The sequence below is a fragment of the Anabrus simplex genome, chromosome 14 (assembly GCF_040414725.1).
Source record: "Anabrus simplex isolate iqAnaSimp1 chromosome 14, ASM4041472v1, whole genome shotgun sequence".
Lineage (NCBI taxonomy): Eukaryota > Metazoa > Arthropoda > Insecta > Orthoptera > Tettigoniidae > Anabrus > Anabrus simplex.
The window spans coordinates 46,322,004-46,394,092 of record NC_090278.1 but is presented as its reverse complement, the minus strand read 5'-3'; the positions used below and the strand labels follow the sequence as shown (position 1 = coordinate 46,394,092).

The 72,089-nt window shown below is 40.6% G+C and overlaps 1 protein-coding gene across 1 annotated transcript; it reads right to left on the bottom strand.

Annotated features, from left to right (window-relative positions):
• Window positions 1-27,034: 27,034 nt before the first annotated feature.
• On the bottom strand, window positions 27,035-71,018 carry LOC137502981 (gastrula zinc finger protein XlCGF57.1-like). The gene is made up of 5 exons (XM_068230274.1): window positions 70,953-71,018; window positions 64,344-64,439; window positions 36,769-36,851; window positions 27,562-28,296; window positions 27,035-27,206 (listed from the first exon to the last, which is right to left on the bottom strand). The coding sequence occupies exons 1-5, from the start codon at window positions 71,016-71,018 to the stop codon at window positions 27,035-27,037; spliced, it is 1,152 nt and encodes a 383-aa protein (XP_068086375.1).
• Window positions 71,019-72,089: the final 1,071 nt, after the last annotated feature.

The window sequence follows — 72,089 nt, the reverse complement described above, 5'->3', positions numbered from 1 at the left end:
AAGTCTTAGGACCAAAGTTGTAGATCACTCCAAGTTGAACCGAGATTGTGCCATCCGTTTTGTGATACGACTTACCGTTTAGCCACCAAATACCTCGAAAGGACGGTCTACACCGTCATAAAAATTGCCTCCATATTTCGATATTTTCCGGGAGTAAAAAATAAAATGTTTAAGCATCTCATAAAATTTCCATCTGTTACAGGCAAAAAGGTATAATTTTGCCAATTTTCTATTTTCAAACTCGTCTTGGAGATTGTGCTGCTGTCTTTATATGGGGGAGGTTAAAAATTAGGACTTTCAGGAAACTTTTAAGCCCATGAAACCTATAGGTTATCGTTCAGTATAAATATAACCGACTGTGTTCTTATGCAGATTTGAAATTCCCAACCTGTCCCTCTCAGAGAATTTTGAGAGATTTTTCTAGGGATCCTGAAGTCATCAGGTTGTCTGGTACCAAGTTTTAAGTTTTCAGGATGCCTAGAATGGTCTCATTAATTAACGTCTGCTTTCATTTTTATGCCTTAATTTATATATGCATAGTACAATATATATAGATCGCGCCAAACTGACTTCTAATTATTCATATGGATTATATATTTCACCCGCTTCCGAAGTGGTTCTAGGGGCGTCTTACTCCCACAGTATGTTTTCCAGGTAGTAAGTCATACTTGAAAGTCATACTGGAACATACACACGTCTATTACCTTGGGCATTCTTGACCATTTAATGTTTCACCCTTTCTCACCCTCTATGCCAAAGGGGGGCATTTTTGAAGTTGGACTTTAAAAATCCGGAATGTTACTATTCATCTCAGCGACCCCGAAATCTATGGCTTCGACACTATTTTCGATTATTTTAAAATCTGAATCCCCTTGCCCCCACAGCCCCTAAGGTTTCATGGGCTGTCTTACCCCCACCTGGTTTGTCTCCTGATACTAAAATTTCGAAGTGTACAATTCACCTCGGCGAAATCGAAAACTATATATTCGACACTATTTTCGATTAATTTTATATATCACTCCCCCCTCGCCCCCGATCCCAAAGGAGGATGAACTTCGGCTCATAAAATAACCGGAGTCTCACTATTCATCTCAGTGACCCCGACAACTGTGGATTCGACACTATTTTCGATTATTTTTATATATCATTCTCCCATCTCCCCCACTACGATGGGGACTGAAACTGGACTTTAAAAAATTCCGCAGTGCCACTATTCACCTCAGCGACCCCAAAAATATAGATTCGACACTACATTCGATGATTTGTGTATCTCAGCACCTCGTCCCCCGCCCCTAATATTTACTGGGGTGTATTACCCCCACGTGGTTTGTCTCTTGATACTAAAATTTCGGAGTGTCACTATTCATCTCAGCGACCCCGAAGACTACGTATTCGACAGTATTTTCTATTATTTCTATAAGTAGTATAATAGACGGGTTCTGCGGCCACCTCCACCTCAGGCTCCCAGTGGCCACCTCCACCTCCACCTCAGCCAGTGGCCTCCCAGTGGCCTCCTCCACCTCAGCCAGTGGCCTCTTCCAGTGCTGCCAAATTAACCTAACTAGCGCGAAATTTGATTTGTAAACAAAGCCACGAGCTTTTTGACAGACAACAACGCACCGCTAACCTCAGTACTGCCATCTTGACGGACCTAAACCTCAGTAGTGCCAACTTAACCTCACTAGCGCGAGGTAAACAAAGCCACGTGCTTTTTGACAGCCACGTGCTTTTTGACAGATTTGTAAACAAAGCCACGTGCTTTTTGACAGACAACAACGCATCGCTAATCTCAGTACTGCCATCTTGACGGGTCTAAACCTTAGTGGTACCAACTTAACCTCACTAGCGCGAGGTAAACAAAGCCACGTGCTTTTTGACAGCCACGTGCTTTTGACAGATTTGTAAACAAAGCCACGTGCTTTTTGACAGCTGTCATCGACAACAACGCATCGCAAACCTCAGTACTACCATCTTGACGGGCCTAAGCCCCAGTAGTGCCAACTTAACCTAACTAGCATGAGGTAAACAAAGCCACGTGTTTTTTGACAGCCACGTGCTTTTTGACAGATTTGTAAACAAAGCCACGTGCTTTTTGAGAGACAACAACGCATCGCTAACCTCAGTACTGCCATCTTGACGGGAATAAACCTCGGTGGTACCAACTTAACCTAACTAGCTCGAGATAAACAAAGCCACGTGCTTTTTGACAGCTGTCATCCGCCATCTTTAAACTACGGAGCGCTGTGCTGCCCTCTTTCGTCACCTGTCATCGGCAGTGCTGCCATCTTGGCGGGCCTAAACCTTAGTGCTACCAACTTAACCTCACTAGCTCGAGATAAACAAATCCACGTGCTTTTTGACAGCCACGTGCTTTTTTGACAGCTGTCATCCGCCATCTTTAATCCATAGAGCACAGTGCTGCCCTCTTTAGCTACTTACCTTTGAAATGTGGTGGCGGATAATTTGAAAAAATGCTTTTTTGACAGCAGCCATCTTTGAGCGCCGTGCTACACTCTTTAGCTAGTTACCTGTGGTGGCAGGCAATTCCACATGACAGCAGTCATCTTTAATCAAGAGAGCACCGTGCTGCCCTCTATGTGGTGGCGGCAAATTGAAAAATTCTACATGCTCTTGTTTGGAAACAAACTCACGCGCTTTTTTGACAGCCGTCATCCGCCATCTTTAATCAACAGAGCACAGTGCTGTACTCTTTAGCTAGATACCTTTGAAATGTGGTGGCGGCAATTTGAAAAATTCTGTGCTCTTGCTGGGAAACAAAGCCACGTGCAGCTGTCATCCGCCATCTTTAATCAATAGAGCACTGTGCTGCGGGCAATTTCGTTAGCTGTCATCCGCCATCTTTAATCCAGAGAGAACACTGCTGCACTCTATGTGGTGGCGGTAAATTCCATGTGCTTTACAAACCTATGTGCTTTTCTGTCATCCGCCATCTTTAATCCAGAGAGAACAGTGCTGCACTCTATGTGGTGGCGGCAAATTCCACGTGCTTTACAAACCTATGCGCTTTTCTGTCATCCACCATCTTTAATCTAGAGAGAACAGTGCTGCACTCTATGCGGTGGCGGCAAATTCTACGTGCTTTACAAACCTATGCGCTTTTCTGTCATCCGCCATCTTTAATCTAGAGAGAACAGTGCTGCACTCTATGTGGTGGCGGCAAATTCTACGTGCTCTTATTTGGAAACAAATTCTACTCGCTCTTCAGCTGTCATCCACCATCTTTAATCAAAAGAGCACCGTGCTGCCCTCTTTGTGGTGGCGGATAATTTGAAAAAAATTCAGCAGCCATCTTTAATCCAGAGAGAACAGTGCTGCCCTCTTTAGCTACTTACCTTTGAGGCGGTTAATTTGAAAAATTCTTTTCGACAAGCTGCCATCTTTAATCCAGAGAGAACAGTGCTGCACTCTTTAGCTACTTACCTTTGAGGCGGTTAATTTGAAAAATTCTAGCTGCCATCTTTAATGAAAAGGGCATCGTGGTGCTATCTTGCGGGTAATATTTTACGTCACAGCTGTCATCCACCATCTTGCATTGCTAACCTTAGTGCTGCCCTCTTTAGCTACTTACCTTTGACGAGCTGTCACCTGCCATCTTGCATCGCAAACCTCAGTGCTGCACTCTATGTGGTGGCGGATAATTTGAAAAAATCTTTTTGAGAAGCAGCCATCTTTAATCAACAGAGCACCGTGCTGACATCTTTAGCTACCGCCATCTTACATCGCTTACCTCGCTGCTGCACTCTATGTGGTGGCGGCTAATTCGAACAAGTTTAATCACGCATCAGGCAAGCTAGAGTAAGCAGGTGCTGCAGTGATGACGTTATCATGCATGTTTAAACCCGTCCGTTGACTAAAAGCTTTAGTCTTCGGGAAACAGTGATAGAGTGTGGAGTGCAAACATGACGAAAACATTAATAGTTGATGTGCAAGGCTTTAAAGTAAACGGAAACAAGTTTGTGTTTAAAGAGGTGGCTGTGTTAGATTGCTGTGTGTTGTGGGCACCAAAACTTGTTAGTTTAGTATTTAGTCCACCGTTCCCTTACTGTTTGCAAACAGATGAAGATAAAAAGCAGACTCAGTGGATTGAAAACAATTTAGGTTTGAAGTGGGAAGAAAAAGGAATACCTTATCGTTTTCTACCTTTAATGATGAATGCACATTTGTCAAGAGCAGATCTTGTTCTTTTAAAGGGTTGTGAAAAGAAAGAATGGTTGCGTGATTTTCTACCATCATCATGTGAAGTTATCGACATGCATGAATTGGGGTGCCCATCATTTAAAACTCTTCCGAAAGAGCATAGTAGAGAAACAACTAAACAGTCTTTACAACATGTATGCATGCTCTTTGATTGGTTGTGTCGCAGTGCATGCCGGGAAGTGAACAACATATGTAAACTGCAGTGTCGAAATAACCTTAGTGTAAAAGAAACATTTGTAGAGTAAAGACATCATGTCATTTCTAACAGATACTAAGTGTAACGCAGTTGAAAAGGCGATCGTAAAGTTTTATGCATGCAAAAAGAAACTAAACACTTTTACTGAAGAAGAGTTAAATGCATTACCAAAGGCATTTTTGGTCAATGTAGCTGCGAATGCTGTAAAGAAGATTTGGGATAAGGTGCCTCGTGAGTGGACTCAAGATCCTGTTTTGTCAGAGATTCAAACGTGTAGTTTACATAATGAACACGTGAGTTTAGCTAGAACACCTTCTGTGAGACAGTGCCGTACATGTCAACTAATTAAACTGTATCACGGACCTAAAACTAACGAGTTGTCTTCGCTTATAAACACTTATCATGGCTGTGGAGAGAGTAAACAAGGAAAAGGTGAAGAAACGTGCTGGGAGAAAGATGAGGAAGCATGTTGGGCGTGGACTCATCAATAGAGTGATTGATCTTCTTTTCTTCGTGCTTCATCTCCCCTGCAGCCCTAGAACACATTCGCCTGATACGTAGTTACATGCTACCTGCATAGAGTGTAGCTGTTAAAATCTGCTTCGTAAAGTTATGCTGTGTATGTGTATGTGTTATTACCTAGTGCTTTAGCTGCTCAGAAGAATATAGCAGCACTTGTCGTTGTTGGTGCAATAAAACGAAAACTGAGTGTCAAAGACCGTAACATAAACAAAGGATAAAAATGTATGTATATAGTCTAAAATAAATATGAATTGTCAAAACATATTACAGGTGTTGTTTAATCCTACAGCATGTCCTAGTGACTTAGAAGAAAGGAAACGTAGAGGATTAAAAGAAAACACACACATAAGATTTAAAGTACATCCTCTTTATTAATCCATGAATTAAAGCTGTTATTAAAACCAAGCCATTTAACATACAGTTTATTACCACGACGTCGAATAACACGTTCAACTAAATAGTGATCAGGATATTTTGTTTTCTGCAGTTCTTCGATGTAGAATCCTCCTTCAATAGGCTGTCCTCTGAGATCGCGGAGTAAATACGTAACTGGATTAGTAAGCTTAACACTTCTGATTTGAAAAATTTCAGTGCTCCAGTTAGGTGTGTATCCTTTTGCAAAGATAGACTTGTGTTTGCTGATGCGAACGAAATCACCTTCTTTAAAGCGATAGCGACGTGGATCAGCTGTTTTGATTACAAGATGAATAGCATCTAGACGAGGTGTATTCTTTGTAACAAGACGTGGCTTTGTTCCGATAGTGCGATGAGGTGTATCGTTGTAGGTAGATAAAAGTCTAGGTAGCAGATCAATCCAACGATATGAACCTTGCGCTGTAAATTCTCGCCACATCATTGTTTTGAGTGTACGATTAAAGCGTTCTACAACACTCGCCTTGAGATTGCTGAACGTAGAGTAGTGTTGAATGCCAAGTAACTTGAGGTAAGAAGAAAAATCCTTGTTGTAAAACTCTTTACCTTGATCAGTTTGAAGAAGCCTTGGGCAGCGTTTCGATTCTTCAACAATATGTTTAAATGCTTCTTTAACTTGAGCTGCTGTTTTAGAACGCACGGGTTGTGCAAAAGCAAACTATGAGTACACATCGATAACAGTAAGTAGATACTTATAGCCCTTATTACTAGAAGCATATGGAATCATTTCTACTAAGTCTGCTTGCCAGAGATCATCTTTTCCTCGTGTAATAACGCGTCTGCGACAGTAGGTGCGACGTGCTGGTTTATGTAACTCATGCGCGATGTTTACCTTTACAGGTGAGATCTTCTCTTGACGAGCCATTACAAAATAATACCGGCATAACGTAGTTCTCTTTCTATTTCTAGAATTTCTGATCCGTGACCAGTGTGACCAGCCTCTTGCGATGCTCTTAAAAGTTGTAATCGTTCAACGAGTAAGTTTGGGTCATTCCAGTATCTTACATCCACATACGGCAACAAAGGCTTGTAGATAACGTCTAGACTACGTGCAGTCGGAAACAGCTTAGAAATAAACTCACGATGCTTGTAACTCTTATTCGCATTTACAGCTTCTGTTCTCTTGTAATTACGTCGTGTTGCATCGGTAGCAAAAAGTATTGCTTTATACTTTTTAAGATCATCTTGTAAAATTATATCCTTGTCAGGTATTCGTGAGAAAAGAAGTTCTAAGAGTCCTTTCGTAGGTTTATAGGTAACACCTTTTACAATGAGTTTGTTGCTATTAATCTTAACATTTGAATTTCCTATCCGGAAACAGTCATCTTCGTAGCGAATACCATAGGTAGTGTCAGTTTGTCCTGTAAAAAGTTTTTCTATATAAGGTGCAATGAGAGATCCATAGGTATCTTAAATAAAAGTTCTAAACTGATTGCGATACTCTGGTGTAATCATAACCTCAGACAAAGATGGTAGATTTTGCGTCGATGTAGTAGGTGTTTCTGCAATAACATCTGTAGTTAAAAACTCAACACGCTTAGATGGTGATGCATCATTAAGTTCTTCTTCTTCCTTATCTTCCTCTTCTTGATCTACATCCTGCTTCTTCTCTTCCGTATCTTCTTCATGCTTTTCTTCTTCATGCTTCTCTTTATGATATGATGTTTGCATAGAAGCAAAACTTGAAGTAGACTGCGGTTTAGAAGAAACCAAGTTTCAGCCCGTTGAAGGCAGACATAGCTATGTGTACGTGTTTGAAATTATACCACGTCTATAGTATGCAAGAACAACTATTTATGATTGGCTTAAAGTTACGATGTTCGGAAGAAACCAAGTTTCAGCCTGTTGAGGGCAGACATAGCTATGTGTGCGTGTTTGAAATTATACTACGTCTATAGTATGTAGATTAAAGAGAACAACTATTTATCAATAGACTAAAGTTACGATGTTCAGAAGAAACCAAGTTTAAGCCTGTTGAGGACGGACATAGCTATGTGTGCGTGTTTGAAATTATACCACGTCTATAGTATGTAGATTAAAGAGAACAACTATTTATGATTAGCTTAAAGTTACAGAAGAAACCAAGTTTCAGCCCGTTGAGGGCAGACATAGCTATGTACGCACCTCGTCTATAGCGTGATGATTAAAGAGAACAACTATTTATGATTAGCTTAAAGTTACGATGTTCGGATGAAACCAAGTTTCAGCCTGTTGAGGACGGACATAGCTATGTGTACGTGTTTGAAATTATACCACGTCTATAGTATGTTGATTAAAGAGAACAACTATTTATGATTAGCTTAAAGTTACGATGTTCGGAAGAAACCAAGTTTAAGCCTGTTGAGGACGGACATAGCTATGTGTGCGTGTTTGAAATTATACCACGTCTATAGTATGTAGGTTGAAGAGAACAATTATTTATGAATAGCTTAAAGTTACAGAAGAAACCAAGTTTCAGCCTGTTGAGGGCAGACATAGCTATGTACGCACCTCGCGTGAGGATTAAAGAGAACAACTATTTATCAATAGACTAAAGTTAAGATGTTTTAGAAGAAACCAAGTTTCAATGAATAGAGGCCAGACATACCTTAAAATCTTCGCGCTGCAAACTGTTACTCGGATGAATAAAATGCGTGCGTTCAAGCCTGAAACTTGAATGATAATATTCTGGTCGAATCTAAAAAGAAAAGAATAAACATATATGAATGCAGTGTAGGGTGTATCAGCTAGCCTAGTTATCTTTACAACTCAAAGTTCGAAAACATACCTTAAAAAAAATGAATGTGCTGCAGACTGTTACTCGGATGAATAAAATGCGTACTTTCAAGCCTGTAACTCGAACGGTACCTAAAAAAGAAAAGAACAAACATATATGAATGTAGTGTAGGGTGTATCAGCTAGCCTAGTTATCTTTACAACTCAAAGTTCGAAAACATACCTTAAAAATGCATGTGCTGCAGACTGTTACTCGGATGAATAAAATGCGTACTTTCAAGCCTGTAACTCGAACGGTACCTAAAAAAGAAAAGAACAAACATATATGAATGTAGTGTAGGGTGTATCAGCTAGCCTAGTTATCTTTACAACTCAAAGTTCGAAAACATACCTTAAAAATGCATGTGCTGCAGACTGTTACTCGGATGAATAAAATGCGTACTTTCAAGCCTGTAACTCGAACGGTACCTAAAAGAAAAGAACAAACATATATGAATGTAGATGTCTAGTGTAGAAGTTGCTTTGCAAAAAAGTAACTAACAGTTCTACCTTACCTTAAGATAAAGGCTGAAGAATAATATTCACAGCAGACGGGAGATGTGTACGTGATAAACGCATACAGAGAACTGTAAGCACTTCACGCAGACTGCGGTGAGTAAATATGCTGCTTGTTACCAAGCGGATGTGAAAAAATCGCTGAGCTGACAACTGCAGTACAGTCGGAACGAATGCAACAAGAGCACTCCTGTAGTCCCGCAGGCTGACGTATTTAAGCCGGAATCGAACCTCCTGTTGACGCCGAGGTGTCAGAATTTAAGAGTTCGAGCCTTGGAAAGTTAGCGCGCGATCCTCGACTTCTGGACTTAAACGGGAGGGTACTAAGCTACATCCGCGGTATTCCTTACCTGTAGGCACTTAAAGGTATTGGGCTAAAACTACATTTAGCTAGATCATGTAATGACGATCGCGCAGGTCCCTCGCCTAACATTTACGGCTTCCAGTTCGAACCCGCTATCTTCCGAAGTAGCGAGAATGATTGGAGAGTGTTGAGGGTGATTCATTCGTCGGATGGAGGCGTTAAGCTATGCGCAGGCTTCTTCTAGTCGGGGTACGCGATTCAAATCCTGGCAACTTATACCGTCGGGAAGGGCATCTAGCTAGATCATGTTATGACGATCGCGCTGGTCCCTCGCCTAACATTTACGGCTTCCAGTTCGAACTCGCTATCTTCCGAAGTAGCGAGAATGATTGAAGAGTGTTTGAGGGTGATTCATTTGTCGGATGGAGGTGTTAAGCTGCCTTCTTCGGTAGGAGTAGGCTATGTCGGGATATCGATTTAAAATCCTAGTCAGGAAGGGCAACCGGCTGTATAAAACTATGGTGTGAGGCGGGGTGTGCAAAAAAGCTAGCAATAAGTAAGGGCTGTTGATGGGGACGTTAAACCTTGTGCAGACTCCTTCGAAAATGATTTTTTGAGTACAAGACTTGACGGTGATTCATTTGTCGGATGGAGGTAATAAGCCTTGTGCAGGCTTCTTCAGCGGGAGTAGGCTATGTGTCGGTACCGGGATATCTAGTTATAAAACCCGCTACAACAAATTTATCACGTATACTGCGATTTAAAATCCTAGTCAGGAAGGGCAGCCGGTCGTAAAACTATGGTGTGAGGCGGGGTGTGCAAGAAAGCCAGCATTAAGTAAGGGCTGTTGATGGGGACGTTAAACCTTGTGCAGACTCCTTCGAAAATGATTTTTTGAGTACAAGACTTGACGGTGATTCATTTGTCGGATGGAGGCAATAAGCCTTGTGCAGGCTTCTTCAGCGGGAGTAGGCTATGTGTCGGTACCGGGATATCTAGTTATAAAACCCGCTACAACAAATTTATCGTGTATACTGCGATTTAAAATCCTAGTCAGGAAGGGCAGCCGGTCGTAAAACTATGGTGTGAGGCGGGGTGTGCAAGAAAGCCAGCATTAAGTAAGGGCTGTTGATAGGAGGCGTTAAACCATGTGCAAGCTCCTTCACCAGGAGAAGCCTACATGCCGGTACCGTGCAGGTTCTTTCGATAGGAGTAGGCACTGTGTGTGTTTTAACCTCTCCGTACAATCATGATAGTTTACGTTAGGAACTTACATAGGCTAAATGCTACACATTCCGTAGCAGAGCCAGGAATCGAACTCGGACCTCCGAGGGTAGCAGCTAACTACTGCACTACAGAGGAGGACTATTTCAGAATATTTTACAACCTTAATTAGTACTGTGTTTTAAGAGCTTGAATGGTACTCAGCTAAGAAGATGTTCGCGAGTTACAAGCCGCTGATCAGCATGTAGTGTCTTCGTTCAAGGTCGAGCCGGAAGATACGTGTACAATTTCAGCTAACACACGCATTCCACACAACTCGCTCAGAATGACTGTGCCGATACTTCGAGGACTGTAGAACAAATCTATAGCCTACAGTATGCATGCCTCTCACCCGGTAGTCTCGGGTTCGATTCTCTTGGGAATAAAAATGTGTTTAAATCGCATGAATTTGTTGAGTTGTCCTTCCTGATGCAAAACTAGCAGTATCTAACCTCATACACTATAGTTTTACGACCGGTTGCCCTTCCTGACAACTCGGATTAAAAATCTGTTTTACAACGTCTAACACGGGGAATCGGGGATTTACAGCTAGATGCACTTCTTAGATTTTAAATCACGAACTATTGTTTTACGGCCGGATGCCCTTCCTGACGCAAAACTAAGATTTTTAAATCACAAGAATTTGTTTTAAGACTAGTCGCCCTTCCTGATGCAAAACTGGCAGTATCTAGCCTCATACACTCTTGTTTCGACCGGTTGCCCTTCCTGACGTCAAAGAACTCGGATTAAGAATCTGTTTTACAACTTCTAACACGAGAATCGGGGATTTACAGCTTAAAGATGGCGGATGACAGCTGTCAGAAAAGCATATAGGTTTGTAAAGCACATAGAATTTACCACCACCACATAGAGTGTAGCACGGTGATTAAAGATGGCGGATGACAGCTGTCAAAAAAGCACATGGCTTTGTTTCTACGTAGAATTTGCCGCCACCGGGCAGCACGGTGATTAAAGATGGCGGATGATAGCTGTCAAAGGTAAGTAGCTAAAGAGGGGACAGCACGGTGATTAAAGATGGCGGATGACAGCTGCACATGGCTTTGTATCCAAACAAGAGCACGTGGAATTTGCCGCCACCGGGCAGCACGGTGATTAAAGATAGCGGATGACAGCTGTCAAAAAAGCACATGGCTTTGTTTCTACGTGGAATTTGCCGTCACCACATAGAGGGCAGCACTGTTCTCTCTGGATTAAAGATGGCGGATGACAGCTGTCAGAAAATAGCACGTGAATTTGTTTCCAAACAAGAGCACATAGAATTTACCGCCACCACATAGAGTGCAGCACTGTTCTCTCTGGATTAAGGATGGCGGATGACAGCTAACGAAATTGCCCGCACGATAGCAGCACAGTGCTCTATTGATTAAAGATGGCGGATGACAGCTGTCAAAAAAGCACGTGGCTTTGTTTCCCAACAAGAGCACATAGAATTTTTCAAATTGCCGCCACCACATTTCAAAGGTATCTAGCTAAAGAGTACAGCACTGTGCTCTGTTGATTAAAGATGGTGGATGGTAGCTGTCAAAAAAAAGCACGTGAGTTTGTTTCCAAACAAGAGCACGTGGAATTTTTCAATTTGCCGCCACCACATAGAGGGCAGCACGGTGCTCTCTTGATTAAAGATGGCTGCTGTCACGTGGAATTGTCTGCCACCACAGGTATCTAGCTAAAGAGGGCAGCACGGTGCACAAAGATGGCTGCTGTCAAAAAAGCATTTTTTCAAATTATCCGCCATCACATTTCAAAGGTAAGTAGCTAAAGAGGGCAGCACTGTGCTCTATGGATTAAAGATGGCGGATGACAGCTGTCAAAAAAGCACGTGGCTGTCAAAAAGCACGTGGATTTGTTTATCTCGAGCTAGTGAGGTTAAGTTGGTAGCACTAAGGTTTAGGCCCGCCAAGATGGCAGCACTACCGATGACAGGTGACGAAAGAGGGCAGCACAGCGCTCAAAAATGGCGGATGACAGCTGTCAAAAAGCACGTGGCTGTCAAAAAGCACGTGGCTTTGTTTACCTCGCGCTAGTTAGGTTAAGTTGGTACCACTAAGGTTTAGGTCCGTCAAGATGGCAGTACTGAGGTTAGCGATGTGTTGTTGTCTGTCAAAAAGCACGTGGCTTTGTTTACAAATCTGTCAAAAAGCACGTGGCTGTCAAAAAACACGTGGCTTTGTTTACCTCGCGCTTGTGAGGTTAAGTTGGCACTACTGAGGTTTAGGCCCGTCAAGATGGCAGTACTGAGGTTAGCGGTGCGTTGTTGTCTGTCAAAAAGCACGTGGCTTTGTTTACAAATTCAAATTTCGCGCTAGTTAGGTTAAGTTGCAGCACTGGAAGGGGCCTCTGGCTGAGGTGGAGGAGGCCACTGGGAGGCCACTGGCTGAGGTGGAGGTGGAGGTGGCCACTGGGAGGCCACTGGCTGAGGTGGAGGTGGAGGTGGCCACTGGGAGCCTGAGGTGGAGGTGGCCGCCGAACCATCCAATTATACTACTTCTATATATCACTCCCCCACCACCCCCAACGAAGAGGGCTGTACTTGGACATTAAAAATTTCCGGAGTGTTGCTATTCATTTCAGCAAGCCCGAAAAGTATATATTCGACACTACTTTCGATGATATATATGTCTCACCAACTCGCCCTCCCCCCGACCTTAAGCGTTCCTGCGGTGTCCTACCCCCACGTGACTTGTATCCTGATACTAAAAATCCGAAGCATACAATTAACCTCGGCGACCCCGAAAACTATATATTCCAGACTATTTTCGATTAATTTTATCTATCACTCCCCCTCGCCCCCCACCCAAAAGGGGGATGAACTTCGGCTCATAAAATAACCGGAGTCTCACTATTCATCTCAGCGAACCCGACAACTATGGATTCAACACTCTTTACGATTATTTTCATATATCACTCTCCCATCGCCCGCTACAACAAAGGGGTCTGAACACGGATTTTAAAAAATTCCGGAGTGTGACTATTCATCTCAGCGACCACGAAAAGTATGGATTCAACAGTACTTTTGATGATTTTTGTATCTGAGCCCCTTGCCTCCCTGCCCTTAAGGTTTCTTCGGGTGTATTACCCCCACGTGGTTTGTCTCCTGATACTAAAAATCCGGAGTGTCACTATTCATCCCAGCGACCCCAAAAAGCATGGATTCGACACTATTTTCGTTAATTTGTATATCTGACCCCCCTTAGCAGCCCCTAAGGGTTCCCGTGCTGTCTTACCCCCACGTGGTTTACCTCCTGATACTAAAAATCCGAAGTGTACAATTCACCTCGGCGACCCCGAAAACTATGTATTCGACACTATTTTCGAATATTTTTATATATCACTTCCCCCTCACTCCCCAAAGGAGGCTGAACTTGGACTTTAAAAACCCGAAGTGTCACTATTCATCTCAGCGACTCCGAAAAGTATGGATTCGACATTATTTTCATTAATTTGTATATCTGACCCCTTGCCTCCACCGCCCCTAAGGTTTCCTGGGCTGTCTTACCCCCACGTGGTTTGTCTCCTGATACTAAAAATCCGGAGCGTACAATTTACCTCGACGACCCGAAAACTATGTATTCGACACTACTTTCCTTTAATTTTATGTATCAGTCCCTCCTCGCCCCCCACCCAAATGGGAGCAGATATATGACTCTTAAAAATCGGGAGTGCCACTATTCACCTCAACGACCCCCAAAACTACGGATTCGACACTATTTTCGATTATTTTTTTACCTGACCCCCTGAAACCCCCACTCCTAAGGGGGCTAGAGTGGCTTACCCCCACAGTCCTCGTCTCTGGATAGCAAATGATAAGTGTTCAAACTTTGACTGAAATTACCCCAGTGGTTTAGGAGGAGATGTGTCGTTTATATACATACATCAATTTTAATATATAGTAAGATACCTGAAAAATGAAACAAATAACAACAGATCAAACCTAAAATTAATTTAATTTAATCAAGTAGTTTCTTTCTCAGGTTTTATTAATATCCATTTTTTGTAATAAATACCATAGCCTTCTTCCATAGATCTCTAATATTATCAGGATCTATTGTCTCAGGTAGAGAGACCAAAGGTTAGAGAGCGACGTGTTGGGTACAAACTTAAACATCAAAGAAGCTGGAGTAAATTTATGAGATTCGTGAACCGCCGAATTCAAAGCGAAGGCTAACCAATGCAGGGATGTGTCCCACCTGGAGTGATCGTCATGATGATAGGCAATAAGAGCCGATCTCAGATTACGATTGACCCGTTCAGCCAGAGATGGTTGAGGATAGTACGCTGAGGTTGTTACATGTGAGATGGACAGACCAAAACAGAATTTACGGAAGAGATTGGAGGTAAAGGCTTTAGCATTATCAGAAACAATATATTGACGCGGACCAAAAGAAGCAAAGATGGAATTTAAACAAGAAATAGTGGACTGAGCGGTAGCCCGCTTAGTCGGAAATAACCAGGAAAATCTTGTGAAACCATCTACACACACAAGAATGAATTTGTTGGCATTTCCCTTTGATTGGAGGAAGGGTCCTACGTAGTCGGTATAGAGGCGTTCCATGGAGCGCGACGCTTGGTGAGAAGACAATAGACCTAGCTTAGTGGACATGGTGGGTTTACTAAGCAAGCAAGATTTACGAGCCTTTACAAGCCTTTACAAATTACCAATTCCCGAATTTCACCGTCCATACCTTTCCAAAATGAACACTTCTCCGATATTTGAAAAATACCTAAATGCCCCCCTAATGGGGTCTCATGGTAGTACTTGAAGATCATAGGTACAAGAACAGCTGGAACCACAACTTTCATCTTCTGATCATGCCTCGACGGGCAACATAAAACCCCATTCCTCAATACATAAGGGATGACATGTTCCCCAGAAGAAAAGGTTTCCATGATAGGAGCCAGCACTGGACCTTCACGTTCATATTTTTCGATATCCCTAAACAACATGGGAGCATCAGTTAGAATGGCATTTACACCAAGGTGTATGGACTCGGGAAGTGAAGAACTGTCTTCTTGTTCCGAGGTTTCTACGTCATTAGAAAAACATACGGCTTAGTTCGTCTGCCACAACATTTTCAGATCCTCTTATATGCCTAACATCAAATTGGAAGGCAGAAATTCTGATGCCCAGCGGGCTATACGACCATTACGACGCGGCTTAGCTAAGACCCAGCTTAAGGCTTGGTTATCCATTTCCAAGTCGAACTTGACATGTTCCAGATAGAGGCGGAACTTTTCTGGCGCAAATAAGACTGTCAAACCTTCAAGTTCGTAGATGGAATACTTGGCTTCTGGACCCGATAGAGTCCTAGATGCATAGGCGATGGGTCGCCTCCCTAGTTCAGTCTCTTGAAGAAGAACTGCCGCCACCGCCGACGATGACGCGTCGGTTTGGACAATGAATTTCTTCGAGAAATCAGGTATGGCAAGAACAGGGGCGTTACAAAGAGCTAATTTGAGGTCTTCGAAAGCGGCTTGTTGAGAAGGTCCCCACTGAAATTTGACACCTTTCCTACGAAGTAAGTTCAAGGGCGCCGCTCTGTTAGCGAAGTTAGGAATAAATTTCCTGAAGAAATTCACCATGCCTATGAACCTGGCGATACCTTTGGTGTCCTTAGGAGGTTTGAAATCACGGATGGCCTGTGTTCTAGAATGATCCACTGCAACACCATCGGGCGACACAATATGCCCTAGAAATGACATAGAAAGCTTAGCGAACGCAACCTTAGATAACTTCACGGTTAACCCTGCCTTACGAAGGCGATTAAGGTCTTCCTTCAGATGATCTAGATGTTCTTCAAAGGTCTCCGAAAATACGACATCATCAAGAGAATGGTAAAAGTACTCGAATTTGATATCGGAGAAGACTCTGTCTAGCAGTCTCGTAAGCACAGCTGCTCCCGTGGGGAGCAGGAAAGGCACGCGGTTGTACTCATAGAAGTTCCAATCCGTGGCAAAAGTTGTAAGCTGTTTGGATTCTTCAGCTAGAGGGATCTGGTTATACGCCTGATTAAGGTCTAAGATGGTGAAGAACTTAGCTTTCCGAACCCATGAGAAACAAGAGTGAAGGTCGGGAAGGGGCACAGATTGTAACACCACCTTCCGATTTAAAACCCTATAGTCAATCACAGGCCTGAAGCCACCTTGAGCTTTCGGGACTAAGAAAATAGGCGATGAGTATGCGGACTTAGAGGGCCGAATTATACCGTCCTTCAGCATCTGATCTATGATCTCCTTCAGAGCCTTCATTTTAGGAAGAGATAACCTATAAGGTGGAAATCGAACTGGAATCGAGTCCGTAACCTCGATCTTCTATTCGATAAGGTCAGTAACACCAAGAGTATCAGAGAAAACTTCTGGAAACGACTGACACAACCTTCGAATACTCTCAGCCTGTTCCTCAGGTAGATGTCTAAGGTCTAACAACATCTCATCCTGGGTAGACAAAATAGATGAACATGACACAGAACTACAACTAAGGTGATTTTGAAATTACTAGCAAATTTGAAAGTGCACGACTTGCTCTGAATGTCGAGCACTAGACCGGTGTGAGACATGAAATCTGCTCCCAATATAATGGGGCAAGACATAGGCTTAGCCACCAACAATACAATTTTCCAAGTAAATTTAGAAACACGAATTTTGGCATACAGAGAACCTAAAATTTCTAATGGAGATGAGTTAGCCGAAACATATTGAACCGAAGACGTACAAAAATCAGAAAGTTTATAAGCAGATTTTAATTTAGAATACCATTCAGCCGAAATAATGGAACAAACACTCCCAGAATCTAATAGAGCAGTAACAGGTTCATTATTTAATTCAGTTTTGAGAAAAGGTACAGGTGCGGGGGAATCCGCGGCAATCGTAAGACATTCTTCGGGACCTTCAAATAATAAATTAGAAGACTGAATTTTCCCTGAGATTTGGTTGGATTTAACAGGGGCTGAGTCTGAAGAAGGTGGGCACGCCGATTCAGCTGATGCCACTAGTCACTTTTGATTATTTGCGTTGTTGGAAGGTGCACCAAAAGTTTAGCAGGACGGGGTGCAATTAGTATTGGGGCAATTCTTGGCTATATGGGAAAACGAGCCGCGGGATGATCCTGCTCCATTCCTTGTCCCGCTAGATTTAACCAATGCACACTTGTTCCGGAGATGATCTGTCGACCCACGAGCATAACATTTGCGGGCAGTGAAAGTTCGGCGAGGTGGAGGGCGAAAATTACTTGAAGATGGACGGGGTTCCTTCGCGACACGTAACCCCTTCGGCTGAGACAGCCATAGCCTCTAGCTCAACAAAAGTTTGCGGGCGTGACGCATAACACAAGTATGATCTATAGGGAAGTGAAATTCCTTCCACAATGGCCTGCACAATTTGGTCTTCTGGGAAATGAAGGGCAAATACCCTAGTATAGAATTTAATATCTTGGATGAAGTCGGCAAGGTTTTCATCCAGGCGCTGTACACGGTAATAATACTTTTGAATTAGCGATGGCCTCGCTCGAGCTGGAATAAAATTTGCCAGGTGTGCATGAAAATCTTCAATAGTTGATTGTTCAGCAATTGCCCTAACTATTTTGTCTGAGAGGACACCGATGGAATAAGGGTAAATAATCTGAAGGATTAGAGACGGGAAAAGCGAAAACACAAGAGCGTGATCCTGAAACTCGACCAAAAATCTTAGAAATGAAATTACATCACTAGTAGAGTTAACGGAAAACTTGGAAATAACCCTAAGCAACATTACTAAACGATGGGGAAAAGTGCTGAACCCGGGTGACATAGTAGGTAAAGGCCTAGGGAGCGAAGAAGCTGTTTCAGAAACTCCATTATTCAAAATAAATGGAGGAATTGATGTACAACGACCGGACTCGGCTTCTAATGGGGCAGATGTTTGTTGAGTAGCCGCAGATGTACTACTTTCCTCCCCTTTGGAAGAACCCTCCTCGCTTGCTATGTTTACCGCAGGGGCTTGGTCGTATTTGGGAGGAACAGATCCAGATAACAATTGACTAACCTTACTGGACATTTTGGAAAGGTGTTCAACAAGAGCACTAGCCTCTTTCCCCTGAATATCACTTAACTTGAGAGAAAATACGTCACTAGCTCTATAGTAAAAATGAAACAGCCCAGCTTGCACACGTTTAAGTTGATTGGGAGAAGGATCATCCACTTCAAAAAAACTAACTACAGATGCTAGCTCAGTAGCATTGTCAGTAATCGTAGAGAGAACGTCGACAATCCCTTTCTCTCCCAAAGCTGGGATGGTAATCGGCAAATCAAGGGAATCTTTAAACTTATTTGTGTCTACCGCAACCGTGCCTCCAGATTGAACATTTCTAATAGTTAATTCATAAATCAATTCCTCCTCGCGCAAATAGCCGGGGTGGAGGTCTTCGCGAGGACCGGACATGACAGATTTTTACAAATTTAGAAAAATGGAAAATAAAATTCCAGCAACTGAGACAATTGTTAGAGTACAAAATAAATGCAATGTTTAGCCGTCAAAAGGGGCTTAAACGAGACCCATACAACCACGCTCTGCTACCACTTGTTACGGGGTTACCCGTGGAATGCAGAGGTGAAGGAAGGTGCGGGCTGGAATGGGTCTAACTACAACGCATAGATATTGATTAAAATTGCATTAAAGGTTATATTTTCAAAAACAGCAAAACAATTTTCACATAAATCTTCAGATTTTAACAAGTAACAAGTTAAATCAGGTAAAAGCCAAGATTTAGAGATATATTAACAATCTGGGCCACAAGCTCCACCTTTTACAATTTCTGAGCTCTCAGCCCACAACCACATATTTATCAAAGGGCAGAAAACCCCTACTAACCTGGAGTACTTGCTCCCACCTAGCACTGTCAGGCCTCCTAGAGGCACATATCCAAATACAAGAAAGAGCTGACCCGCTCTCAATTTTTCAAGCCTATCAAAGGCCACAACGGACTTAACTGCCCTCAAGGCACACTTACAAAGAAACAGGGGTATCTTGTACCCAACCTAATGGGCCTTAGTAGAAAAATAACAGGTTAAATTAATGGCCTGCAAAACCAAGTAGAATGGAGGCGTGTACTTGCACTCCTACATGAAATCTTTTAAAACCTAAGAGGCACAAGGCCGATGAAGCAGGGGCAGTTCCCAAACTATAGAGGTGACTCGTATACAGAATAAATTTAACACATTAAGGAAGAGTAGAAGAAGGTTACGAAAACGTAGTCACCTCAAATTCAAAATGAAGGGGAGCTCGAGAGGGTAAAGCAATCTCTATCCCCGATTTACAGTTAAAGTTATATGAAAATTTTACATCAAAACGGCAAAAGTTACATTTTTTGGACAGATAGGTTACATCAAAAAGGTTTCGGACCTTCCCCGAGGGTTAAACTGCTGAGCTAACAAGAAAATAAAGATGTTAAACGGCCATTACCTTTGTGAAGAGCTGCTGCCCGAAGGAAGAGGCGCTACCCGCCCCCTGCTACACTTCCATACACTAGGCTAGATGTTGTTCGCGTGGCGAAGAGCCGTGAAAATCAGCAGTTTTTAAACTCTCAGAGAAAATTCGAGACCTTTCATGAATAAAACAGCCATACCCACAGGCTTTTATTGACTACAGTACACAGTTACATACAAATTCGAAGAAGAAAGACACGATTGGTCAAAAATTAATTACAGAAATATTTGATGGGCTAAGTTCAAACCAGGCGGAAAGAAAGGATTAATATTGCCAACTCACGCATGAAAAAACGAAATTTAGTAAGAACAAAAACTTAGGAATACAAAATTTCTTCAAGAATGTTCATTCACTTCGCACCAGAATGCATGATCATAGTTTTTTGTAGAGAATGTCCACACTTCTTGATCAAACACGTTGAAATCCACACAATACTGACAACTTCGAAATCACAAAATCTATGGTAGTGACATCTTCTGAGAAAACTTATGAGTTGATACAGTTGTTAAAGTTCAGAGTTTCTCCTGTAGAGGAGTACTTTAAGGCGGGAAATACAAATGGGCGGCGTAGAAGTGTACCAGCCGGTACAGTATCTATAGAAGGTTTATTATCTTCTACTGTTTTGATTTCTCCTTTGTTACAGTCCTCACATTTCCATGTTATACTTTTATTTCTCACAATTGCATCACTTTCCCTTTTATTGAGTTTTGCACACTTGCCATGGTACACAGTTCCACGCTTACCACAAGTCACTTTCTGACTTTCCAGAAATTACACTTTACACTGGCCACACTTTCCTTAATCTATATATATAAATTTGGATGTTGGTATATTTGACGTTAATAGACTCAAAAAGTACTGGACCGATTTTGCTGAAATTTTCACAATTTCTTCTTATTACGTCTGAAAGGGATTATTAAGTTGTTTGAACGAAATCGGTAAGGTGATTTTATTATTATGAGTAATTTTAAGTAATTTTATTAAATTGCAAAGCCGTACCAAGATTGGGTCGACTTGATGGGCAGATTATCGCTAGGCGACAGCAGCTAACGCTAAATCATTTTAGTCCGGTAAATGAAATGGCGTATGGCTTTTAGTGCCGGGAGTGCCCAAGGACATGTCCGGCTCGCCAGCTGCAGGTCTTTTGACTTGTCTCCGGTAGGCGACCTGCGCGTCAAGATAAGGATAATATTTGCTGTATATAGGAGAATGAATCGGAAATAGTATCGAATCCATAGTTTTCGGTGTCACTGAGATAAATAGTGACACTCCGCATATTTTAATGTCCATATTCAGCACTCTTAAGGGGAGGGCGAGGCGGGAGTGAGATATAATAATAGAAAATAGGAGTTTAATCCATAGTTTCCGGGGTCGCTGAGATGAATAGTGACACTCCGGAATTTTTTAAAGTCCAAGTTCATCACCCTTTGGGGTGAGAGACGAGGGGAGAGCGAGATATAAAAATAATCGGAAATAGTATCGAATCCATAGTTTTCGGGGTCGCTGAGATGTATTGTGACACTCCAGATTTTGTAAAAAGTCCATCCATGTTCAGCATTAAGAGATAAGGTTTTCGTAGTGTTCCCTATTGAAGTGAGTTCAGCACCCTTTGGGGTGGGGGCAGTGATACATAAAATTAATCGAAAATAGTGTCGAATCCATACTTTTCGAGATCGCTGAAATGAATAATGACACTTCGGATGTCGTTTAAATCCAACTTGAGCCCCAATCAGCTGGGTTGTAAGAAGGGGTGAAGAAAAGAAAATGTGAAAATGACCGATATTTTGGGTCTTTGTATGTATGTTGCAGCATAGGTGTCAAACTTGGTACAAATATTATCTACTATTTGTAAAAAAATACTGCGGGGAAAGACACCTCTAGAATACCTAGGGAAGGGGGCAAAACGTAATTATAACTAAAAACCACCGATATTAGTGTTGAATAAATACTTTTCTGGACTACGGAAGAGATTTCAGCCAAACTTGGTACACTTATGACTTACTATCATGAGACAAACTGCGAGGAGGTATGGTAGACCTAGCACGCCTAGGGGTGGGGTTGGAAGGGCTGAGATGTAAAAATAATCGAAAATATTGTGGAACAGTGAGGTGAATATTGATACTCCGGACGTCGGTGTGTGTGCGTGTGTTTCTTCCAACATAGCCTTCATACAAAATTGGAACACATATGGCTTACTATCTGAAAAAAAGTATTATTGGGTAAAACACCAGTAGCACTCCTCGTGGGGGTGGTGAAATATAGAAATAAACGAAAATGACTGATATTAATGTTTACGAGTTCGCTAAGTTGAACTGTGACACTCTGGATGGATAAGTCATACTTCACCGCAATTGGTATGGAGGTTGAGAAGGAGTAAAAATGAATGTAAAACTAACCGTGATATATTGGTGTCTATGGGTATATCCCAAAATAGTTCTCAACAAATCTTAGTACATATATGACTTACCATTTGGAGAAAAATTCTATGGAGATGAAACACCAATCCCCGCTGGCGGTGGGGAATGGGAGGGCATGACACTTTACATTATTTAAAAATAATAGAAAATAACTTAAATTAATGCCGAATTCATTGTTGTGACGCCCTGAATATCGTTTAAGTCGACGGTCAGCCTCCATTGGGACGGTACACTGAAAGGGGTTTTGAAGTGAATGGTATAAAATAACCGAGATTAGTGTTGAATCCACTGCGTTTGGGGTCTCAAGGCTGATTGGTGAGAGTCTCATTGACAGTTGAAATCGTGTAGATCATATCTATACCGTGACGGATAAATACATGAAGTTATCTTAAAAGTAAAAATCCTAAATCAACCGGGCTACGCCGGGTAGTACAGCTAGTCCTCGTTGGTGTCGCCAATTTACGGAGCTTCACTCGCACACACTTCTACGCGACCGCCGACTCTGTGAGATATGTTCCTAGTAGATATTCCAGAGGCAATAAATGCCGATGTTACTTTGTAAAACTGCCCGGGGGAAATTCTTCAGAACAGAATGTTTTGAAATATGGCAAGGTCCATGGTTTGAACATTGAATAGGGTCCTATATCCAGAGAGATCGTATGTTCATCTACTAACTCCTTTAATACAAGTGAAACCCATAACATATTCCACAGATCCCATTAGACTTGAGTTCGTTCGTTATGGCAATAATGCTGACAAATAAATTGTCTGATAATACAAAGATTTGTGCGGTGATAAATGGCGAGATTTGTTTGCTCACGTGTAAGTCAAAGGAGAGAGGCCGGTATAAACACGTTTGACGAGATGACAGGTCTTCACATTTATATGAGACGGACTCTGTTCCGAAACACAAGGGCTTGTTAAACATTATTGACTTTTTTGCCATTTTGCTTTACGTCGCACAGACACAGATAGGTCTCATGGCGTCGATGGGACAGGAAAGGCCTAGGAATGGGAAGAAAGCGGCCGTGGCCTTAATTAAGGTGTGAAAATGGGAAAACACGGAAAACCATCTTCAGGGCTGCCGACAGTGGGGTTCGAATCAACTATCTCCCGGATGCGAGCTCGCAGCTGCGCGCTCCTAACCGCACCGCCAACTCGCCCGGTCCATTATTGATTGTTAAATGGGGAGTTGTTTGAATTTCATTTCTATTGCATAAATGGATTCTCAGTAACAGTTCCGAACATTTGACTTAGTATTCCAAAGTCGATGTTTCCATAACACAGTGATAGTTTGTATTAACATTGAGCATTCAAATAATTATTTTAGTGCCAGAAGGACGTTCTTAGATATTTAGGATTTCCACTTCTTGATATGTTCGTATTGTAGCAAGGTGTTAAGGAATATCGTTGGTGCGTCCTCCAGTGAAAGCGTAGGATTGTGAAAACAAAGAATGGAAAAACAAGTTGAAACTGACCTGGGAGAAGATCAATTTGGCTTCAGAAGAAATGTAGCAACACGTGAAGCAATCCTGCCTTTACGTCTGATCTTAGAGGATCGAATCAAGAGGGACAAGCCCACATACATGGCATTCGTAGATCTAGAAAAGGCATTCGATAATTTTGATTGGACCAAGCTATTTACGATTCTGAAGGTGATTGGGATCAGATACCGAGAACGAAGAATTATCTACAATCTGTATTAAAATCAGTCTCCAGTGATAAGAATCGAGGGCTTTGAAAAAGAAGCAGAAATACAGAAAGGAATGAGGGAAGGCTGTAGCTTGTCCACCCTCCTCTTCAATTTTTACATAGAACAAGTATTAAAGGAAATCAAAGAGGAAATTAAAAGGGAATCACAATCCAAGAAGAGGAAATCAAAACATTGAGATTTGCCGATGACATTGTAATTTTATCTGAGACTGCAGAAAATCTCGAGAAGCTGCTGAATGGTATGGGCGAAGTATTGGGTAGGGAATACAAAATGAAAATAAACAACTCCAAAACAAAAGTAATGGAGTGCAGTCGAACGAAAGCAGGTGTGGGAAATATTAGATTAGGAAATTAAGTCTTAAAGAAAGTAGATGAATATTGTTACTTGTGTAATAAAACAACTAACGATGGCAGAAGGAGGACATAAAATGCAGACTAGCACATGCAAGGAAGAGCATTCTTAAAAGAAATTTTCTCACTTCAAACATTGATATAGGAATTAGAAATATGTTTTTGAAGACTTTCGTGTGGAGCGTGGTATTGTCTGGAAGTGAAACATGCACTATAACTAGCTCAAAGGAAAGAGAATTAAAGCTTTTGAAATGTGGTGATACAGAAGAATGCTGAAGATGATATGGATAGATTGAATCACGAATGAAGAGATACTGAATCGAATTGTGAGAGGAGATCGATTTGTCTAAATTTGAAAAGACAGAATGATAGGACACATCTTAAGACACCCAGGACTTGGGCAGTTAGTTCTTGAAAGGAAGCATAGGTGGTAAGAACAGTAGGGGTAGATGAAGGTTTGAATATGACAAGCAGATTAGAGCAGATATAGGATGCAGTAGTTATACAGAAATGGAAAGTTCCCTTATTTATAGATAGGTGCAATTACTGCTTTTGTCCAACCTGAAGGTACCTTACAAACATGCCAAGCTAATCTTATTAGTCTATGAAACCATTTCATCCCTGCCTTCCCACTATACTTCACCATTTCAGGTCTAATTTCATCTATTCTTACTGCTTTATGACAATGGAGTTTATTTACCATCCTTTCCACTTCCTGAAGCATAATTTCACCAGCACCATTTTCCTCCTCCCCATGAGCTTGGCTGTTCACAACACCACCAGGATGATTTCCTTTTACACTGAGAAGATATTCAAAATATTCCCTCGACCTCTCCAGTGATTCCCTGGGGTCTGTTATGAGTTCACCTGAATTACTCAAAACACTTTTCATTTCCTTTTTCCCTTCCTTATTAAGATTCTTTATTACTGTCCAGAATGGTTTCCCTGCTGCTTGATCTAGCCTTTCCAGGTTATTACCAAAATTTTCCCACGACTTCTTTTTGGATTCAACAATTATATGTTTCGCTCAGTTTCTTTCACCTACGTACAGATCCTTGTCTGCCTCGTACTTGTTTGGAGCTATTTCTGATAAGCCTTTTTTATGTCTACAAACTCTCTCACTTCAAGCAAAATATTAAGTTTAGCGCAGTTGATTTTTGCATTTTGATTTTCAAATTTATCATTTCGTAGCATCTAAACTTCTCAAATTTAACGTTTTGTAGCAAATTGGTTAAAAATAGGCATAATTTGTTAAATTGCACACACAATTGGGAGTAAAATCATACTGTTTAATCATACATTGCTCGTCATGCAATTTTGAATTCACTATGGATAATAAGACAAACATCAACATATGACTGCAAGAAGTATTAACACATACACAGGAATATGCTTATTTTCAAATTTACAAACACAATTTCAAAGTGAAAAATACTATTCTGAACGTATTTATTTATAACAGTACAACACACCTACAAGGAAGAGGAATTTCAATGATGATTTAAGTACAACATGCCAATAGTTTAAAAGGTGTCCTCCTTCATTTGAGACTGCCTATCAGATACAATTATGTTGTACTTGCTAAAATATCTCTCCATCGACACTGTTCGTAGTGGCCCCAATGCACAGGCAGAAGTGCTACCAAGGCAAAGGAAGGACTGCAAAATATTTTTTTCTTCTTCTTCAAGTCTTTGACTGCAGATTCGGCACATCAATATAGGCCATCTTTATCACTTACATAAAAAAGTCCCGATTTGTGACTTTCGGCATGCTGTTTGATCGTCACTTTGCTTCTACCCATGGCTACCAGACAATACAATAAATCACTACCATACTTTTAAACAGAACTACTACTCAACACCAATGTCAAGAATAACCGACTATGATCAAGGGTCAACACACAAAGAGAATGAACGTGGTGCTCGAATGTGTATTTGCGGTTTGATTGATTGTTCTTTGCAGTGCTCTTTAGCCAGTGAAGGAAATTCCACACATTGAATGATTTACACAAAGCAAAGTGAGCTTTTAGCTCGTCTATAGTAACAGGAAACAAATGTTTTAGTTCGTGTTACTGGTTTCAAGGGAAGCAGATAAATTAGCAAGAAATGTAGAGGCATAGGCATTGGTTTTCTTAGTAACGTGATCCCAGAACTGTGGGGTTAGAAATTCATGCCCTACGTCCATTTCTTTCGGATTATTACCCAACCCTCTCCTCACTATAGAGTGAATTTCAAAAACTGGTTTACATGTTACAGAAAGAGGCTTATTGTCAATAAGATCATAATTCTAAGTATCATTTTACTAGACATCTCACCGGGCGAGTTGGTCGTGCGGTTAGGAGCGCGCAGCTGTGAGCTCGCATTCGGGAGATAGTGGGTTCGAACTCCACTGTCAGCAGCCCTGAAGATGGTTTTCCGTGGTTACCCATTTTCACACCAGGCAAGTGCTGGGACTGTACCTTAATTAAGGCCACGGCCGCTTCCTTCCCATTCCTAGGCCTTTCCTGTCCCATCGTCGTTGTAAGACCTATCTGTGTCGGTGCGACGTAATGCAATTAGCAAAAAAAAATTAGACTTCTCACTCGCTCTTGTTGCATTCTGGTTTCGTCACGTAGTTTCAATTGGCACTATCTTTTCGGAACTGAAATCGGAATCACATTCATCACTGTCAGTTGAAGAAGAAGCAGAAATATTTTCACTCTCCAGAGAATCATTTCCACTTTCAACATCACTATTTTCAAGCCAGTTACGAATAAACTCATCCATGCCGCGCTTGGATGCCACCATGATTGTTTACAACGAGCGGCAAATGAGATGCTTTTTATTTTCAGTATTTCAACTCCGAGTTACTATTTACACAGAGAAAATAGCTTCAGGCATCATCTGACATCCATCGGGTAGTCTGCAAAACAAAGAGAATACATCTCTCCGACCAGCTAATTGCGATAATGAACTTATAAATATTCCGTGCACCAGGACGGAAGTGTCCGTCAAAGCATATTACAGCTTTACGATTGCAATGGCCGACGTAAAGATTATTTCTCCTGAAATAAATAACATATATCTTATTTTTAAGAAAAATCATTTGTTTTTAAAGATACATAGGTTTATTTCGGATAAAGCCGAAAGTTAAGCATCTATTTCGCATAAATTGTATAATATCACATTTTTAACAAATTTTACACTTGATCGCTAATTCGAAATCGTTAAAAACCACTCGTACGGGTCATATAAGATGAAGGGGCATACACTGACAAAGTTTCGACATATTTCGCATTTATCGCAAACGCTAAAAAACACAAACTCTTAACTACAGACATTTAAATAGTATGACCTGTCGTCCGACTATGTTTCGAGAGTGCAGTTTTCCCGGAGAAGTGCTTACTACAGATTCTGCACCTGAATGGCTTCTCTCCTGTATGTGAACAAAGGTGATCCGTTAGAGAGTTTTTATGTCTGAATGTTTTGCCACAGACATTGCAAAGGAATGGCCTTTCGCCTGTGTGAATCCGTATGTGGTCTATTAAAGTACCTTTCTGGGCGAATGATTTGCCGCAGACATTGCAACAGTGCGGCTTCATGTCCGTGTGAGTCAACATGTGACGTTTCAGGTTGCAAATCTGGCTGAACGACTTGCCACAAATTTTGCACCAATATGGCCTCTCGCCTGTGTGAGTTCGCACATGGTCCGTTAGATTGTAAATTTGGCTAAATGATTTGCCACAGACATTGCAAGAGTGCCGGGTCCTTGGTGTGTGAGTCCGCATATGATCTTTTAAACTGCGTCCACAGCTGAATGATTTGCCACAGATATTGCACGATTGCAACTTCTCGCCTTCATGAGTTCGTACATGAATCGCTAGTGCACTAGTAGACGTGAAGAGTTTACTACAGATATTGCAATTTTGTGGCTGGTCTTCAATATGGATCATTACATGTTCTGAGAGGCTGCTTGCGCTTACGAAGACATTTCCGCAGAGATCGCATTTGCAAGGACTATCATATTCGTGACTGCTCAGATGTCGCAAGAGGCCCAACTTCCTGGCCAGGACTTTACCACACACATTGCACCTGAAACAAGGGGCTCCACTATCCAGAGGTTGATGATCCGCGTAATTCACCTCAGGTCCCGATCTACACAGACAAATTAAAATGATGTGACCAAAAGTTCAACACTGAACTCCACTAAAAGTCTCTCACAAAAGAAATACACTTAAGAAAATGGAAATTACAACACCATGAAGGCATTGGTCGTTTGTGCTGATTTTCAATATATGGAACGATGCCACGTAGGTATGTAAACGATCAAAGTTTCAGACCCAAGGGATTTGGCTACAGGGCTCCCCACGTGATTGGTTGCGGAGGAATCAACTCCAGTATATGGACTCTGTCGTAGTGTAGTTGACTCAAACATGCCTCAACGACAGCGAAGAGCACGCTATCAACAACTCTCGCCGTTTGAGAGGGCTCGGATAATTTGGCTGTGTGAGCCTGGTTTATCGCTAACGACTGTCGCTGCACGTGTTTGCCAACAGGCATCTACGGTACAACGTGTATGGCAGCAGTTGTCAAATGAAGGTACCCACACTCGTAGACCTGTCACAGGCCCAGCGCGACAGACAACTGTGAGAGAGGATCGCCACATCATTCAGATGGCCCGGATGCAATCCCATACAACAGCAGCGCAAATTCGAGCAGCTGTGGCACCCCACGTTCCCAAAAAAAACAGTTGGTAATCGCCTGCGTTCAGCTGGCTTACAAGCCCGTGTCCCTGCAGAAGGTGTTCTATTGAACCAACATAAGCGGCGTGTAAGGCTGGCCTGGTGTCGAGGAAGATCGACGTGGGTCGACGAATAGCATAGGGTCGTCTTTAGTGACGATGCGCTTCTGTCTTGCCAGCTGTGATCGTCGGAATCGTGTGTGCCGACGTACCGGGGAGAGGAGCTGCCCAGATCTTATTTTCGAGAGGAATACAGGGCCAACACCAAGCATTATGATCTGGGGAGCTATTGGCTTTAATGTGAAATCACAATTAGTGCTTGTTGAGGGCACCATGACTGCTCGACAGTTCGTTGATAGGGTACTAAATCCAATGGTTTTCCCTATGATGGCGAACATGGCTAATGGGATGTTTCAGCAGGACAAAGCCCGGGTTCAAACTGCACGCATCTCCAGAGACACTCTCCACGACATCACAACCTTAGAATGACCAACCAGATCCCCGGATCTCAGTCCAATTGAGCGTATGTATGCCAACCGTCCTCAGCCACACACAACTCTGGAACAACTGACCCGTGCAGTGCAGCAAATATGGGCCACAATACCTCAGGAAGTGATCCAGGGTTTTATTGACTCCATGCCTCGACAAATTCATCAATATTGCAGCTCATGGTGGGCACATCCTGTATTGATTGTTGTCCAAACTTGTGGTCAGATGGACCTGAAAGTATAATCATCGAATCATAACCAAACACTCGTCCTGCACATTCAACTGCAGCAATGTAGCACCAATCTTTCTGGGTGATGCAATTTCCAATTTCTTCAGTGTATTACTGAACATTCAATTCACTGATATTCCATGGAGAGAGCTCATTACTCAAGAACATCACATTCCTGAGCGTAAACGTCATCTGAAGTCAAGTTCAGAGTGTAGTAGTAAATCAGAAAAGCTCTCACTTGTTACGAGGATGTGTCGCGTCTTCTCTTTAATCACGATATCACGCAGAAGAAACGAGCTCATAGACAACCTAATTTCAAGAATGCACAAGAAGAAGCGGTTCAGCCTAAAATACAAGCTCCTTAATCCAGCAAACATTTATCCACTGAAATCCATAAATGTCTTTCCTCCTTCGTAAAGGACGGCATATGCTTTGGAGATCTGATCATGTTCAACCACTCTGCGGTTTGTGGCAGGCGAGTAAATTTTTTGTAAAAGCCCTTGTTGTTGAGTTTAATTGAGAGAATCTCAATGATGTAGAGATTAATAAAGTTGAGAACATTGTTTCCAGAAGATGTGAAGAACCATGATTGTTATTTGCTGTCACGTAAACAAGCATATTGTATTTGTACATTGTTATCATATCAGTCTAGCATTCTATCACGTGACAGTGTGGTTATTTCTAATTAAATAGCTTTGATGTGCATAGGACGGTAGGTTTATACAAGGAATTTCTTATTTACTAACATGTACTACATGTCTACATCTTAACTGCCGTCTGTAACAGAGGTCGTATGTTAGGGGTACATGGAAACCACTAATCCTGACGAAATTTAGGAAAAGCGGCATTATAACAGGCAGATGACGTTTCTTTCCCTAACAATGGCACTTTCTTTTCTACTTCAGATACTGCTGTCATAGACACGATGGCGACAAAGAATATGGCCTTGATTGTAGTGTTTTATTGCAATGTCCTGATATCCTGAATTTGAAACACAAATGCAACTAATCAATCCTTGAATATTCTTACAAGTGTTCCTCTAAGACTACAGCTAGGAGCATGAAAATCAAGGTTTTAGCCAAAATTCGAGATGACGGGACATCGAATTACACCACAGTGGATATTGATGTTATGTAAACGAAGGACTGAGATTCCATTTATTTCAAGCGATCACGGAACAAGCGATTATTTATAGTGCAATCATAACATCGCTGGATGGCATCGAATTCTGTGCTATCTCTGCACCGCTGAGTGGTTCTACGTACTCTAAGAAAGAAGAGCGACAAGTACAAATTTATTGGTTAAAAGTGCGATCAGCTTACAACTGGCACATGGGAAAATTCCAACGCCAAGGCCAAAAGACATCATAACATAAAACGGTACATCCCAATTCATGCTGTATGCAATGAACTCACAAGGCCCAGTCGAATGCATGACTTCCACACAAGCAAAGCAGTGAGACGCTCAACCACATCTTGTTACTGCACACTTTACGACAGGCTAGACCTACTGATCAACACACAAGATATTGATGTTGCCACCTCTGGACAACACGGGGCAAAAAATACAGCACTGGATTGTATGCCATACGTTTAGTGGCATATCACGCCGAGTAAAATGTGCAATAGTCTGTGGCAATTTTTGTAAGAAGTGATTTATCAGGTCCACAATTAGTTTTTCAGTAAAATGGCATTCCATTTCGTACTGATGAACATTCTCCTTGAACCAGCTACACTGCCGTAACACGTGGCGCATCCCAGGTGACGGATACGGGTACCCCACCGGTTTGCTGACAGACGTGAGTGAAATAAAATAGCTCTTGTAGACCAAACACGAACAAAGTCTTTAATGGTAACTTTGGCGGAGATGGAGACGTTCGGTACGGAGTAGTTGAGGAAAATATCTGGAAGTAGCGTAGCGTTCCTTCTCTAGAGGAGCGGCTGCAAAAGGCGTCTGTTCTCCAAGTCCGGAGCAGCTGTCATGAGCTCTAAAATGCTTCATAACATGCTAGCGGTAAAATAACACATTCACATCCTTATAGAAATATGTCTCGTGGAATTGGAACCAACGTTAGGGCGTCTTCTGGAAGGGACGCGCGTTGGCAGGGTCCAGTCAGTGTGAGAGGTACGCAAGTGTTACCATCGCAAGGCCTGTGACGGCTAAGCAAGAGAGTACCCCGATTCTGTATCACATCACTGAACTAAGTCTGGATGAAGTAGCGAATTAGCCAAAGCACCTGAGAGAAGGCATACAGGCATCTGTGAGATGTGGGAAAAAACATGGAGTGGATAAATGTCATGCGAAATGGAATGTATATACTAACTGATGCACAACGGAACCCGAACTACAACTAATGATGTTGGCGATGTTATATCAGCAAAATTTGACGGTTCAGTCACCCAGGTGCAAAACTATGATAATCCGCTTGATGTAACTCGTCTTAATTGGGGAGAGAAGGAAATAGTAATTTTTCAATGGAATGCTCCACAAACTGGCCTGGGCACGGAAATCAAAGTTACCTTCTGGGCACTGCCTGACAAGAAGACCGCTGACTATTTTATCGTTGCTGGTGATCCCAATGGACATGTCGGACAGAGCAAAGAACTCAGAGTCCATGGCGGACATGGATATGCACAGAACAACGACGATGGCCTACAAATTCCCGATTATGTGTAACAGCGTGATGCAACACGAGCAATCCACGCTGCACGGTTGTTTGTTGACAGACACAGTGAAAAGAATAAGAGGCTCCAACACGAGCAATCCACGCTGCACGGCTGTTTGTTGACAGACACAGTGAAAAGAATAAGAGGCTCCAACACGAGCCTTCCACTCTGCACGGCTGTTTGTTGACAAACACAGTGAAAAGAATAAGAGGCTCCAACACGAGCAATCCATGCTGCACGGGTGTTTGTTGACAGACACAGCAAAAAGAATAAGAGGCTCCAACACGAGCAATCCACTCTGCATGGCTGTTTGTTGAAAGACACAGTGAAAATAATTAGGAGGGTCCAACACGACTTGCTGGACACTGAGGACGCCTCCCATCGGGTACCTCAGCGCTACAAGAACATGGCAATCTACATCACCTTGTCGAAAGGGTATAAATACTATACGAAGAACTAACGAGTCCTGTGCAAGCTGCCGCATGAGCATCTGATGACATCCGTATAACTATAGGAGTCCGCCAAAGACCTGCCTTATCACCACTGCTGTTCACTCTTGAGATGGACACCATTATATCTGACCTGCACATGGAAACTTCACCATGCAAACAATGTAATTTTGGCTGCAGAGGTTAAGCTTGATCTCCAGTGTCAAACAGAAGATTGGGACAATCGACTAGCACAATATGCCCCGCGTCTCAACAAAAAGAAACATCATTGAGAAGTTGGGAAGATGCATGTTGACGGTGAAGATATACCATAAGCAGAGAAATTTAAATATTTTGGCTCCAAAATCCCTGATGATGGCCGACTTACTGATAAAAGTCAAATTAAGGATATACAAAGACTGGCTGAAGTGGAGAATGGGCAGGTACGCCATTCCGACCATCGGATGAAGTACCATCTGAAATCTAAATTCTACCGAACTGTTATCTGTCATGTCGTTTTCTAGGGCAACGAACGCTGGCCAGCTTCAAAGGAGGTGGAACGCCAACTAAGCATCATTGATGTGAAGACGCTTAGGTGGAAGGCTGGTATTACTAGACTGGATCACATTTCAAATTATTATATTAGGAAGAGTTTTGTAATTGCACTGATCCAGAAGAAAATTGAAAAAGGCGGGTGCACTTGTTTTAGCATGTGTTGCGTGCAGAGGGCAATATATTGGGAAAGTCAGCATGTACACACAGAGTTGGTGAAAAGAGGCACAAGGTACCAACAAGACAGCAAAGGTCAGATAAAGTGCAGAACGACCTGAAAGCTGTGAATCTTCATACAGATATGGCCTGAGACCGAACTAACTAGAGAAAATGAATCACAACTCCGGACGCTACCACCAGGCAGGACTAACCCCACAGAAGCTGGATAACAAGAAGCAAATTCATGAATATTCTTTTATAAAAATGGGATACAATGGATATTTTATATATTCTAGCATTCAGCTTAGTATGTTCAATTCTATGTCCTATATCTATAAAAACTTATATTCACAAAATAGTGTTTGAATGACAGAACACTTCTAGGTTTCATTTAAGTGACTTGTATAAATCCATTATAAAGAAAATATATAATTCACCAAAATAAAAATTCCAGGATCATCTGTGTTAATTGGGAGTGACTGTTTGAATATCCGGGGAGGGGAGTCCGTCAGTGTATTCCAGGCTGAATGAAGTTTTGCAATTCATATTTCTGCTTACATCCATCAATTCCATAAATATGAAGACCTTGGAGGAGTGGCAGAAAATGGTCAGCTCAGGGTCATGTGACACTCGACACTCTACAAGTGGAAGAAAACCGCATCACTCAGTGGTTAGTTCAGGACCACGTGTCTTTACACAAACGGAAGTCAGTCTCATAACTAAATATTTAATTCCGGGCGATCTGTCTCTCCACAAATGGAAGATAATCTCATCACTAATTGGTAAGCTCAAGATTATGTGTCGTTCCACAAGTCAGCAATTAGGAAATGTTATGAATCTTAAAACCTATTCTTATGTAATTCAGTACCAAACTGACACGGCAAATACGTACGTGGATCAAAAGGTTAGTTGCAATAACGCCCCCAAAACGAAGCGAACATCAATGGAATGGGTGCACCCCTCATCACCACAACGAAAGAAGGCCAAGGTTCAACCTTCAGCTGGTAAGGTTATGGCGACAGTGTTCTCTGACATGGAAGGTTTGCTGCACGTGGAATTCATGCCGAAAGAAACTACGATCAACGCGGCGTTGTATTGTCAAATGTTGCACCGGTTACATGAAGCGATTAAAGAGAAGGGCCGGGGGAAATTGAGCGCCAGTGTTATTTTGTTGCATGATAACGCAACACCTCACAAGACCCGCCAAACAAGAGAACAGCTACAGCGTTTCAGGTGGGAGGTCAGGCAACATCCACCCTACAGTCCCGACCTAGCGCCAAGTGACTTTCATCTGTTCGGTAAGCTCAAAACCGAGCTTGGTGGTCGACGTTTCCAGACCGATGAGGAGGTGAAGACCGCTGTCTCCGAGTGGTTGCAGAACGCTGGAGGAAATTTCTATGCATCCAGCATCGACAAGTTGGTTGTGCGTTCGCAGAAATGTTTGGAGTCTATTGGAAATTATGTGGAAAAGTTACGTTACAGTGTATGTCGTTATAGTCATGTTGCTGTTGTATAGGTGGTGTAATAAATGAGCATAACTGGGAAGTGCAACTTATTTTCTGATCTGCCCTCGTATTTTAGACATTTCAAAAGAAGTCATTTAAATTGCTGCATTATATTTGTAGACTGCTGAAATGAGAGTCAAGATAACATAGCTCCTGAGGGGAGATATAATACAAAGAGGGAAGCAGTAGATAAGATCCGGTCGCCTGAATCCTGCAGGAGCATCTAAAATCTATGACATATACTGGACTAAGCTATGTAGAAAATGAACTGTCCTCTGCCTTATATACCAGGAAAAGTATTACAAAAAAAGGCGTGTCGCTTTGCTGGTCTGAGAGTGCCTCTCTCCAATACAGGTTTAGGAAAATAAAAGCCATTTAAACTCCATCCAAAAATAGAAATATGCATTTTGTGTGTGAAGAGTCTTCATAAGCAACATTGCTATTGGTGGACATAATACAAGATTGTTCTCCAGTGTAGCCTGCTATGCCCTGTTCAACATGAATTACAAACAGCAGAATTTGAACCTCAAAAAGCGGACATATTTGGGCGTTCTTCAGTTGAGTGCATGGTTCTGCTCTGACAAATGAGGGAGTGTAAGCTGGTACTGGAGAGTTCTGAGGACTGAAAGAAATATTTATAGAATCTAGAGCAGGAAAAAGTCAATGCGTTACATAACAGATGCGAAGACTCTAACCACCCACAAAACAAATAAACCTTTCAGAATTCGTAGTTTCCATCACTAATTTTGTTTGAAGTCAAACCTTAGGCTATGACTAGCCACTGCAAGACCTGTGAACACAAGGGCGTGCTTAAGAGCGCCAATACGAGATTATACAATCATTTCCCAGGGATTATCAAAGATCGTTCCACACAGTGACCAACAAAGGTGTAACAGCAAAAAATTAATTAGCAAGTAGTCCAATGGCACACCTAGAGTTCGAAAAACACTACTGCACTGTACATCTGTGTTACTTTGTAACGTCAGTGACAAAAATTACAACATTCAAATAATATTATTACATTATTATTATTTACCTACTTTTGTGAGATAATAAATTCACATACTTGAAGAATTCTGAGATTTTTTAGGCGATCTGCACAAACTTTAATTTTCATGTATAGCAGTCCTTTCTAATAGTTGATAATAATTGTGTGAATGTGTTTGGAATCAACACACTACAAGCACTGGACTGATAATGAGCACAAAAATGAAAAAGGGAAATTGGTGACAATCAGTAGGCGTGACCACAACACTGGAAAAAACATAAATTCTATACCACGATTTGGTTATGCTTACAACAACGTGGAAGTTTTATTTGAAAACTGTGATATCTAAGATGTAGAACTACTGGTCTGAACGTTTCATTTCTACAACACATTATTTGCTTTAGTGTCCACAAATGGAGAAATCTGACTTAACACACAAGAGAACAGAAAGTATCATAAAGAAATCTAACCTAGTAAATCATTTTAAAATGGCATTCTTTGAGTTACCACACTATTGAACTTAGCCATTATATCATTTAATGAACCTAGTAATGTAAGTTTAGTATTATTATATTGTTTACAATGTACATAAAACTTAACAATTTTGAATTTGTAGATTTAGTTTATAATCTACAAACATGGTTTTTTCTGTGTCGCTTTTACTATGAATGTAAAAAATTACTGAGAATATCTGGAAGTAATAGTTGCAGATGGCATTTCAGATGATAAAAATGTGATGAACAAATGATGCAGTGACAGTGAAAGAAAACACATTTTTCATGGTTGCTTAAAGTTAAACCAACCAATACTAAACACAACTGTGAATAGGTACAACATATTCCATGTTGAATAGGGTTTGTAGTTACGTACTTTGTTTCTTCTTTGATGTATCGCACCAGCTGATCATCAGTATGTTCTTCTATGAATATTTCCTCCTTAACATCTTCAGAAGGCTACAAGTAAAAAATAAGAAAAGTAGAATAAAGAAGGGAAACATATAGGCCTAAACCAGAAAAAGCCAAAAATATAAATTTTATATTGGCACAAGAAAAGTATAATTAATTAAATAATTAATTTACCTCCCATTTTAAAAACACAAGAATGGAAAGGAACAATCAAATGAAAATCACTTTCAATGAACAGAGAAGAAGACAATTTCCTATAATAAAGTATTACACAGCTCATCCTTACTAAATTTATATTATTTACAAAACTCCACTCATAATATCTTCTGTATTTATAAACATAATCAACTCATATACATCGTGTGGGATTACTTGAAATAATAATGTACAATTGACATTAGATTGAAATTTACATTGCATTTATTTATTTTAATTTTTACCCTTTTACTTGCATAACAATCTGGTTTGTCTTCACCAGAGCCCCTTTTGCCACTGCTTTTTGGTTGCAAATATGTAAATTATAAATTCTGTACATATATGAAAATATTCACTACAGTTTATGTATACATACATGTGGTGATGGAGGCACTTCCATATTTATCTATTTTCTCTATCTACCACCCCATAATTAAACATGTAGAACTTTAATTAATTAATTAATTAAATAAATAAATAAATAAATAAATAAATAAATAAATAAATAAATAAATAAATTATTTCTACCACTTCCCAACAAGTGGGCAATGCTTTAATCATAACTACAGATATATCCATCATCCCTCTCTTTACTCATATTAAGACCAAAAAATTTATTAGTCAATCAATCAATCAATCAATCAATGAACAACGGCTGATCATTAAATCCTCTTCCTATAAGTGAACATTAGCCAAAATTTGTCCCTTTGAATTCCAACTCATCTTCATGTTGTGACCTTTCCTATCTTACATGGCTTAAATGTATTCATACCAACTATTGTCATCTCTCTAACGACATCTCAAAACATACTGCTTAGTTGGACAGCTTGTCTCCTTTCTCGAAGTCTTCCTGGCCCTAAGTGTGCAACAACTCTGTAACACAACTCTTTGATCAGTAATCACCCACAAGAAATGGAGCTATTTCTGTTCTCTATTCAAGTAGTATTGGTGACGGTCTAATACTCTAATTGTGGCCTTGCTGGAGATTTATATGCCCTCTCCTTTACAATCACTAAACAACCCATAATCATATCCAGAGACCTGTAAATTTTATTTCCAGTCCAGTTTATGCGATTACCACAATGTCCTTATTATGAATACCTAGGTACTTACAGAGATCCCCATGAGGAACTTTCACCTCATCGACGCAATAAGGACACTTCCTCTTTGTGAAACACAAACCTCACATTTCACACTGTTCGCCATCATATCATTGGCAATGTCCATCTCAAATATCGTCAAGGTATTTTCGCAGTTGCTCAAAATCCTGGAACTCACTCACTGATTCCAGTTCATTATTAATATTGTTTATCTCTCTCTCTCTCTCTCTCTCTCTCTCTCTCTCTCTCTCTCTCTCTATATATATATATATATATATAAAAGTCTCATCATACTGCCCTGTGGAACCCAATCCCATAACTTTAAAATGTAGTAAATAAAGGAAACGAAACTAATTTACGACAGCAAGAAGCAATGGTTACACAAGAAATTACGTCAATAAAATCAGTATCAAACCAAAAACGCTTCTCGAAAAACGGATAGAAATAAAAAGTATGTAGTATTAACACTTTCAAGGCATTCCATATTGAAATAGCATACAGAACTAATAATAATAATAATAATAATAATAATAATAATAATAATAATAATAATCATAATAATAATAATAATAATAATAATAATAATAACAACAACAATAAGGCTTTTGCAAATTAATGTAGTCTAATATTAGCACAGACTATCAATTCAGTAAATCACGGGTATACGCACTGACACGTTAGAACTGTAACCAAATATACATTGGACAACCAGGAAGAAATATATCAGCTAGATATAAAGAACCAATAAACGCCAAGAAGTACTCGTGAGGCATAGGACGTGTCACCAATGGTATGGCCATGCCGTTTTGCAGTACCTAATGCAGTTGCCAATTTCAGCCAATCCTTTGAAATTAGCTTGCAATGTCCACATGGATGTACCAAAACTGACATTGAAAATAAGATACTATATTTTAAAGTTTTCTTAATGTAATCTTCTTTATGTGATAAGACGGTGGTATTTCCCTTATCTGCTTTGGTTATTATAATCGCATTCTCTTTAATTTTCTTATTAATCTGTTGTATATTGTTATTTACCTCTTTGTGTTCTATTATTTGGGATAGATTTTTCTTTGCCTCACACCTAGGCGCTTCTTGTTGGTCTACCAGAATGTTGGTTATAGGCAAATTCAGTTTCTGCTACAATTTTTGTTACCCCTCTCTGTATCATTTCTGTTTTAGTAGAATGCCAGTTACGATTTAGAATATTATTCCTTCTTCATTAAGATTGACTTTGGTTATATTTTTAACTGCTGGGTAAATTGTGTGTTCAGTCCTCTTTTAACAGGTTGTCGAATTGAAATATTTCTAACATTTTTTCCTAAGTAACATTTCATATTTGTTATCTAATGTTGTCTGTTTACCCTTTAGATTAGTGAATATTGATTGTTCTGTGTTAACTTAGGCCGAGTCCTATACTGAGGCGGGTATTTCTTTCGTTAGTTTCAAAAGTAGTTCATAAAGTGTACTACTTAGTTTAGCTTTTTTGCAATATAGAAATTTCATTTCATTTCTGAGCCAAATTTGATTAATTTGAATCTGTGTTTTTCTTTCGTGATAGTTTGATTTACCTTTCTTCTGAAATTATCGTAGATGTTTCGCAATTAAAAAAGGCGTGGTTAGAGGAACAAACTGAAGCCTTAAATACAGATTGTAAGACTAACAGCATTGAAAAAATATGGGAAAGGATTAATAGAATAATTAAGGGTGGAAGGAGTATAGATAGAATGAGCATTGAGGAAGTTCAGTGGGTGAGGTACTCGGGGGTAAGGTGGAAGGGCGGTGGAGAGGGACGGGGGAAGAAGTAATTTGGAGGAATAGGACAGTGGCAAATTATGAACTGGACAAGGAAATTACAAGGGAAGAAATCTTGAGAGTGATAAGAATCGGGGCAAGTCAGCGGGGGATGTAATGGGATCAATAACAAGTTTTGGAAAGAAATTAGCAAAAATGTGACAATGATAGAGGGCATAGTTGAACTATACAATAAGATCTATGAGGGGGGAAGTACCCGAAGGAATGGGAAATAGGAATTGTATGTCCAATATATAAGGAAAAGTGTAGTAAGAACTGTTTGAACAAAGGAAGAGGGGAGGACAGAAAATGGGTCCTGCAGGGAGAAAGGTTGGTACAAGTAAGGAAGCTGGAATATTTAGGAGTCATTATTAACAGTATAGGAACTTGGAATAATCAGATTAGTAGGGCGAAAAGCAGAGGTTTGGCAGCCCTAGCCTCAGCCAAAAACCTGCTACCTATATATCCGGGTATCAGTTATAAAACCTTGAGGTTTGTGTTAAGATCGGTGATTTTCGGTAGGGTATTACATGGCACGGAAGTATGGGGGTTAGATGAGAAAAGAGGTGAATTAAGACGAATTATTAGTAATTTTGGTAAGATAGTGATGGGGCTGCCGCTGTGCACAGCTAATACAAGGGCGGAATGAATGTGTGGGGAGGATTTGGAATCTGAGTGTGTGAAAAGAACAGTTAGATACTGGATGAAATTAAAAAGACAGGAAGGGGAAGGGTATTAAAGGTCTCGTATGAACAACAACGGAAGAGCATGTACAAGGGGGGCTGGCTAGAAAAAATTAACGGATATTTGGAGATGATTGGTTTGGGGCACATGTGGGAAGAGGTGTGGACGAAGACAGAAGCTAGAGGGATGAAGGTACTGTCTAGGAGAATTAAAGATATGCATAGGCAGAAATTATTGGCTGAAAGTAGAGTAAGAAGTTCTCTTAGTGTTTTTAATAAAGCAGAAGTACCGGGGATAAATATTAGATACGTTGAGAGATTAAACAGGTGAGGGTTGATATGGTGGATAATGGGGCTTCATAAAAATAAGGGATGGTTAAAAGGGAGAGATAAGTCGGTATGTATACTTCGTGGAGCAAAGAACAACGATTTTCACTTATTAGGTAATTGAGGAGTTGGATGCAATAACAGCGATAGTAGACTTACGTTATTTTGAGAAACAGAAGCTTGAAGTTTATAAATGTTCTGAGTTAAAAGTAATATTAGGAATCAACCTGAATTTCATTTAAGGACATTTAAAAGAGCCAAGAAATGTATTTCCCAAATAATTTTATCGATCTGTTAGCTAATAAGAAAGACAGTTATTTCAAATTTTATTTTATATGCTGTTATTGCATGAAGAGCAGGAATATTATATTTTGCCATACACCAGTATTGATCAGGGAGTTAGGAAAGCATGATCGCCCACTACAGAGGAACAAAAGTGCCAGTTTATCCCACATCAGTCCTCCGAAATGTCTATACTTACTAAAATTAAGAACAAATTCCTAAAAAAAAAAAATTGTCAACTAAGAAAGGTAAAACCATTAAGTTTATTCTTTATTTAATATTCACCTTTTTCGTTCTTTTGTGTAAAGGGTCGAGAGAAATTTGTTACAGTGCTCTCTCCAACTATGGTATTAGGCTACGGTAACTGCCCCCTCCCCAACAAATAGTTGAAATGTTATAAAATTAGTAACATTCGTTTCTGAACAACTTTTAATCCTGTATTCATTTATAAAATGATTTTCTAAACCTAAAAGGAAAGAAAAGGAACAATAAACAGATCACAAAGTATATAATTGGTATTTAGACGTTGTGAGTCTTACTTGTTTGAAATTCTCAAATGCATCATTGATCAAAATCAGGATGATTCACCTTCACATGCTGCATTAGCAGACTCTAGGGAATCATTACACACATACATGACTTTCACATACCACTCAACATTTTCAGTTTTTAAGTATTTCTTTTTTTTTGCTAGGGGCTTTACGTCGCACCGACACAGATAGGTCTTATGGCGACGATGGGATAGGAAAGGCCTAGGAGTTGGAAGGAAGCAGCCGTGGCCTTAATTAAGGTACAGCCCCAGCATTTGCCTGGTGTGAAAATGGGAAGCCACGGAAAACCATCTTCAGGGCTGCCGATAGTGGGATTCGAACCTACTATCTCCCGGATGCAAGCTCACAGCCGCGCGCCTCTACGCGCACGGCCAACTCGCCCGGTTTTAAGTATTTCATCAGTGAAACAACATCAAACCTTTTGTCTGCTTTTACACCACACTTTCTTACATCATGCAGCCTCAAATCATTAAAACTGAGAAAGCAGGTAAATGGCACATGGGAGTGTAGGACAAACTTCTGTATCATGAATCTGTTGCTTTTAGCAGAGGCCATTCTTAGGTCAAAGTGCTGATACCCAGTCTTATTAAATGTGACGCCACAAAACCTTCTCTTCCACTCGCTGACATCTTCTCCAGCCAGAGAACTGGCGGCAACTGAACGTGCCACTCGTGAAGCATAACAATGTAGCACATGGTACAAGTTTTAGTGAGCTCCTGACCTCTAGCGGCATCCTAGCGAACTAAGACCTGGACTGGGTTGTAGTGAAGCGACCAGGAAATCTGAAAACAGTATTCATGCAATAACAGCGTAACTAGACTTACACTGTTATTGCATCTAGCTCCACAATTGTGAAGAAACAAGTAAGATCAGAAATAGTCTATTGGGTGCCAAATATCGGAAAATGTTACGAATAGGGGACAAACGGAGTATTATAAGGTGGATTATTAAGGAATGGGAAGAAAGAGGAGAATTAAACAGGTACTTATGTGCGTTAAAAATGCATGTGTGAGAAAAATGGAAGAAGGAGATTCATAGGGCGATGGTGGTGAGTATAGCTTGGAGGGAATAAGGGGGTATGTGTTTGGAATGGGGACAGGTGTTAATCATGTTTATGGGGGTCTTGTATAACAGTATGCAGTGGTTTGAGTTTGTTAGGTAATTTCAGCAGTAAGTGAAGTGCTGGTGATTTGTACATAGTGAAGTAAGACCGAGTGACAGCGATGGGCATTCAGATTGTGAAGTAATTGAGTAAGTAAATAATATGGTATGCGCGAAATGTAGAGGCCTTACTGATTGCGAGATTGCAAGTCAGTATGCGATTGTTGTCATTTGTTGTACTTTAAATACAGGATAAGTGGGTTAAAGAACAAGGATTGCAAAATAAGCAATTGTGTATACAAGGACTAGAGCTGAATCTGTTGTAACGTGATGTCATCGGTTTCTTTGCAGAACTATCTGTTGTGACGGTCATGTGGTGAATGCAAGGTCAGGGTAGGGGTAGAATAATTGTTTTGTAGATAGATTCTTGTTTAATATTATTATTATTACTATCATCTTTATTATTATTATTATTATTATTATTATTATTATTATTATTATTATTAATATTAATAGGATTATTGTTATGTGAACATGTATCTGGGCTGGAAGCCTGTTTTGTTCATTAATAAATACTACTACTACTACTACTACATAACAAAAGTTTCAAGATTAAACAAGGTACAGAGAGTAGCTGCGTATTATTTGCGAATTATCTCAAATTGTTTTAAACAAGTCATGGAGTGAAATTCGAGTCAACTGTTCGTACTGGAGTTCACCCCTGTACACAAATAGTAGATTAACATATAGGAGAGAGTCATATTTGAATGTGCTACCCTCCAGAAATCGCAAGATTTTTAATGGTTACCAGTTCAGTTAATATTTCGAAATTTGTCTAATATTGTGCACAGATCTACTGAAACACACTGATACAGATTCTAACCTTTGGAGGATTAACGATGCCATTATTTTCTCTCTGTATGAATTCTTTTTGTATCTTCTCTGACCTCATTATTTTTTTCTCCACCACGAGACGCCGAGAACGCTGATAAGCATCCAAATTACCTTGTTGTCTTAGATACGAGTGCTAGAGGAATGTGACTAGTGCTCTCTATCGGAGCAAAATAACTCCCCTTGCAGTCTGTTCAAAGTAATATTTCACGAGTGTGGCAGACGAGAATGGAGACAAGGCGTTAATGCTGATGAAGAGGAAACGAAAGACAGTGCGAGCAAACATAACGAAATTCAGTAATGACATTACAAAGGCAGCGTCAGATGCAGAATATAACCGGACGAGATTACAAGAGAATTTAGAACAACTCATTTCCCTCGATGATGGCATTCACGAACTTCTATCAGACGCCGAATACGACGCAGACGTCATAGTGTGAGAAATACATCGAGGTCACGAAGCGCGCAATGTTTAATTCGACACGCGTCATTCGTGACAAATTATCTGAATCGTTCGGAAATAAGAATCTTGACCCTTCCAGACCTTCATCCGCAGTACCAGAGCCATCACATGTATCCATCACGCACTCCGTAAAATTACCCACTATCAAACTAGAACCATTCGCAGGAGATGGTGAGAAATGGTCCCGGTTTTGGGAGCAATTCCAGTCAGCGGTAGACAACAACCCGACCATCAACACATATCGACAAGCACGTCTTCCTTCGTGTACACCTGGAGGGAGAACCTAAGGAGCTGATCGATGGTATAGCGGTGACTGCAGACGCATACGAGGAAATCAAGAGGATTCTCACTGGACGAAACTGCAATAGGAACTGCATCATCCAGGCGCATCTGGATTACCTGGAGACCAGTTCGCGATGCTGCACCCAACGCCCTCAATTGTACATATATAGAATGCAACAGACGTACTCAGTCACACCATTTGAAGCAATGACTCGCAGATTGGCCAACTTCAGTATAAGTGGAATATGGACGAAAGATTCTGTGCGAATCTCGGCATTCGAGAGCAGGATCACGTACTCACCACACCCAACCGTCCCACGAGACATCCAGACTCGATCACGCCTTCGCAAACTGCAACTAGCAGATCCTCAAGATGATGCAGACGATCTGATAATTGAGGTCCTGATAGGAGACCAGTACTGGTAGGTGATGGACGAACACCCAATACGCATCTCGAGTCCCTTGGTACTTCTTCCTCTATGTTTGGTTGGATTCTTAGAGGGAATTAGTCTGGTACTACAGTGAAGCACGTCTCCGTAAACCACGTCAGTATCAATACAGAATTACTACCTTCCGATGACAATCTACGTAAGTTTTGGGATCTAGAGACACTAGTGATAAAGGAAGATCAGCAACGAGCACTCACTGCAAGATAATCTGCAATCTTGGAAGGCTTCCATGACTCATTCAAAATGGAAGATGGAAGTAGGGTAGTCTCCCTACCAGGGAAGGAAGGAGTAATACTGCGCTCGAAACGCAAGAACGCTGAGAGACGTTTTGAATCCCTGAAGAACAAACTTAATGGAAACAAACAGTTCCGAGAGGTATACCACGCTCTAATGACCGACTACTTCGCGAAGGCACATATAGAGATGACCCCCGAGGCTGAATCGCTTACCGGCACCTCACCATGCTATAAAGAAACAAAGAGACTCCACGACGAAGTGGAGAATAGTTGTTATGCTTCATCTAATGAAAGGGGTTCCCTGTCACTCAATGATGCCTTGGAGGCAGGGCCTAATCTCCCACGAGAAATTCTGGCATCACTACTCCGCTTCCGACTCTACGGACTAGCTTTAATTGGGGACGGAACCCAAGTCTTTCTGCAGTTGTGCCTGGATAAAAATGACACAGACATAACGAGATTTCTATGCTTTGGAATGGAGAGAGGGGAAAATGGAGACTGGAAGACAACTGACAACACTGCAGTATACAGATTCACCCGCTTGCCGTTTGGACTTACATGCTAACCATTCCTTCTAACAACTACATCATGTGAATTGGCTTCCAGATTTTGCGACAAGTATCCCTTCGCTACAAAACTGCTAGATCAAGGGACCTTCATGGATGATTTCACAACCAGGATAGAAGACGACAATGAAATCACTGCAGTGTAGTACGAGATAACAGGGCTTCTCCGAGAGATAGAAATGCCAATCTAAAAGTGGGCGACCACTTCAGCACTGTTATAGGATATATGGAGAGCCGAAGGGCGCGAGAAGAAGAGATACGAGTTTTGGGAACACGCACAGGACTGTCTTCTTTTCGACCTTACATACGTCATCGAAACGCTACCAGAAGAGCCGGCAACGAAGAGACAGCTACTACAATCTACAGCAAGATTTTACGATCCGCTTGGTTTCCTGTCGCCAATGTCGATTACAGGAAAATTCCTGTTCCAGGATACTTGGTGTAGAGGGACAACATGGCACGATCTCCTACCCATAGACCTAGCAAGAAGGTGGCAAATCTGGACTTCCAGCCTCATTCTCTGGTCGGCCATTCAAATCCTTCGGTGGATAGGATCTTCTTGTACAACACCAGAGGACTATCAGGTACATTTATTCTGCGACGACTCGGAGAGGGCTCATGGTGCCATAGTATATCTCAGAGTGGTGGAGAGCAATACAATCCACTAAACCTTCAACGGTCACGGGAGTGGACTTCGATGGCCAACTATATGTCAGGGTGGGGAGCGTGTTACAGAAATCGTATATCGCACTGTTCTCTTACGCCACTACAAGGGCTTTGCACCTGGAATTAACATCGGACATGTCGTTCAGACGCTTCTCCAGCAGACACGGATTACCTCACATCTACTCGGACAATGCGAGGGCCTTTCAAGCTGCGAGCAGAGAACTTGCGAAACATTCTCGGATGTTCACGGACCAACGTACGAGCCAGCATTTCGCCCACAATGGTGTTTATTGTTCCACGGGTGACTTGATGGGGAGGCTGGTGGGAACGAATGGTGGGCACAAAAGCGATGCTTGAAAAAAGTGTTAAGCACGTCTAAAGCAGACGAGGAAACTCGGAGGAGGATACTGGCAGAAATACAAGCCTCCATTAATAGCAGAACAATTTCATAACACGGTCCCAACGTACTGACACCAAACCACTTCATAAACGGGGGACTATTAACAGCATTACCCAACGTTCCAGAACCTAGCGTTTATACAGATCTGAGGAAAGGAGCAACACTAAGGGTAAAGATGCAAGACGACTTCTGGAAGAGGTGGAAGGAGGAGTACCTTCTCGCCCTAAGAAGTTTCCACGAGGTGCGGCAACCAGACAGAAGATCGACGAAGTGCCAGAAGGGGGATGTCGTCCTGCTTCAAGACGATCTGCGTCCACGTCACATATGACGAGCTCGCATCTCTGGCCGTGACGGGAAGGCGAGGACTCTCGTCCTCCGACTCGGCGATGAACGGAGATCACCCAACCGGTACAGCTGGTCGTACCATTGGAGAACGACCAGGGCGGGGAGGATGTGGAGGATTAACGATTATTTTCTCTCTGTATGAATTCTTTTTGTATCATCTTTGACCTATGTTTTTCTCTTCGTACAAAGTGATGTGTAATAAAGAAAACTTGGTTCTCTTCAGAGTAAAATAAGTACAGCGAGTTCATGCATAGTGCTACGCTCTGCAATGACAAGGTTTAACCTCTAGCACTGGGCCTGGAATGCATTTCTAATACAACCAGTACAAGTGAAATGGCGGACGAAAGACACATTACTGCTCCTGAATGAAGATACATATATTTTTTTCCTTATAGTACAGCAGTGGCACAATAGGTACGCTTTTGAGAGTATTTACTGCAATATGTAATGCATGTTTAAATATGCACATGTTATAACATTCCTTGTTTGCCACTGCAGGTTTGTGTTCTTACGACACAACTGGCAACGTCATATCTATAGGTAGTTATCCAACAGCAATCCGCAGTGTTATTTACATGTAATAAAACGTCACACCCATGCATTTTGTTTACTTATTATAAAACATAGCTTATTTTTATGCAATCATTTTAATATTATTCACAGATATTTTATAGAATGCACTATAATTTCTGTAGGTGCCAGTTCTAATTCTGATTTACTGGAGTTTGATAATGATTACGTGGCATCAGAATCGAGTTCAATGTCCTCCACAATAAGTTTGGATCAAAAGGAAAAAGGTAAATTTACAATATATCCCATTCTCAGGCAGCACTTACGATGACTGCAAGAAGAGGGAGAGGAGAAACAAGGGGGTAAGGACGGGGAAGTCTGAAGAAAGCACAACAAAACTGTACAGCATCATGAGTGTTGCCTCAGGAAGGACATTCTTCAAGAGATACCACGGATGAGAATGATTCTGACTGTGAGGGGTATATGGAAAGCCACCATGAATAATGACCCTTATGTGTTGGAGCCACACGAGTATATTCTTGTTTCCACATTATTGTTGCCTGCCTCTCGCATTCTTCAACCTGCTATATGCATTAGTTGTTCACAGATCCTTGTTTTATAATGAGCATGCGTTGTAAATCAAATGTTTTGTATCAAAAATGTTAAAATAAGACATGGTAATGGAACTTGCACCTGTTCTGCTCTGAAAGGTTATCAGACACAAGGAGTACAAGTGTTTTTAATAAGTTTCAAAAATAATGCAGGGGCACTACAAGCATACCTACAAATATATACAGACTCACCGACTGTTAGAAAAAACATTTGACGTTTTGAAAACAACTCTCAGAATTTATAAGCAGCCATTCAATTTTAGCGTTCATTTATCAGTTTGCACAAAGGAGCACTTGTACCACTTGTACCCTCAGCTCCTCAATTAATGGGAAATACATGAAGGGTGCACGTAACCCCGACGTACCCCTTCCTTAACACTAGAATAGACTATGCTGGCCCAATTCTCATGAAAAATGGTGTGAGGTCGAACAATATCACACTGCCAAGCTACTAAGGCTGTCTATATAGCGATTACACCTGATCTCACCACAACATTTCTTAAAGCACTTCGTCGACTTAGCTCTCCTAGAGGTCAACCCGTGAACATCTACACCGATAACAGCACAAACTTCCTCAGAAAAGCTAAAGAAATCAAGGACTTTCTGCAAAACAACCATCAGAGAAACCAACTCTTCACAGCAACTGCAGGTGTGGGACTGACATGGCATTTCATCCCTCCTGCAGCACCACACTTTGGTGGAATCTGGGAAGCAGCTGTCACAAGTCTGATGTATCACCTCAGAAGATTGATGGATTCTTATTGTTTCACCAACAAGGAATGGACCAGACTCTACAACACATATACATCCTCTCACCAAAGTTGAAAGATGACCTTTTTGACATTTCTTACCTAACTGCATCCCGTTTCCTTATAAGAGAGCCAATTACCACACTCCCTGATCATGACTACACTTCCTCTCCCATCACCCAGATGGCTATATATTCAACAGCTAACCCTAAAATCCCGGAAGACATGGTCAAAGGAATATCTCAATAAATGGGCAATTAAATATCCCACAGCAACATAGTCACACTGAAGGAAGCCGACACACTTGCTATGCAGTGATCAAATGCGTATCATGGTAGTGACGGATTCATTCATTTAACGAATGTTAAGGTCAACATACAAGCCTTTCAATACTGTCCTTACCTCGTATGAAACAGAAAGGCAAGATCAGTCTTGAAGGGCTTATTTAATAAGTCACAATAGACTAGTAACACCAAGCACCACATTAGGAAGAATAAGAATGTTTTTCACCTGCCATGAGATGGCTACAATGTGTGTAGTGTGTAAGTAAATGCTCACAGTAAGCAAGCATTTCACCTGCAACTTGAATTATTTATTTATAGCTTATAACTCATTTATAGCTTTATTTATAGCTTAAAAACTGCAACTTACGTCTACAAATAATTGTAATATCTAGAAATCAATATATATAAATAAATTCGTAATGACCATGTGCCTGTACATTGACTACTTTGGTGAAATATTCGTAGTTATCCATTTCAGGGCTAATAATGACCATCTGCATATCTTTTAACTTTGGTGTCTGTTTGTCTATAACTTGAAAACTACTGGATATACACCCACCAAACATCATACTTAGAATCCACCTGTCCTTGGGTAGGTTTTAGGGCCAATGTTGTTTCTAAATGCCTGAAGTGACCTGGGGTTTTATATAAACTGACACCAAGACTTTGCACTCCCACAAAATATACTCAAAACTTAATCAAAAACTACTTAATTAATGGAAATCAATTTCTAAACTTTTTTCTCATGTGCATCATTTCGATACGAGGATTGATAAGTGAGATATCATTAACAGACTGTTTCTCAGTGCAAGCCTCAACGGACTTAACTCAAGAGAGGGTGCGTGTAAAGTGTATTTCTAATTACTTTAAAAGTACTTAAGATATATCAACCAAACATTATATTTACCATTCACCTGTTCAAAGGTAGGTTTCAAGGTCCATTACGTTTCAAATTCCCGGAATGGACTGGGGTTTATCAGGAACCAAAATGGTGATTTTACTTTCCCACAATATATATAACATCAACCTGACTGGAAATCGACCAAGCTTGATGGCAATCACTTTCTAAAACTTTTTTTTCTCATAGGTATTTTTTTGACAGGAGGATTAATAAGGGAGATATCATGAACTGTCAGTTTTGCAGGCTATCTCCAGCGGACATAGCCCAGAAGCTGTTCTACGTGGAGCAGATTCTTTATCTATATAAATAAAATTGTAACGACCGTATGTTTGGTGTCTGTACATTGACTATTTTGGCTAAATTTCTGTACTGTTATTCGTTTCAGTGGTAATAATGACCATCTGCATATTTTTAGCTTTAGTGTCTGTCTATAACTTGAAAACTGCTGGACATATTTCCACCAAATTTCCACTGGTCCTTGGGTAGGTTTGAGGGAAGTAGATGTTGATTCCCATAAGGAACCTGAAATATTTGTCCCATGTGATTAAATTTAAAGTAGCAATATAAATGGTCCATTATTGTACATTATAAATTTTCCAGCGAACTCATTCCTGGTTGCCAGCGTTTTGCCCCGGTGTGCTAAGTGGGGCCCATCAGTTGGTAAATAGCACACCCTCCAAGACATATGGCTAGTGCATACCATGGAGGCCACTGCGTAGTCTGCTTGGAGCCACCTGCAGTGCCAATGCACTATGAGAGACTTAGTCTCATTACCAAAACTTGATGCCTGCCTGGCCATCAGATGATATAGATGTTGATCTCCATAGGGACATGAAATATTTGTCTGAATGAGTAAATTTATAATACCAGAGGTGCCAACCTTTGAAGTGGGTTATCAGTAATCCCATTTTTAACCCCGCCCCGACGCCAAAAACTTTTAAAAGTCAAATCCAAAGCACCCCGTTTGGCCTTTCCTACAGCAATCTATTCTAAAGTATATCATATAACACAATAAAATTTGCTCATTACCTGTTAGTTCTGCGATAAAAAAATTCTTTGTAGCTTGTTTCGCACCCAGCAGCTGCTTTTCGGTGTAGGTTTTCTTGTAACATACTTCCCCCTGAGATGACATTTTCGTCTTCAGAACCATAAGCGATTCCAGTGTAGATGTACTTAGTGTAGGCCTAAATTCTGTCTGATTTTTCCTAACAACACTGAAAACTCTTTCTGTGGGAGAGTTACTATGAGGTACACTTAGTACTGCAAATACAACATTACTTAAGGTTTTATACTTAATTTGTCCACTTTCGTTTTAAGCTCTGCAATCTTGCCCCAATTCACATCAATGTTAGGTCCATGTACAATATATTCCGGGAAAGTATCACACTGGTAAACTGCAAATTCCTCTTCAAGTTTGTCATGTTCACTTTCTTTGACCAAAGTTGGGAATCTTCGAACAAAGTATTCAAGAGATGAATAGGAAACCTTTGTTCTGAGAGAGATGTCTACAACTTCGGCATGATGAAGAAATTCGTCATCAAGGGGAAATTTCCTGGTAATGTAACTGCAAGCTGCCATATAAAACTCTCTTACAGAATTATAAAACATCTCTTCATCACAGTCATTATCTTTCAAGTATGCCCTAGCTTTTGCTCCAATTACCAAGTCCTCATTGGCTTTCTGGTATTTCCTCCTCTTGAATTCAACACTCAAAAGGGAGGTAGATTCTGACTGAAGAGAACATGGCTGAACAAATCTGACCAATAGGTCAGTTAAAAGACCAGTAAGTTTCCTCCTAAGAAGATGTATGGCTGGAGCATCTTGTTGCAGAAATATATTCACAGAGTTAAAAACAGGAAGTGTACTCTGAAGAAAGTAGCAAAACAGTTTTGTGTGTGGGTCTTGTATGAAAGATTTCACAGTTTCAAACTGCTTGGTGGTCTCACTTTTATGGTGGGTCTCACTACAAAACATGAGTGTCAAAGCTTCCCACTGCTCAAGAACTCTATCAATAGACTGAAGAAGCAAGAGCCAACGGGTACTAACATATTTCAAAATTTTGTGACCCTCTGTGCCACAAACAGCCTGATAAACTTTCAACGTGTTTTGTCTTTTAGAACTGTTGTCAAGATAGTAATATAACTGAACAAAAAAGTTCTCTACATTGACTGGCAATTGGGCTGCTGCTTTTTGTGCACAGATGTGTATGAGATGACATGAACAACCCGGGACATAAACAGAAGAATGCCTGTCCTTCACAAATTTGGCAACACCTTTATTTGCCCCTATCATTGTGTATGCATTGTCAGATGAAAAAGAAATGCAATTTTCCCATGGAATGGCTAAAGAAGACAATTCACTGTTAATTACAGAGAATATTCCCTCACCAGTATTGTCGCTACTCTCTAACAATGACAATAGAAGAGTTGATATTTGACCTCTCTGAGCATTAAAGAAAGAGACAACTATAGGATAAAGTTTAACTGCATTTGAATCCGTACTACCATCAGTAGCCAAGGAAAACGGCGTTATTTGCAAAAGTTCACTTAATTCCTGTTTTGCCTCAGATGCCGTGTATTGAACTAAAGCAGAGGTTTTAGTTCTTGCACAACCATATTTCTGAGATATTTTTGAGTCAGGGAACATTGATCGAAACAAATTTCCAGCGTGGTCTGAAACTGATAACGGAATATTATGCTCCAAAAGAAATGATGTGAACAATAATTCGGCATTTGTCACCGCAGTTTCATTACTTTTTACGAAGAACGATGAAACAGACTGGTTTCGTAATTTTGATTCACCGTATGTGTGATGTTTCTTGGATTTTATGTGTCTTCTGCAACCATCTCGTCCACCGTGAGCCACAGAGAAATCACACGAACACACACTACAGAACACGTGGTTTTGACTAACACGTGAGGCAAGCAAGCATGGCCATTCCTTTGTGTAACCGTCTCGCTATTTCTGTAACACTGCTGTCTTCTTAGAAGAAGATGCAATTTGACAATTGCTCCGCTTCATTTCACAAAACCAATCACTACTTTTCGAATCAACGTCTAGGATAATTAGAATTGAAATGCGCTAAATATATACCATTCTTTCTACGAACACAACAGAGAGCCGAATGTGCGTACTGGAGAACAGCAAGGCAAGGAGTAGCGAGTAGCAAGGAGTAGAGCCTACCTCACGGCCGACTTGATACGTCATTCCCGCGTCATTTTAGCTAAGAAAGCAGCATATGTCTATGTAGCTGGCCGTGATTTCACAACGCTCGCGGGAAACTAAAGGAAGTGACAACCAAATAACTGCCAAATATGCTTGGTAGCCAACGTACAAGCATTGAAACGAGGCAGGTTGACCAGTAATGCTCTAAGAGATAAAACATTTCTTACTTCTTTCCTTTTTTTCGCAGAAATTAATTTTTATCGTGACAAGGTTGCTTTTCCGTAATAATTTCCCCTTCGACCGTAATGCCGTAATCATTACGGAAAATCCGTAATAGTTGGCACCTCTGTAATACCAATATGAATGATCTGTTGTTGGACATTATAAATTTTCAAGCAAACTCATTCCTGGCTGACAGTGTTTCTCCCCAGTGTGCTAAGTTGGCCTCATCAGTTGCTAAATAGCACACCCACCAAGACAAATGGCTAGTGTATACCAATATACTGGCACTGCCGGTAGCTCCAAGTAGCCTACGCAGTGGCCACGCATCTTGGTGGGTGTGCTATTTGCCAACTGGTGAGCCCAACTTAGCACACAGGGGTGAATGCTGGCAACCAGGAATGAGTTCGCTAGAAAATTCATAATGTCCAATAATGGACCATTTATATTGGTATTATAGGTTTTAGAGCCAATAATGCTTCTAAATCTGAGAACTAACTGGTGGGGTTTATACAAAACCGAAACCATGATTTTGCACTTTCACAAAATATACTCAACCAAACTTAATGGAAATCAATCTGCCTTAATGGAAATCAATTCCTAAATCTTTTTCCTCATGTGCATCAATTTGATACTAGGATTAATAAGGGAGATATCATTAATGGACCTTTTTCTGGTTCAAGTCCACCGGACTTCCTCAAGAGCGGTTGCGTGTAAAGCGTATTTCTTATAACTTGAAAACTACAGAAGATATTTCAACCATACTTCATATTTACCATCCACCTGTCCATAATTATTATTTAAGGTCCATTCCATTTCAAATTCCCAGAAGGGACTTGGGGTTTATAGGGAACCAAACCAGTGATTTTACTCTCCCACAATATATGTAAGACCTGCCTTAACTGGAAACTCACCAACCTTGATGGAAATGCATTTCCAAAACTATTTTTCTCGTGTGCATTTTTTCGACAGGAGGATTACTGAATATCATAAATGGTTGGTTTCGCGGGCTAAGTCCAGACGAAATAGTCCAAAAGTTGTTGCACAATCATGATCCCCAGAATTCTGCTTGGAAAAGGAAACAGGTAAGGTTTGGGCGAAGATTCTGGCTAACCCTGAGGATGAAGAAGAAGAAACCAAGGCAACATCACATGTTTCCGAGTTCCAGGAAGTGTGGCTTGCAACGTTGCACACTCAGAAGTCACTCCCAACTAAATTTGTTTGGGAACTGATTAAGATGTTTCAACGGTTAAATATTCTAGCTATACTACCTTTTCTTAATCAAGGAAATCAATTAACTAACAGTAATTTGATTGTGAAGAAGTGTGCACGATGTAATCCCACCACAATATATGACATTTCATTGTTTGATCAGTGCTGTAACTTCATAGGAAAGGTTTCTCAAAAACCCATGTGTCTCTGATAACCATAATTATTTAATGTCAGGTTATTTTTACTTTTGTTTTTGAGGATAACAATTATTGTTAGTAGTAGCAGTATATAACAGGGTCCATATTGACAAAATTAAGGTCAATATTCCTAACCGTGGTTGAGCGCGATGCCATTTGATAAAGAAGTTATAGTCAAGACTGCTCACCCTTTAGTTAGACTTCACATACAAATAATACAAAGAAACCGGAGAATTTGACCCTGAATGAGTTGACAGAAACATTACGTCCGCTGTCTTGAAGGAGCCGTGTAGTTCCTCCCTTCATCCCCTCTCCCTTCATTGTCGAGCCAGTGGGATGTGTGGGCAGGCAGGGAAGCAAGTAACTTCCCCTCCGCGCATGTTTCGTTTATGATAGATATCCTCGTACTTTGTCTCCACCTCCCCTCACTCTTCAGATGTGTGCATGTGGACGTGACCAATGAAGGAGAGTGTGTAAGCAGGTACTGGGTGGTTCTGAGGGCTCTACTGATTTCTTGCCTGAAATGAATATTTCTTGCCACGAGGTACTAAAGATTTCGAGTGTACGTAAAGCAGATTCCGTATCTATCTATATATATCAAATCACAGAGTTACCCATATCAGGTGTAATAATGACTATCTGCAAATTTTTTACCTATATTTTCCTAAAAGTCCTAAATTTTAACCCCCTCGCCCAAAACCAAGATAGCGGCACAATTTGCTAGATAAACTAGAAAATTGAAATTAGGCAAAATTGTACGTGTTAGCCTGTAACTCACGGAAAGCTTCCAAAATTTTTAAAATTTTCACTTTCTGTAACAGAAGAAAATTGCAATATGGAGGCAATTTTAACGAGGTTGCAGACTATCCATCGAGGCATCTGCAGCAAGACAGTGAGCCCCATCACAAAATGGATGGTACAATCTCCACTCAATACGCAGTGCATGATGTTTCGTTGTACCTCTATTGCTTATATGGTACATTTGTACCTATTTCTTTAATATAACCACATTTTGCTTTTTGTACACACAGTAGTTCATAGTTTGAATGACTTATACGAAGATTGAATAATTTATTTCAACATGAACATTGGCCCAACCAATATCCATGCATGAGCCAAATTCTATGTTTGTAGCTGTCACATTAGCACACAAAGGTGACAAAACCTTATACAAAATTCACCCCCTTCGAATTTCTAATTCAATTTTGCCCACAAACAGATGAGACAGGAGAACATATCTTAAGACCGGCCTTTTAGACTGCTAAATGATGCATCTTATGGTACAATCCATTTGTCGATATGATGCACTGTTTAGCAGCAGTTAATCTGTAAATTAAGGTTTGCAATATTGTATAATAATAATAATAATAATAATAATGTTATCTGATTTACGTCCCACTAACTACTTTTACGGTCTTCGGAGATGCCAGGGTGCCGGAATTTGGTACCACAGCAGTTCTTTTATGTGCCAGTAAATCTACCAACACGAGGCTGTCGTATTTGAGCACCTTCAAATACCACCGGACTGAGCCAGGATCGAACCTGCCAAGTTGGGGTTAGAAGGCCAGCGCCTTAAGCGTCTGAGCCACTCAGCCCGGCTTCCAATATTGTAAACATGCAATCAGTCTACATACACTATGTGATCAAAAGATCCGGACATTCCAAAAACATACGTTTTTCATCTTAGGTGCATTGTGCTCCCACCTACTGCCAGGTACTCCATAACAGCGACCTCAGTAGTCATTAGGCATCATGAGAGAGCAGAATGGGGCGCTCCACTGAACTCAAGGACTTCGAACGTGGTCAGGTAATTGGATGTCACTTGTGTTAGAAGTCTGTACACAAGATTTAGGCTATACACTCCTAAACATCCCCAAGTCCATGTGACAGTGAAGTGGAAACATGCAGCACAAAAGTCTACAGGCCGACATTGTCTGTTGACTGAGAGAGACTGCTGACAGTTGAAGAGGTTTGTAAAGTGTAATAGGAAGGCATCTATTCAGACCATCACACAGGAATTCCACTCTAAGTAGTATGACAGTTCGGTGGGAGGTGAGAAAACTTGGATTTCATGGTCGAGCGGCTGCCCATTAGCCACATATCTCGCAGGTCAATGCCAAACGACGCCTCGCTTGGTGCAAGGAGCATACACATTGGATGATTGAACAGTGGAAAAACGTTGTGCGGAGTGACAAATCATGGTAAACAATGTGGCAATCCGATGGCAGGGTGTGGGTATGGCGAATGCCCGGTCAACATCAACTGCCAGCGCGTGTAGTGCCAACAGTAAAATCGGAGGCGGTGGTGTTATGGTGTGGTCGTGCTTTTCATGGAGGGGGCTTGCACCCTTTGTTGTTTGGCATGGCATTATCACAGCAGAGGCCTACATTGATGTTCTAAGCACCTTCTTGCTTCCCACTGTTGAAGAGCACTTTGGAGATGGCAATCGCATCTTTCAACACGATCAGCATCTGTGCATAATGCGCGGCCTGAGGCGGAATTGTTACACAACAATAACATCCATGTCATGCACTGGCCTGCACAGAGTCTCGAAATGAACACTATAGAAAACCTTTGGGATGTTTTGGAACGCCGACTTCGTGCCAGGTCTCACCGACCGACATCACTACCTCTCCTCAGTGCAGCGCTCCATGAAGAATGGGCTGCCATTCCCCAAGCAAACTTCCAGCACCTGATTGAATGTATGCCTGCGAGAGTGGAAGCTGTCATCAAGGCTAAGGGCCAACACCATACTGAATTCCAGCATTACCGACGGAGGGCGCCACGAACTTGTACGTCATGTTCAGCCAGGTGTCTGGATACTTTTCATCATGTAGAGTATGTTCATTGAAGTCTATTTGTAGTGATGAACAAAGGGTGTGTCTGCCATTATAATTAATATTTTACAAATCGATAGTGACACCCAGCAGCAGGGCGTCTGTTATTGTAATCATTAATCTCCACATCAACAATGACTGTCAGTAGGAATGGGAACCATCTCCAACTCCTGAATAACTGGCATTAGTAAGGAGGAACTACCATTGTAATTGTACCTGGAGGTACACCCCTATGCCGCACATTTAAATCTTGCGCCAATAAGAACTCCTCTATAGGAGGAACACTGAACTTGAAACTAGACATATTTAAGCTTTTACTCCTGTGAGCCTGCATCCGGGAGATAGTAGGTTCGAATCCCACTATCGGCAGCCCTGAATATGGTTTTCCGTGGTTTCCCATTTTTACACCAGGCAAATGCTGGGGCTGTACCTTAATTAAGGCCACGCCCGCTTCCTTCCAACTCCTAGGCCCTTCCTATCCCATCATCGCCATAAGACCTATCTGTGACGGTGGGACGTAAAGCCCCTAGCAAAAAAAAAAAAAAAAAAAAGAAGCTTTTACTCAAGATGTCACCACCTTAATTTTGTGATTCTGAAGTTCCCAGTACTGTATAAAATTCTACGTGTTTTGTTTACCATTTATCAAGAAGTTTGGACTTTCTGCAACAGATGTCACTACAAAAACTTTGATCATGCACCCTGGTACGAAGTGAAAGAACTTTTTTGAAGAAATTTTGTATTCATAAGTTTTTTCTTTACTAAAGTTTGTTCATTCATCTTTGGGTTGGCAATATTTATCTTTTCTTTCCGCAAGTTTTGAATTCAGCCAATCCCTAATTTCTGTAATTAATTTTCAGCCTATCACAGGCTTCTTCTTTGATTGCGTGTGTAACTTTTTCCCCTACCAATAAAATTGAGAGGGTGTGGCTTAATTATTCATGAAAGGTCTCTAACTTTCCCCGAGGGTTTATAAACTGCGGATTTCACATCTCTTGGCCAGTTGATCAACATCTAACTAAGAGTGTGTATGTGAAGCAGGAGGTGGGAGGTGCCTCTAAGCAGTTCTTCAGCAAGGTAATGCCCGTTTAACATCTTTATTTCTTGCTAGCTCTGTAGTTTAACCTGAGGGAAGGGTCTAAAACTTTACTATGTAACCAACTTCTCTAAAATGTACGTTTTGCCGGCTAATGTGAAAATCTCATAAAATTTGGAACTGTAATTCGGGGATAGAGAGTGATGCACCCTCTCGAGCTCCCCTTCATTTTGGTTTGAGGTGACTACTTTTTGTGACTGATTTTCTCCCTTCCATAATGTTTTAAATTTCCTCATGATACGAGTCACCTCCACAGTCTGGGAATAGCCCGTGTCACCGGCCTAGTGCCCGTTAGGTTTTAAGAAGTCACATCGAGGAGTGCAAGTATTCGCCTCCTTTCATTTTGTGTTCGGGCCATTTATTTAACTGTTATTTCTTTTACACGAAGGCCCAGTAGGTTGGGTACGAGAAACCCCTGTTTCATTTTTGTAAGTTGTGCCTTGATAGCAAGTAACTGTAAGGTCTGATATTGCCTTGAATAGGCTTGAAAAACTGAATGTGTGTCAGCTCTTTTCTGGTGTTGTCAAAGTGCCTCTGGGAGGCCTGACGTTAAAAATTGGGAGCAAGGGGTGTTTTGCCCTTGCATAAAATGGTGTTCTTGGTAAAGCTAAGTGTGTAGCTCAGGAATTGTAGCCGAAGTTTTGTTTATACCACCAATCTTGTCTTTACTAGACCTGTTTTTTGCTACTAGTACCTGTTACATTGTTATTGGTTGATTGTGAAATTTTTAAAGAGAAAAAAATATAACCCTTGTTACAGTTTTAAATGAACTTTTATTTGGTAGTTAGACCCATTCACCCCGGGACCTTCTTTCACTTCTGCTGGTCCACCAACCACGGTAACAAGTGGTAGCAGAGCGTGGTTGAATGGGTCTCCATTAAGCCCTTTTTGACGGCTAAACATAGGATTCGATTTGATCTCTAACATTTTTCTCAGTCGCTGGAATTATCTTTTCCTATTTTTCTAAATTTGTTAAGTTTCCATCATCATGTCCGGCCCTCGCGAAGTCCTTCATCTCGGCTACTTGCGCAAGGAGGAATTGATTTATGAATTAGCCATTAGAAATGTTCAATCTGGAGGTACGGTTGCGGCAGATACTACTAAGCTCAAAGAATCATTAGGGTTACCTATTAGTCTCCCAACCTTGGGAGAGAAGGACATTGATGAGGCTCTTTCCACTATCATGGACAACACCACCGAGCTAGCTTCTGTAGTAAGTTTTCTTGAAGTAAGTGATTCATCTCCAAATCAACTCAAAAGAGTACAAGCTAGACAGTTCCATTTTTACCATAGACTTAGCGATCTATTGTCCCTTAAGTTAAACGAAGTTCAGGGTAAGGAGGCAAGTAATCGTGTTGAACACCTTTCTAATATGTCCAGTAAAGTTAGTCAATTGTTAACTGGGTCTGATACTCCCAAAACCAACCAGCCCACTGTGGTAAACATAGCTAATGAGGAGGATTCATCCAAGGGTGAAGAAGGTAGAAAATCTGTAGCTACTCAACAAACTTCTTCCCATTAGGAAATGAATCTGAGTGTCGGACATCCATTCCACCATTCTCTTTGAACAATGCTATCTCTGAAACTCCTTCACCACCTAGGCCTTTACCTACTATGTCACCTGGGTTTAGTAGTTTGCCTCATCCTTTGGCGATGTGGCTTAGGGGTATTTCTAAGTTTTCCATTAATTCCACTAATTATGTCATTGTATTCTTAAGGTTTTTAGTCGAATTCCAAGATCACGCTCTAGTGTTTTCTCTTTTCCTGTGTCAAATTCTTCAAATTATTTACCCTTACTCCATAGGTGTCCTCTCGGATAAAATAGTCAGAGCAATTGCTGAACAATCATCTATTGAAGACTTCCACGCCCATCTGCTAGCTAATTTCATTCCCGCACGAGCAATGTCTTCATTAATACAAAAGTATTATTATAGAATACAGCGAATGGATAAAAATCTCGCAGACTTCATCCAGGACATTAAATTCTACACAAGGGTATTTGCTCTTCATTTTCCAGAAGATCAAATTGTGCAGGCTATTGTGGAAGGCATTTCCCCACCCTATAGGTCATACTTCTGTTTTGCGTCGCGTCCGCAAACTTTCACAATTAAGTATTTATTATTTTCCACCTAGTCGATACAATGATTGCTTAAGGCAATTTAATGGTTAAAAGTGGTACAGGTTTCGTATTTTATCAACATCTTCAGCCATAACACTGTTTAGATGAAAAATATATAAAATTGACAAAGTAATGCTTAAGAGGAAGTGTCCTTAAAATTAACATAAGATTGACACTTCCTCTTAAGCATTACTTTGTCAATTTTATATATTTTTCATCTAAAGAATGTTATGTGGCTGAAGATGTTGATAAAATACAAAACACGTACCACTTTTAACCATTAAATTGCCTTAAGCAATCATTGTATCGACTAGGTGGAAAATAATAAATACTTAATTGTGAATCTATTGAAGTGCGATACGGACCATGAAACTGATTTTATGTAATCTGCAAACTTTTGCGGAGTTGGAAGCTATGGTGGTCTCAGCCGAAGGAGTTAGGTATGCCGACACATTACGTGTCGCTAAGGAGCCCCCTCCGTCCTCGAGTAATTTTTGGCCTCAACCTCGCCTACCCAGGATGAGATGTTGTTAGCCCTTGGACATCTACCTGAGGAGCAGGCTGATAGTATTCATAAATTGTGTCAGTCGTTTATAGGTTATCTCCACCTAAAATGAGAGCTCTCAAGGAGATCATCGATCAAATGCTAAAAGATGGTATAATTCGACCCTCTAAGTCGGTGTATTCATCGCCTATTTTCCTGGATACAAAGCCCCAAGATGGCTTCAGGCCTGTGATTGACCATATAGCTTTAAATCGGAAGGTGGTGTTACAATCTGTGCCTCTACCTGACCTTCACCACCAATCTTGTCTTTAATAGACCTGTTTTTTTGCTATTAGTACCTGTTACATTGTTATTGATTGATTGTGAAATTTTTAAAGAGAAAAAAATTATAACCTTCGTTACAGTTTTAAATTGACTTTGATTTGGTAGTTAGACCAATTCACTCTGGCACCTTCTTTCACTTCTGCTGGTCCACCAACCACAGTAACAGTAAAGAATAATTTCCTTCTTGATTGACTGGCAGAAGTCAAGGGAGCGTGCAATTTTGTTGGAAACTCCCCTAGCCGATAGTGTTCGGGAGTAGGCAAGTGTGCCCACAATTTAAAACAAATTAACTCATCTAAAATGTGACTGGCATTAGGCATAGTGGCCTTGTTATTATAATGTAAACTCACCATTAAGAAAAGGGGACTGTTATTATAATGATAACAGCACAATTCAATCTGACTGGTAGTAGGGAAGGTGTCTGCTATTATAATAAAAACTCCTCAACTATAATCTGTCTGCAGGTAGGAAAGGGCACCTACCATTGTAACGAAAACTCCCCAAATAGATTGTGACTGCGTAGTAGGTAATTGGGCCCCCATTATAATGAAAACTTACCTACTCAATTGTGAATGGCAGTAGGCAAGTGAGCATGCCGTTATCGACATAACTCCGCTATTCACATTTTACATTGGAAATAACAGATGGGAACCTCACCCTGCCGTTTCTGGATAATGCTAAGAGACATGCAATTTTTAGAAATATTATTCACTGCAAGTACAGTGATTTACTTAGATATCCAGATACAATGTAGAATGCCATAGCAAAGAATGGGTACATTTGATAGTAATTAATATAGTCAATAAGATTACAAACGAGTTTCAATTGGAAGCAACTAGTAAAATATTCAGTAACATTAACAAAAGAATGAATCTTATAGCAACTGTGCTTGAAAATATTTACCAAGTCAAAAGTATTAGTAGGAATGATACCAGCTCCCAAATGATATACAGTAGAGGTCTTTGGAGAAATTGCAACTGCTACACAATACATAACGCAAGATCATGGAACAAGTTGAAGGAAAAGTGAAAATTAGGTAAGTAAACAGTTCACGACGTGCTCCCTACCAACACACCGCCTAAGTTAACTACAGCAATAATTGTCATTTCCATACACAACTATGAAGAGAGAGCCTCCACATCAATCAAATACCACATGGTGTATCTTAAAACAGGGCAACATGTTACGATTCTTCTTTGAACACAAATAGCATGGGCATCAAGGAGTGCACACTTCAAGAACCTACACTATAATTTCCTCTTAAATCTCAAGTGAGTTAACACAATCTCATATGCTGCTTTCCAGCATTGACATGTGTTTTCATGTTCTTCGCCTGTATGTTATGACACAAAATCCATATTTAGGAATTTTCACCTGACATTTTAAACATTACATGTAAAATAGTGAAGCTTTTTAAGGTCCACAAAGCAGGTCTTTGAACTTCAACATATGTTTTAACTTTACATGTACCACTAAGTGTTCACACCAGTGTCTATTTTATCAAGATTTCATGAACAGGTCTAATTTTGCCTCATAATCATAGTTAACTTTAGACATTACAATTTTATTACAAATGTGTAACTAAATGGCTTATGAAATAAGGAAGTGCGAGCCACACGTCCAACGTCATATATGACTAACGACATGTAAACATTATATACGCTTCTCTGTGTAATCACGCATGTTTATCAACTCCGAGCCTAGTTTTAGAGTGAACCAAGAAATGTAACGAACTTTTCATGATTAAAAATACTCCAAACTTTTTATAAATCTTTTCTTATATATGTTATCTATGAGAAGACAGTGAATTTAGATATCAAATTCAAGTTTCCAATTCGACGATTGTCCCTAATGATGAGAAACAACTAATTTGACGGTGTTATTTTCATGTGACATTCCTTGTTAGGTTTAGTGTTGTTTATGTATCAGATTGTGTGACCAGCTGAGGATGGCTGAAGAAAGGTTGAAACCGGTCCTGTACATCAAATATGATAAAATAAAGTATTGATAAGGTGGAAGCTTCACAGGGCGAGTTGGCCGTGCAGTTAGGAAGGCGCAGCTGTGATCTCGCATCCGGGAGATAGTGGGTTCGAACCCCACTGTCAGCAGCCCTGAAAATGGTATTTTGTGGTTTACCATTTTCACACCAGGCAAATGCTGGGGCTGTACCTTAATTAAGGCCACAGCCACTTCCTTCCCATTCCTAGGCCTTTCCTGTCCCATCATCGCCATAAAACCTATCTCAGTCGGAATGATGTAAAGCAACTTAAAAAAAAAAAAGGTGGAAGCTTCCTTCTCATCGTAATTGTGTATAATATCAATACGGGAATAAAAATATTACATTACGATAAACAGTCATTCTCATAAAAAAAGTATATTTTCCGTAAGACTATCCATTGTATGCACTGAAATGAAGGGTCAATCACTGATATCTGTTGAGCTTTTTTCTAATTATTTTCATTGCCTAATTAAATTATGTACATTACCTCAAGAAAGTTTTCCTGCATTGGTCCTGGCTCTGTTAACTCTGATTTGGCTTCTTCTTTCAGAGCTATCACTTCTGACATATGTTCCATATTTTCCTGTGGAAAGTAAGATATATTAGGTACGCACATAACACACATCTACATATATAGACACCAACAAATGGGCATGTTAATACATTACCTGCCAGTATTACAGTTACTTTCAAAATTTCACTAATGTTTAAGAATGAGAAACATTTTCTAGCCATATCAGAAGATATCCTACCAGGGATGGATCTCGCGCAGAATATGGCTGCCATAGACATAAATACTAAATTGTATGAACTGTTTTCTATGTCCAATTGTATCAATCAAATCTTAAAGGTTATTTGAACCACTTCCAAGTGTTAAAGTTGTTCTAAATCTTTTAATATTCTCAGCATAGAGTTAGTTTACAGACTGATAAAAATATATTGAAATATTTGAATCACATTCTCAACTCTGGTTTTGCTGAGCTCACAGGGGTCACATACCTCACTGAGACAGTTCTGGTTCAAACAGTATATTTCAATGCTTCCAAGTGTAAACATAAAAAATGAACATGAAAGAAGCAGGCTTATCACAGTCAGACTCCAGAGAAAGATGTGATGTAGTCCAAACTCAAAGTAACTACAAATGAAATGTTATACTACTACAAAGTAGTGTTCTGTAAAGAACTGTGGGGATAAGAACACAATCAGTGGAGAGTCAGCAGTGTAGGAGTATACATCTAAAGTTTCAGAAGCACTTTCGTGATCTTCTACGAGACCTTCAAATTTCTCACTTGGATTCATAAAACCTCGTCGGCACTAAGCGCGGGGGGGGAGGGACTATTATCAATAGCTTACGTTCTAATGTAAGTTCATTTCTTAATAAAAGTGAAGTATAAATTTCTAGAATACAGGGACTTAACACATTCAATATAGAAGGAAGAAAACAGCAGGCGAACTAAGGAAAGGAAGGAAAAGGATGCACAAAACAGAGACAGAAATAAAGAAAAAGAGGAAAGAAAAGTTTATTTTTAATGTGTCATAAGTTCTCATAACTTCAAAGCCCATTATGAAGGGGCAGATTAAAGACAATTCCCTCAGAAATCATGTATTCTAGATTCCTTACACATGGTTCTCTGGGTAACAGACACTGCCCTGTATCTGAAGAATAAAATGAGCTAATCACTATTCTGCCTTTCTAAATTAATTGAACGTCTGAGCAAAATATTTACTTTGAGGGAAATTACATTCAGATATTGAGCTATTTTATCTATCATATGCCATAGCTGAATCTGCTCTTTACTTAACACAAATACCGTATTTACTCGGGTATTAGACCCCTTTTATTCCCACTCTTACAGCCAAAAATACTAAAGGGGGGTCCAATATGCAATAACCTCAAAATTTGGTGCAGTGAACACATGACTTCTAAGCTATAAAGAGCTATAAATTGTGCGTGTAAACATTCTATACTATTATTTAACAAACTTAGAATGTATCTAAGTTATACTGGCTATTTTCGTCGGAAGGCAGTAAACGTAAAAAGACAATAAATGGTGAACACGACTTTTAGACCTACGGTACATATAAAAGTCCATTTTAGTTACTCATATCACGTCATTCATTACATCTCATTAATTCCTCTGGGGAGGTTGACGTCAGGAAGGGCATACAGCTGTAAAAACTCGCTAGAAAGATTCGTCTCACTTCATACTCAACCCTGTAGAACAAAGGGATAAGGGTATAGTGTTATCATATAATTAAATATGAATACAAAACAACTTAATGGCCAGTCATTTGTTTCTGTCAGTTCAGCAGTAGGCCTACCACACAGTAAAGCTGGTCACTGCTTTCATTTGAATTATCGCCTTGCACCGCCAACTTCCCTGCCCTGCTACGTGTTTGAATTCCAAGTGACGTCATCTTCACTGCCATCTCGTCAGTCGCACCAGCCATGCTTCATTCTCTTTGAGCCATGCACTGCAATCGAGAGCATACCAGGTCCCATGTTTTTGAATCTTTTAAAAATAATTTTGTTCCGGACTATAGAGTCTAAACAGTATGAATCTATTCCCAAATGGTTTTGGATATGGTCTCTTATATTCCCAGTTGGTGTATATGTAGCAGAAGCTAGTCCTTCCAAATACAGCCGTCTGCAAAAGGCATGACAAACCAGTGTTTATTGTGCCAAACCATCAGCTGAAAACTAGCGTATTTGTTGATGATGATGATGCTTGTTGTTTTAAGGGGCCTAACATCGAAGGTCATCGGCCCCTAATGGTACGAAATGAAAGAACAAAAAATTCAAAGGCATCTACTGACCAAAATAAAAATAAAATGTCATGAAGAATGAATGAATGAATGGATGGACAGGAACCCAACAAAACACAAAATAAACAAACAAAAACCAGTGGAGCGGACTCAATGCAGATCGAAAATAACATTGTTACCGACCAAGGAACCACTTACAAAGCACAATGATGTTTGGTGTCTAAAGGGGGTGCAAAATCCACGTCTAAGGCCCCACAGAATGGTACATGTCGCGAGTAAAATAGAACCAAGGTATGTGTCATGTTGGGGTAGTAATCAGAAGTAGCGAAGACTCACGGTGTTCCACAAAAGATGGTACTACTCACAAGTATTGCAATACGTACAAGTAACGCAGACCTATGGTGTGGCTCACACAATGGCGCAACTCATAGCCAACGCAAACCGAGAAGGTTCCCCACCTAGGTGTACTAAACACGGGCGCCGGTATTCCCGTGGTGTTCCTCACATAGTGGGTACTAATCACAGGCAACGCAGACCCACGGTGCTGCTCATATAGTGGTACAACTCACAGGCTACGCCCAGACCCGCGGTGTTGCTCACATGGGTACGACGCACGGGTACTGGAATCCACCAGGCCAGGCTTTTACTGCTACTAATCACAAAACTATTTCGTACCGAATTTAGTGGTACTACTCGCAAGTACAGGCAACCTATGGTGTTCCCCGCATGATGGTACGATTCAAAATTAGTTTCATGGTTCTAATTCAGTCAGTCCTTGGTCGCCCCTTTTAGTCGCCTCTTACGACAGGCAGGGGATACCGCGGGTGTATTCTACATGTGCGTCCCCCACCCGCAGGGGGTAGTGTGTTTGGTCCGTGAGAGGTATTTTATTTCCCTCAAGTCCGTCGGCAAGCCGGTTAGGACCCCCCTATCCGCCACCTGGGACGCGCCACGTGGGAGTATCACCTCTCCCCCTGCTACGCCTGCGTAGCAGGTTCGTGGACTAGCGTATTTTACGAGTTGTACTTCCGAATGTAATACATAGTAACTGGAAACATTCTTTTGATGACTGCGGCTGTTGAAACACAGACCCCTATTTTTAAGTACATTTTATGCTTGTTCTCTACATTTATCACATCAGGATTTTATAAACAGCTGTCCATGACGTAAGACAGACCACATTGTTTCGGTTAGGTATATTATCACCCTGATGGTGCCAAAAGTTCCTCGACAAAAGAATAAAAATAAATGACAGGAAAGTATACAGTATTTATGAATATCTACAGGTGTGGCGGTAATGCGTTTTACTATCATAATGTTTTATTTCGTACGTTCGTTGCCTCTCCTTTCTATTAATGCATACCCTAGTATTTTGTTTGGCATCTCTGAAAATCATTAAAAGTACGTGGGGAGATAAAATTATTATTATTATTTGTTAGGTACATTAGCAAGTAAAACAATCGTTTTAATTGGATAGCTTTTATCATGTTTTAAAATTTGTTCTCTCCAAATATATACCTATATCGGCCCGAGTTACGAGATATTAAATGACCACTTTGTTAATGATATCGCCTGCTGTATCAATAGCAATAACCACGAATATTTCTCAACTAAATTAAACTCGTTTTCTCCTTCCGAGGTGGTACAGCTCTTTTCAGACACATCCCCAGTGGAGGGTATTTACACATAACGCTTTTACCGCATATCAACCTTCCTGCCATTCATAAATCTCTGGCAGTACGGTACCAGAAATCGAAGTCAGACTCCCACGAACAGCAACTAATTGTGCTACCATTACGCTGGCGGACATTATTAACTAAAAAACACAGACATATAGCATGACTGATGCATGCTTGCAATGCGCGGGTCGGACAAGAAGCTAAGCCTACTCACCTATCTGTGCGACGTCATCAGAGCTGCAGTAGACCTACGCTACAGAGGATGACATTTCTTAACTACGAATCACAGGTGTACCGCATGGATTCAACACGCTTTCATTGCGTAGGTCCAACGGACGAAACTATTCACAAATTTGTGCGATGTCATCAGAGCTGCAATAAGACTTGTACCCGCTTGGAAGCGGAATTGTTGTTCTTCTTTGTCAAATTACATTGGGGGATCTTATATGCGATATTTATTTTTTGATTTTCTTTGTCTCGAAAAGCCAGGTGGGTCTAACATGCGAGGGGGTCTAATACACGAGTAAATACGGTATCTTCCAGTGGACTGTGGATGAGAGGCTAACCCTGAGTAATCACACCTGTGTTGACAACCTGTTTAGCTGACTGGGGTATCCAGTTTCAAAAACACTGACGGAAGATTTGTGATATACCTTCTGCACTAATTAAGACAGGAGTAGTAATTTTTAACATGTGTTTTGCTAATTGCTTTACGTTGCACCAACACAGATACATCTTGTGGAGACGATGGGCTGGGAAAGGCCTGGGAATGGGAAGGAAGCGGCTGTGGCCTTAATTTCAAGTACAACCCCAGCATCCGCCCGGTTTGAAAATGGAAAACCATGGACAACCTACTTCAGGGCTGCCGACAGTGGGATTCGAACCCACTATATCTCAGATGCGAGCTCACAGCTGTGCGCCCCTAACCACAGGGCCAACTTGCCCTGTTATTAGAGTTTCAAAAAGTACAAAGGGCCAACAATCCTCTTTTATAATCACAGTAACCAAAGTAATTTTGATACTGACAGTAGCAAGTACAGGCTAATCCAACCCCAACTTTAACACACTCGCTAACAGTTTCCGATATTGGCACATATTTCTTTAACAAAATTTTGATATCTGTAAAAGTTCTATGCAGTAGCATTATAACAAATATCAAACCTCATATTTTTGATCGGGAGTGCACTCGTATGTCAGTTTCAAGTTTGACACAGAACACAAAAAGAAATATCAAAGGGAGAGATCTTGAACAGAAGTACGTTTACATTTTGGATATGTACACATACCATTCCCTGCTGTAGTGCCTGTAACTTAGAACACAACTATTTATTTTGGTAATAGTCTTCACTAATTGCAGAATTTTAGCTGTAAGTAACTCTTGGGCAATATCTCATTTATAAATTAGCAAATCACAGTGTTTACAATAGATTATTACTATCAAGTCAGAGTTATTCTAAGAACATCCCTCTATCAACTATCAAGTTTTTCAAAGATTCCCAGGTGCCAAATTGATGTGCAGGAATTCACTTTCATGCTGGTATAATTACAGACATGTGCTGGGACAATTCAGCTTCGCAAATATCTCTAGACCAAACCCGAATCACACTGGCCAACATGAAATTAGCCTCTGAGCTATCAGAAGAAGTGCCATTGAATTGAAAGTCACACACTCAGAAGAATGCAATGGACTGGGACTAGAGTAGCAACAGACAGAGCAAGGAAAGATGACGAAAATATATTGCTTCTTCTTCAAAATATTCTACTGCATCTCCGCCTTCATCAGGGTGTTTGTTTTAGACGAGCTAAACTCACAGTAAACTGCAAGGACAATTTTATTACATGCTCACCCAACATTAGTAACATTGTAAAGAAATTAAATGATGCAAAAGTTACCTGGAATTTCTTTTCGAAGAAAAATACGTTCACCATGAGAGCCATAGACCTACTGGCCATAACCTAATTCAATCTAGCACCCACCATTTTCTATCACTTCAGCAACTACCAGCACTGCAATTGGCTGACATATGATAGGAAATGATGTCAATACCACAAAGAATCCATTACCAAACCATGTAGAATAAATTCATACCCACACACCCTCCGGAAATCTATTTCAATAACGAACAGTGGTAATTAATTAACAACAGACAGTCAGTCAAAGTGTACTTAACACACGAATTACCCTGAAATGTTGATCATGAGACACTGCCTTCACAACTTTGTCACAAGCAGGACCTAATCATGGATCTTTCACTATCAAGCCCACAACATTAATTCAGCGTTTTTACTACTATAAAACATAGAATGCACTGCTGTCTCCCTAGTAAATGCTTCAGGTCAATTGTCCACACAGCCCTAATCTGGGGGCTTAAGCCACAAGAACTCCTTTCCTTGTCACATGAACAATGTTCTTTTCACCAGCTGGACCCACAGATGTACATCGATACTCTGGTTTATAATTCCTATCACTGTGGAGTATTCACAGACAGAGAAACAAAGCAGAGACATACCATGCCTAGATGCCCATGCAGTAAATGGTGACTGCTGGAGTTAATATTGGGTAAGGGCATGGTAAATTTTGCCCCTGCAAACTTATTTAGCTACTAAGGTTTAAATTCTGATCTCTTAAAGTTATCTGGAATGAGACTTACAAGTGATGCATTTATTGTTCCTTCAAGCCAGGCTGGTTCCTCTTTGATCTTTACTTCCAGGTCCATTTCACACTGCAACTGAAATAGTTAGAAGGTACCTTACCCTGAAACACAGGCAAGAAGAATTGCTGTCATTGCTACTTGGGTTATTTTTAACAGACTTAGCAACCAGCTTGTAATTTTATGACTGTCAATATTATGGTGACCGTTGATATCATGATCATACCTATAAGTACTTCAAGTATACTTTGGCTGATACTATGATCATGGCTAAAGACCTCCAGCTTCACACGACTTCTAATACAGTGACCACTTCCATAGAATATCTAATTTAACATATCTGTCGATACTGAGATCATAGTCAAAGGACATTAGTTTTACTTTTTTTTTTATCCAACGTACATTGATTGTGCTTGAAATTTTAAAAAATTCTTGAAAGTTGAGTGATTATTCCATTTGTGTACCACTCTGATCACCCAGGTCCCTAACTTGGAATCTTCCTACCATTTTTATCCTCTGCACTTTGCTTCAAATCTAACGGAACAGTTCACAGTGGCATGAGATTTGTTCTATCAAACTTTTCCTTCCTATGATCAAAATCTCTCCAACCGTTCTCCTCTCATCAAACTGATTCACTATCTCTTTATTTGAGACATTTTCTACCAATCAGATCTTCTACAACATTGAGCCCGCCTGGTGGCCATGATCGTTAAGGCGCTGAAGTCTAAACGGTCTGACACCAAGGTCAGCCGGTTCGAGTCCCGTTGGTCAAAAATAAATTCACAGAAACAGGACAAGGGTTGGACAAACAGCAAAACAGATCTTCAACAACATTCGATAACACGGCATTTCAGTTGGCCGGCAGGGTAGGGGAGTAGTGGTATACAATTTCTAATCCCTAGATTGCGTGCCAAAAGCCTGGATTAAATTCCCAATCCTCTCCACAGTGCTCATATAGAGTGAGGGCATATGACGCTGCTGATGGTGATTCATCCATCAGATGGAGACGTTAAGCCTTGAGCATATCCCTTGGTGCTATTCAACAGGAGTAGGCTATGTGCCGGCACCGGGTTTCACCCTCCACCTACTATCATATATCACGTCACTCATTTCATCTCATTAACTTCTCTGATGAGG

Bases quoted from the DNA above. Each gene is read 5' to 3' on its own strand.
- LOC137502981 (XM_068230274.1), bottom strand. From the start codon at position 71,018: ATGGACCTGGAAGTAAAGATCAAAGAGGAACCAGCCTGGCTTGAAGGA. The intron at 64,440-70,952 runs GTAAGTCTCATT...TACTTTCCACAG, and splicing joins GAACAATAAATGCATCACTT to GAAAATATGGAACATATGTC. The intron at 27,207-27,561 runs GTGCAGAATCTG...TATTTATTTCAG, and splicing joins ACAGGAGAGAAGCCATTCAG to GAGAAATAATCTTTACGTCG.